This window comes from Protomyctophum parallelum (assembly GCF_964188405.1).
Source record: "Protomyctophum parallelum genome assembly, chromosome: 3".
In the NCBI taxonomy this organism is placed as follows: Eukaryota; Metazoa; Chordata; class Actinopteri; order Myctophiformes; family Myctophidae; genus Protomyctophum; species Protomyctophum parallelum.
The window spans coordinates 17,938,523-18,010,611 of record NC_139698.1 but is presented as its reverse complement, the minus strand read 5'-3'; the positions used below and the strand labels follow the sequence as shown (position 1 = coordinate 18,010,611).

Below are 72,089 nucleotides of genomic sequence, written 5' to 3'. Positions count from 1 at the left end.
AGACAGACAGTAGGACAGCTGAGAGGGAGACAGTGTAGGAGAGACAGACAGTAGGACAGCTGAGAGGGAGACAGTGTAGGAGAGACAGACAGTAGGACAGCTGATAGGGAGACAGTGTAGGAGAGACAGACAGTAGGACAGCTGAGAGGGAGACAGTGTAGGAGAGACAGACAGTAGGACAGCTGAGAGGGAGACAGTGTAGGAGAGACAGACAGTAGGACAGCTGAGAGGGAGACAGTGTAGGAGAGACAGACAGTAGGGCAGCTGAGAGGGAGACAGTGTAGGAGAGACAGACAGTAGGACAGCTGATAGGGAGACAGTGTAGGAGAGACAGACAGTAGGACAGCTGATAGGGAGACAGTGTAGGAGAGACAGACAGTAGGACAGCTGAGAGGGAGACAGTGTATATAGGAGAGACAGACAGTAGGACAGCTGAGAGGGAGACAGTGTAGGAGAGACAGACAGTAGGACAGCTGAGAGGGAGACAGTGTAGGAGAGACAGACAGTAGGACAGCTGAGAGGGAGACAGTGTAGGAGAGACAGACAGTAGGACAGCTGAGAGGGAGACAGTGTAGGAGAGACAGACAGTAGGACAGCTGATAGGGAGACAGTGTAGGAGAGACAGACAGTAGGACAGCTGAGAGGGAGACAGTGTAGGAGAGACAGACAGTAGGACAGCTGAGAGGGAGACAGTGTAGGAGAGACAGACAGTAGGACAGCTGAGAGGGAGACAGTGTAGGAGAGACAGACAGTAGGACAGCTGAGAGGGAGACAGTGTAGGAGAGACAGACAGTAGGACAGCTGAGAGGGAGACAGTGTAGGAGAGACAGACAGTAGGACAGCTGAGAGGGAGACAGTGTAGGAGAGACAGACAGTAGGACAGCTGAGAGAGAGACAGTGTATAGGAGAGACATATAGGGCATGCATTCTCATGCACTGTCAACTCGCATCGTTCCTGACTTTGTCATAATTGGCAAATAGTGGAAAAATAGCCGCTCTACAGCTTGTGGATCTGCTATTTCTCCCTTTTTTACGTTTGGAAATCTTGCCATTTATGGACAGTTTGGTTTTAATTGTTTGGAAAATGTTTGCCTGTAGTATTTTGTAGTATTTATTCATTCAGCACAGTATAAAAACAATACAGTGAACATACAAATATAAGAAGGGTAAAAGTGCTAGGTTGAGGCAAAACGCCCAAGAGGCTTATACGAGGCCTATACCTATAATGTAAAACACATTATGAAACATTGTACAAGAAATATAAATATCCAGAATACGTGATTGCAGTATTTAAAAACAAGAACAAAACGTGACAGGTTGAAAGTGGTAAAAACAAGAAAAGAAAAGATGACAATGATGATATTGGGATGGAGGGCTTTTTTCCCCTTTTTTGTTACCAGAGTTGTTAAGAGTACGTTCATAAAAGCACATTGCAGGGGCTTGGGTACAGTAAGTGTCTCCAGGTAGTCACTGCACGGCTAAATATAGCTCCGCCAGCAGTTTACACACTACACAGCAGATCCTGTCAGCACAGTGTGAGCGCGCACACATCACATTAAAGTGACTGATGCAAGATGACAGAATATAAGACACATGCTGGGGAAACAAACATTCACACCTCCTCGCTCCAATAATGCAGCAGCATACAAACTGAGGAGGTACTGGTGCAAAAATAACAATGTTATTCATAGAAGTAGGCCTATAACTAAAATAAGCATAGAAAATGGTAGAAGGCTGGTGTGTAAAGTCAGTGAAATCAGTGAAGTCAGCAATGTGTGGATGCGTTACAAATGTCTGGGGTGTTGTTAGTGTCAATACAACATAGCACACTACCTTTTTTCAAAGGGGGGCTAATTAGAAAACAAAGGCCAACTACATCTCTTACTTATCATAATATACTTTTGGACCATTTTGGTCACATACTGTACAGTTGTACAAATGCATTGCAATTCAACAATTTCATGTCATCAACATAAAATATCAATGGTCTTTTGTTTTGAACATAACATGCACTGTGCTGTGTGCACTTGTGCTGTGAACAAAACACAAATAACTCAAGACTTTTTTCCAGCCTTGTTTAACATTGCCAAAATGCAATCGGACGTGCAAGGTCTTTCTGTCTGTTTAGCTACCAAGTGGTTAACATTGATGTTGTAGTGCTACAGTATCTCTCTTTCACTTGCATTACAATGAAAGTCATTTATTATGACTGGGCCCACATTATGGAGTTCGCAAATCCTGCCCCCCAAAAAAACTAAAACTAAAAGAAAACAAAACAAAAGAAAACAGAAAAATATGTTTTGGGCATTATCTCTTGTCCAATCGGTTTAAAGCTTCTTGGATGCGTGACTTTTTGAGGCTGTAGTGAGGGATGGTGTAGTGAAGGGTGCATGTGTAAACTCAAGCAAAATAAACTATTAACCATTTTGACCTGGGAACGATTCTACAAATCTCTTCTAAATCCTGACAGTTTTCTGAAAAACCCACATTCTCAAACATTTTCATGTCAAGGACCACCAAGATTATATGTAATTGGCCGCCGAACCTTTCTGAAAATATGTTGATCCAGGAACCCCCCCAGAAGCAAAGATTTGAGTTAAAAACGTTTGCTCTGAAAGAATATATTCAAAGATTTGTGCCACATTTTCACGATTCTTCAAAAATAGCAGACGAGTGCCACGCTATGAGCTTGTAGATCTGCTATTTTGCAATAGCTGAAGTACAACATAATGCTTAAAACACCAAAAGGGGTTCACGCCCAAAATGGGTTAAAGAGATACAAACAATAGGTGGCTCTCATCTGGGGGGAGAGGGTAGAATGGCTGGCTGGCACCCACTTTTTATAGCACACTGCATGGGAGCACTGGCCAGGTGCTCCCAATGCATTGCATTGTTGCGTAATAATAGAAACAATATTTGTCCGTGAGATGTAATGGAGTAGAAGTAGGCTATAAATATTTTTTATTCATTCATTTTTGTGAAGTGGCATTCTATTGAGACACATATATATCTCATAGAAAAGGTCAAAGCACAATTATATTTTGTTATATTTTTTATTTCAATTTCATTGTTACGTTTGTCAGCCATGTAGCCTATATGTTGTGAGATGTTGAGCTAACTGACGGAATGTCTTTCTTGTTGCAACTATAATTGGAACCAAATGAGAGGTGGGTTTTGTGGGAGGGTGGGGAGATGAGGGATTTGTAAAATGAAAAATGATTAATAAAAACTTGGTCACAAAAAAAAAAAAAAAAAAAATATATATATATATATATATATATATATATATATATAAAAAAAAAATTAAGTGGAAATACTCAAGTAAACCCAGTATAGGAGTAGGCTACTATACTTTCCAGCACTGCATGTCCAACGTGAGGTCAGGGGCATGCTGCCCTATTGTACTGTCCAGGTGCCAAAATCAATGTCATCAATCATTTTAATTTATATCACCACACTCACTGCATCTTACTGACGGGACGCAATAGGAATGGCTTGTCTACAATGTTATAGTTGCACTCAGGTGGTGCAGGGGCTCTATTTTCGTCCTTTTTTACTATTTTGAAAAACATTTATGAATAGTTTAAATAGCCAATCTACAAGCTCACAACGTGTCAATGTAGATTGGCTATTTTAACTATTCAAAAATGATTTTCAAAATAGTGTTGCGGACTAACTTTCTGTGGTGTGGAGGCGTCGCGGAATGATGCCACAACAAGGGTTTTCACCTACTTTCCTTTACTTGTCAGAACGTCGACAGTTACAGAACATCGGGTTGGCAGTACATGCACAATAACAGCAGGTAGGTAACTCACACTTGATCTGTAGTGTAATACAGTCTTTGGTTGGTCCGTGGTTCCCTGTCATAGACGGAGGATATACACTCTACAACCATACACTCTGGGATCCGGAATACAACTGACTTAAACCAGGCGGGCTGAACAGAATACCCAGAACTCACTGAGGCTGAGAGCCAATAGCAACAGATTACGTCTATATAGACACACATCACCTGTTCACCTGTCCAGGCCATAGAGTATTAAAAGGATAGAGACTGATCTGGCGCGAAGCTCTGCCCCCTGCTATTCGATCATGTCAGTGGAAGTTGCTCAGTGGCGTTTTGAAGCACCCGGAAGAACCGTCTACTTCCGCCTTTTTTTCGCCGATTCAGCATTTGGGCACCAAATTTTGGGGCCCAAATGCGGAAGTGCAACCGAGCGCTCAATGTTAAAGCCCAGCTGCACGGGGTTCCCTCGTCATGAATCCATGCAGTCCTTCCTCTTACCACTAGGGCCCAGTGCTTCAACGTTGGAAAGCCTCACTGGCCCCTTGGTCCAGGCCCAGCATGCTTGCAGAAAAGCGAAGAAAATAACCCATAACTGAAAAATCAAACAACAACTTAAGTTGTAGAGGCCTGATCTGTGACTATACTCTGCAGACTGCCCGTTGATTTCTAATCAGCCACCGCAGTACAATGTGTATTGTTCAATCATACAGTACTACAGCAGCCCTCAATCATCTCTTCAGCACCATGCAATCACCTCACCCAACCTCACAGCCATAGGCTTCAGCAGGCCGCTTCCCCATAAGATAACGGTATCTCGCTTTGCGGATAAACAAATAGGTATTGAAGGAGATTCCAGTCACAATAGAAAGTGCTACTTCTGTGTGACTGACTGGGAATCTACAAGTTACAGAAATACAAACATATAGCATACAATTGAATTCAATATGATGATGATGATGATGATGATGATGATGAACTTTACTTCAGACACAATCCCGCTGAGCATTTTTCAGGCGGGGACTGCCCAGAGATCCGAAGTCCCGTTAGTCCGAACATGCGGAAAGGTTGGCGAACATATAAAAATGGGTTAATAAAGTCTAAAAATGAATGTTTTTTAGCTGTCGAGGTTTAGATTAGACGTTGAAACTGTGTTACTCAAAAAGCAGGCCATGTGGGGACGTCTATAATGCACTGGGCTGTAGAACAGAGCTATTTGACCAGCCTACAGTGGCCACCCAGACAGCAAAATATGTCAAATCAACGTTGAATTAGGGTCAAAAAGGTTGATTTTTGGTTAATAAGATCAACCATGAACCAATGAACCAATTGATGGCCAATGAACCAATGTTGAAAAGATGTCATTGAATGAACATTGTTTTGTGGTCGAATTTAATGACCGTCAATGATTGAAATGCCAACATTGATTCAATATTGCCCCCCCCCCCCCCCCCCCTCTTTGAGATCTAGGTGAGAGCATTTTATCATTGGGAAGGCGTGTCTCACATAATGAATTATAAGCACGTGTTGAGGACAATGTGTTGTGATTTTATTTTTATTTTTATTATACATGCGTAAATCATTGTGCATAATTTGTAATTGTTGTTTAACCCTCTAAGACCCAGCGTTGCTTTATAGCAACAATTATATTTTAATTAATTACTTTTTTTTTTTTTCTGTTTTTTTTTTCACCTAAACGTCATTAGTGATGTTCATTGCAATGCCATTTCAATGCCATTGGTCATAATATTTGCATATAAATACCCCCCTCAGAGGCTGAAATTCACACAAATTAAAAATGTCTGGACTCTGTGCAATTTTGAACATTTTTTAACCTAAGACTTTTGACCTTCACCGTATTTGAAGTAGGTACAATAATTGTAATATATGTTTTTTGTGATCATTAGAATGTCTAGAACATGTTTTATTCATTATTGTGAAAGATATCCCCCAAATGTAAATTATTAATTTATTATACTATTATATAATTATTATAAATTGTTCATCAAACTTTCTTTTTCTTATTTTTTTTAACATATTTTTTAGTCTTAGTCCTAGTAGTACAAAGTAGTAAGTAAAGTAGTAAGGTTGAAATCTATTTTTTGCAAGTAGAAATTAATGCGGGTCTTAGAGGGTTAAAATCCCCAATGTGTGTTGCCTCAGACCAGAGTGTAGAGGAGAAGAAAGGAAAATGCACGTGAATATGTTCTGCAGGATCTCAGCATTTATTTTGGTAAAACACGAGAGGAAATCGTTACAAAGCACAGCATGTGAAAATGTACACACAAAGTCTCCGAAGCCAAATGTGAGGCAGAGTTGAACCAGCCCCGTCTACAAAGAATACAACTTGTTAACAAAGATCAGGTCCCTCCTTTCACTGGACATGAAATAGGCGCTTCCTGCCTTTTGGCCAATGAGACCCATGTTCCGGTACAGAGAGGCGGGCCCTCTCAACAAAGACACTTTTCCTGTCCTGATAATAAACTTTAACAGAGTTCTAACTTTGAAATAAAACAACAGATAATGATGAATTAACTGTATAATGAAAACGTAGCTAAAAACATAACGTAATTAAATTAAATTGAGGCTTTATATTAAGAAATTAATATCTCAGTAAATAAAACTTCAGTCATGAAAAATACCCTGTCTCTTTTAATAGTACATTTTAAATCAGTAGTAAAAGCACTCACTAGTAACCATTTCATAACGTTTCTCGTTATTTTATAATGACAGAAGATTGTTAAAAGTCATTCTTTAAGACAATGTGAAACGATTCTATGTTCACAGCAGGGAAGAGAGCTTCAAAGCCTATAAGCCCTACAAAACAATAGAGTGTTGAAGAGTAAACATTCTTTACTATGGTAAATAAGGACTGTCTTTGAGCTGAAACAACAAGTCTAGTCAACAGACTTTCTCTAAGAAAGAACCTCTTGTGAGCCTTGTCTAATTTAACATTACTTACTCAAGTAGTTATGAATATGCTATATGATTCATAATAATACCACATAATAACAGTAACATTTCTTGCATATAGTAATGTATATTTGTATGTCTTTAAATGTTCTGATGATGAATTGAAAATGGAGGACCCCAATGCGAACAAGTCATAGTGTTTTTTCTGGTATATATTTAGAAGACTAGTTCTCTCTGAACAGTAATTTTGCCAGGTTTGATGCGGATTAAGAAAAAAAAAGACGGAAAAAAAACGAACTAATGGGGACTCCAAAAAGTTATCATGTTTGAACTGGGGACCCCCACCATGGGGACCCTCACACTGGGGACCTCCACCCTGGGAACCCTCATCCTGGGGACTCCCACACTGGGGACCCCCACCCCGGGGACTCCCACACTGGGGACCCCCACGGAATTGTAGGCATTCCATTTAGTTTGGCTCGATTCCACAGATACATACTGTGAAAATGTCAGATCTACATGCGTTTCCCTTATTTCTCAGGCACTAAAGGCTCATTCATAATTTTCGGTGGTGAGGTGACCACTGCTCCGGTGGTGAGTAAAAACAGAGAGAATTAAGGGCTGAGGCGGTGGTGGTGGTTTGCTCTTCATTGTGGTTCGTGATGTCATATTGTAGTTCGGTGGTCACCTCACCACCGAAAATCCAGACTATGAATAACTGCTACTTGTTTTTTCCTCATGGACCTACCTGTGGATTATGTCGACACTCGCTTGCTTCTTTTTCTATCTTATCTCAGGTACGATGTGTATAATAGATCATTTATATTAACTTTATATCTTATCTTACCATGCAACATCAAAGGATGCAAGCATTCTGCAGTCTGCTCCAGATTGGAGAATGGATTTCCCCCCAGAAATAGTGGCCACAACACTCCGGACAGACATGCTTCTGTGGTCTATAAAGCAGCAAGGCGTTTGAGATTTAAATACATTTTGCTTGCTTTCTGGCTAAGCCTAAACCTAACCTTAACCTCACTAACCTGAGCCTAAACCTAACCTTAACCTCACTAACCTGAGCCTAAACCTAACCTTAACCTCACTAGCCTGAGACTAAACCTAACCTTAACCTCACTATGTGCCTAAAATGTCAGATCTGCAGAAACGACTTCTCCACCAGTCCCCCCCTAACATAATATTCTAGTCTACTTTTTATTCGTTATTTTAGTCACTATATAGCTTAATTTTAAATTTTAGTTTTCGGGAAGAGAAAAAGGATATAGTCAACAAAACATTTTTGTCATCGTTTTTATCTACACAATTAACACTACTTCGGAAGCCAAATAAACAGCATAATTATTCAGTTAGCCGATCTGCAAGCTCACACATCGGCTGTTTCTTTGTAATGGATGCATATTAGGCTTTAAGTGACGCTGTCACCATCATTTTACATGACCATTCGTTGTCACATAAATAATTGTGATAAACACATTCATTGGGTTTTTTGGCATTGAACATTGTAACATTGAAATGTAATCAAAATTACATTTCTGGTTTTCTTTTAGGCTTTATTAACCAATAACCCAATAATAAATAAAGAATGTACCATGGCTAAAATGGGCCATTTTTTAATAGATTTAAGGAGCTTGCACTTGGACTCGAATATCAGAGCGAATTTTGTGTTCTCCGCTTTTTCCTCTGCTTTTCTGACAAACGCACCAGTGTGCAAACACCTTTATACTGTATACTCAGAATGTTGTTTTAACGCGCAAATAGCTGCTCTGCAAGCTCACAACATGTCACGAGTGAGCTTGTAGATCAGCTACACCAGTGTTCCCTGCTTTCTGACTACATGACATCTTGAGAGAGTCCTGTATGAGTTCTCTGGTGACGTTTGAGATGACTGTTTCTACAGAACCGTTTCCCACACTGGACACAGACGTAGGGCTTCTGTCCTGTATGAATTCTCCAGTGATCTTTTAGACCTCTGCTCGTGCTGAACCTTGTCCCACACTGGTCACAGGCCTACGTAGGGCTTCTCTCCTGTATGCATTCTTTGGTGTCTATTCAGATTACTGATCTGGCTAAACCATTTCCCACACTGCTCACAGTAGTAGGGCTTCTCTCCTGTATGAATTATCTGGTGACGTTGCAGAGTACTTTTCATGCTGAACCTAGTCCCACACTGATCACAGTGGTAGGGCTTCTCTCCTGTATGCATTCTTTGGTGTGTATTCAGATTACTGATCTGGCTGAACCATTTCCCACACTGCTCACAGTAGTAGGGCTTCTCTCCTGTATGAATTATCTGGTGACGTTGCAGAGTACTTTTCATGCTGAACCTAGTCCCACACTGATCACAGTGGTAGGGCTTCTCTCCTGTATGAATTATCTGGTGATGTTTGAGATGACTGATCTGTCTGAACCGTTTCCCACACTGGTCACAGCCGTAGGGCTTCTCTCCTCTATGGATTCTCTGGTGCTGTTTCAGATTAACTTCCTGGCTGAATCTAGTCCCACACTGATCACAGTGGTAGGGCTTCTCTCCTGTATGAATTCTCTGGTGACCTTTGAGTTCACTGCTCCTGCTGAACCTGCTGCCACACTGGTCACAATCGTAGGGCTTCTCTCCTGTATGAATTCTCTGGTGACGTTGCAGAGTACTTTTCTCTCTGAATCTAGTCCCACATTGGTCACAGTGGTAGAGCTTCTCTCCTGTATGGATTCTCTGGTGATGTTTCAGATGAACTTTCTGGCTGAATCTAGTCCCACACTGGTCACAGTGGTAGGGCTTCTTTCCTGTTTGAATTCTCTGATTTTGGTTGAGGTGAAAGACATCTGAGATGATTTAAATGTTTTTTTGTGTCCAATCAATGTATTTGTGTTTAGTTCATAGAGTTTACATAACTATGACTAAATGCATTTGAAATTAAATATAAAGGTTTTTCAAAGTCAAATTCAAAGTTTCAAATATAGCAAAAATAGCGACGCATTTTGAGCTTGTAGATCAGCTATTTTTGCACATGTGGCCCATCTGGAGAGAGTGTGGAAATATAGTGGCCCTCTCCATGGTCAAAGTTTCCCACCCCTGGTGTACAGTGACATGAAAACATGCACATACCTATTCTGTGTAACTTTATCACAGGGTGCTTCAGCATGGCATGCTGGTAGATCTGTTCCTTCTCCATTCTGTGTAACTTTATCACAGGTTGCTTCAGCATGGCTGCCTGGTAGATCTGTTCTTTCTCTGACAAAGCAGCTGAAAAGCTGGCGGACGACATCGCTCTTAAAACCCCCACATTGTTCACTTCCTTCGGTCCACTCTGATCCATTGTTTAGGACAGCCGATCTTACGGTCTGGGATGTGGCTGGCTAGCTAGTTGACTTGGTTATGGCCGTGAGGTCAATGACTTGACTCAGTGCTCTGCTCTGCTTCCTGACTAAACTCCACCCATTCTCCCCCACTCACCATCCACTCTCCACCCACTCTCCGCCCACTGCTGCAGTGCTCACAGAGTCACATATCAAAGTGACCCCGTGCCTTCCTCTGCTGTACATGTTATTTCTTTTGATTTCTAACCTTTTATATGATTTATTTTAATTTGTTTGCATAGTATATTTGTATGTCTTTAAATGTTCTGATGTTCTGCCTGCCTGTCGCTAAATCAAGTTTGGAGCATCTTAAAGTGAGTTGCGAGCCCCTGCTTTCTTTCTATTGTTGACCGTTTCTACAGTTTTAGCTCAGCACCATGTGTAAAGTCAGTGAAATCAGTGAAGTCAGCAATGTGTGGATGCGTTACAAATGTGTGGGGTGTTGTTAGTGTCAATACAACATAGCACACTACATTGACCTTTTTCAAAGGGGGGCAAATTAGAAAACAAGGCCAACTACATCTCTAATCATAATAATCATAATCTACTTATCATAATGCTCTTTTGGACCATAGTCAAGTCACATAGGCCTGCTGTACAGTACAAATGCATTGCAATTCAACAATTTTATCTCATCAATATCAAATATCAATGGTCTTGTGTCAGGTGTGCTGCATGTGAACAAAACACAAATATGTAACTCAAGACTTTTTCCAGCCTTGTCTAACATTGCCAAAATGCAATCAGTGGTTAACATTGACAATACAGTAGTTAACCCATTCAGGGCGGGAACCCCTTTTGGTGTTTTAAGTATATACTTTAGCTATTGAAAATAGCAATCTACATTTTTAACTAAAATCTTTGCTCTTGGGAGGATCCCTGGAACAACATATCATTTTTGGGGTCCTTGACATGAAAACGTTTGAGAACCACTGACAAACGTGATGTTCTTCAGGAGACATTTGTAGAATCCATTTTGACCTGGGAACGATTCTACAAATCTCGTCTAAATCCTGACAGTTTTCTGAAAAACGAGTTGTTTCAATGTCAGTCGTTCTCAAACATTTTCATGTCAAGGACCCGGTCGGCCGGTGAATTCAGCTCGCCCTCCCTCGTAGAATGGCTGGTTGGCACCTCCTTTTTTTATAGCACCCTGCATGAGAGCACTAGCCAGGTGCACCCAACTTCATTGTTGAGTAATAATAGAAACAATACTTGTCTGTGAGATGTAATGGAGTAGAAGCAGGATATAAAGTATTTTATTTATTTTATTTTATATATTTTGAAGTGGCAGTCTATTGAGACATGTATATGTCATAGAAAAGGGTCAAAGCACAATTATAATTTGTTATATTTTTTATTTCAATTTCATTGTTACGTTTGCCAGCCATGCAGCCTATATGTTGTGAGATGTTGAGCTGCAACAGCATGTGGAGTGACCAACATAGCCTTGTTTTTTTCATTATTTATTTAACTCTATTTAGCACACACACACACACACACACACACACACACACACACACACACACACACACACACACACACACACACACACACACACACACACACACACACACACACACACACACACACACACACACACAGCACCAACCTGTTGGAGGTCATTTGTGGGGGAGGTTTTCATGTGAGTTATGAGTCTCCTCAACAGTAAAACTCTCTCCCTGACATAGATTGTGTAAAAAAATATATAGACTTTTGTTTATTTTATTCCCCCCATAAGTGTCCTGTGTATTTAATTCATAAAGGCATTGAGATTAGAGATTGAGATTAGAGATTAGACTTTTGAATTGTGTTTCTTTAATCAACTAAATAAATCCTAATGTTTGCGTGTATTCCTTCACAGGAAATGCTTTTCCTGGAATCAAACTAATATGCTTCTATCTTCTGCTCAACAGCATAGGAGCAGGTCGTCATGCATTGCTTCGGCCGACATTATAACAGGTAAGAAAATATATATAGACTTTTGTTTTTTCCCCATTAATGCTCTATAGCTGTGTATTCAATTCATCAAGGTATTCCGGTGAGAAGTGTAGACTTAGTATTGAGCGGTTTTGAATAGACATTGAATTGTGTATGTGTGTTTAGATAAACTAAATATATCCTAATTGTAACTCATTTTTTCTCTTTTTCCCCCCTTTTTAGCCTGCTTACAGTCTTTGAAAAGACTCCTCCCCTTCCACACACACATTTAAATCTGATGCAGATTTCTACAAATGTCTTCTAAATCCTAAGAGTTTTCTGAAAAACGTATTAGGCTACTAAATCAGTGGTGGTGCTAAAAAATAATTAATGTCAAGGACCCCCACAATTTCATTGTGAGCTTGTAGATCAGCTTTTTTTTAACCATTTATGTACAACTTGTAAACTTGCTTTTTTTGTATTTTTAAAACATTTTAAAGTGCTTGTATACAAGCTCAGATTATATATACGTTTTCACCCAAGGGCTGTTCATTTATATTGTTTATTTTGTATTTTTTGTTTTCTGTTTTAGATCAATAAACTTAATTTCACGACATCTGCCCATTTTCTACATGGTGTGTGTGTGTGTGTGTGTGTGTGTGTATATATATGTGGGGGGGATATATGGATCCAAATGAGAGGGTGGGTTTTGTGGGAGGGTGGGGAGATGGGGGGTTTGTAAAATGAAAAATGATTAATAAAAACTTTGTCAGAAAAAATATATATATTTTTAAGTGGAAATACTCAAGTAAACCCAGTATAGGAGTAGGCTACTATACTTTCCAGCACTGCATGTCCAACGTGAGGTCAGGGGCATTCTGCCCTATTGTACTGTCCAGGTGCCAAAATCAATGTCCCATTTACATTCATATCACCACACTCACAGCATCTTACTGACGAGACGCAATAGGAATGGCTTGTCTACAATGTTATAGTGGCACTCAGGTGGTGCAGTGAAGTGGAGTGGAGATAACTAGGGGCTCCATTTTCGTCACCGCTAAACCCCTTATCCCTAAACTACTTTGCCTTTTTTTTTTACTAATTTGAAAAACACTTTTGAATAGTTCAACTAGCCGATCTACATCGACACATTGTGAGCTTGTTAGATTGTCTATTTTAACCATTCAAAAATGTTTTTGAAAATAGTAAAAAAGGCAAAGAAGTTTAGGGATAAGGCGTTTAGCATGGACAACAATAGAGCCTATAGGGGTTTCAGTGCACTGCGGTGCATCACAGGGTGAAGTGGAGTGGAGTCTAGAGGGCCCTTTCTGAAACCAGTCCCTTTGATTTGAAGTTCTCTCGGGAGGTTCCCTCGTCAGAAAGTGCCCCTCCAGCTGAATCAAGTTCCCTTGATTAGGGTGCTGGGTATAAAAAACTGTTTGGAGATACACTCACCCTCCTTGTGAAGAAACAGGAAACAGACACCATTCGTTGCCATGGTTACCATCATGCAATTGTGTTACCTGTTATTTTATTTGTACAGTTATATTGCATTGCATCGTGTATGTTTGTGTGACATGTGGATTTCATTCATCCAAACAGAAAAGTCCTATCTAATTGTATTACACAACGTCAAACTCACCAACATTGCAGCTGTACGAAAAGCTTGAATTATCCTCTTTCTATCCATGAAAGTGTTTGTTTAATAAAAATTCACTGTAGACATAGTATGTTATGAGCTGTGTTGCAGTTTGGAAGTGCTCGTTAGATAATATCACTCAACTGCCCAGCGTATCCACTTGTTTTGAATGTGCACATAATGCAGGAGGCATCAGGACATTGCTTTACTGAAAACGAGTGCTTCCAAACTCTGATGGCAAGATGGCCGAGGTCTGCAAAATGGTCAATACAGAGATGCCTGAGAAAAGCTGTTCTCTACGTACAGAGTTTTCTGAAAGACGTACGACAGTTCAGTACGTTAACTGGAATGTAAAATGACACAGAGGTTAAGCACCGTATACTCAAGTAAATGTATGTTGTTACTGTGTCCACCACTGTGAATGATTCATGGCTTTTCTCTCTCTCAGAGGAACAGCTTACTCGCTTCACGTCAACAATCTGGGAATTTTTTTTGAGTCATGAATACAAATCCTCTGGAGAAAATAAAGATTCAGTCCGCAGTCTTTCATTATTCATATGAGCTACTAGAGCTATCGCTCCCTGACTCATAATGTGAACATTGCTGACCTGCTAAGGCTTTAAATTATAATAAATGGGACTGTAGAGAGAGAGAGAGCACACAGTAAACACACACACACACACACACACACACACACACACACACACACACACACACACACACACACACACACACACACACACACACACACACACACAGGCATCACAATGACGCAGGCATGCACCTATACGCACACACCACAGATGTAATCACGATGCACGCATGCACCTAATTACACGTCAGGCCTAAATGGGTTAATGGCTTAACAGGCCAGAGAGGAACCTGATGCTTTTATTACATGTAGAGAGTCAGGAATTCCAATGAGATCTTCTCTAATAATCACTTCCAGATCCGCAGGATGGACGTACAATCAGCATAGTTTCCTACTGTTCTGGATCCAATCATCTCCTGCTTATGATTATGGGGTTTTCGTCGAGTTATATAGCCTTTGATGGTGATTTGCAAATAAATGTATATATCAAAAATAAAAATCCATATTTAATGTAGTGTTATATGGTTGATAATATACCACTTTAAGTTTGGCAGTTACATCCTTATACATAATACTTTGTCATGATACACCGAATAGTGAAAAAAGGTCTGCCATATGAACCCTCCTCACCATTTGACTATCTCAGTGGTTCCCAAACTGGGGTCCGGGGGGACCCCCAGGGGTCCTTGAGGGAGTTCCAGGGGGTCCCCATTGGAACCAAATGGACCCTTATGGGTCTGTAATAGTGTAATAGTCTGTGTAGTGTACAAATGGAACCAAGTTCGGGTCCGTTCGGTTCCATTTGTACTAGTAAACTGTAAAGAAAACATTAAAAAAAAAAGTACTTAAAGTACCAAAAGCAAAAGTAGACTACACTCATTGTGCAGAATGTCCCATTTTGAGTTTTCAAATGTATGATAATCTTTTGGAAATAGCAGATCTACAAGCTCACGAATGCGTGACGTCGCGACAAATTGTGAGCTTGTATATCAGTGTTGTTTTCGTCGACTAAAACTAAGACGAAAAATGTTCCTCGACTACCTTTTTCCACTGAGGAAAACTAAATGAAAACTAAGACAAAATATACTGACAATTTCTTCAACAAATAAAAACTAGACTAAAATGTTAGGAATGGACTGGTGGACAAGAGATCCAGTATAAGTCATTTTACACTTTGTTGCATGCTGAAAATAGCCGATCTACAAGCTCACAACGCATCGCGACACGTTGTGAGCTTGTAGATCGGCTATTTTCAGCAAGTGTAAAAACAGTCCTTACGACGGCATCAAGGCCCACCGAAACACATTTTAGTCGACTAAATCAACTGTATATTTAGTCGACTCAAATCTAATGACATTTAGTCGACTAAAACTAGACTTAACACTAAAACATTCTAGGTGACTAAAATGTGACTAAAATTAAATGAAAACTATTCAAAAGACTATGACTAAAACTAAAATCAAAATTTGCTGCCAAAAACAACACTGCACAACACTACGACTACCCGGTATCAATTCGCTCTGGGCTTATCAAGCCTATTATTGAACATAGTGGACCATTACGTCATTACAATCAAGATATACAAGACTCCCACCTCAAGAAGACAGCAGCACTGGCTGCAGTTCATCTTTAAATGTATTCATTTCAATTATCCACAGTATCTGAAACAGCTTATGACACCTTACACTTCTACACATCAACTTATCCACACCGGAGAAAAACCTTTCTGTTGTAAACACTGTGACAAGAGCTTCACTCAGTTAGGAAATCTCAGGACACACCTGCGTGTCCACACTGGAGAAAAACCCTTTCACTGTAAACAGTGTGACAAGAGTTTCAGTCAAATATGTGACCTGAAGACACACCAGCGTATCCACACTGGAGAAAAACCCTTCTGCTGTAAACAGTGTGGAAAGAGTTACACTGTGTTAGATAGCCTCAAGACACACTAGCGTATCCACACAGGGGAGAGGCCTTTCGTCTGTAAACACTGTCACAAGAGCTTCAATTGGTTAGGCCATCTCAAGAGCCGCCAGCGTATACACACTGGAGAAAAACTGTTCAGCTGTAAAGAGTGTGGAAAGAGTTTTAGTCGGTTAGGTCACCTCAGGACACACCAGCGTGTCCACACTGGAGAAAAACCCTTCTGTTGTAAACAGTGTAGAAAGAGTTTCAATCGGTGTTAGGCCATCTCAAGAGCCACCAGCGTATACACACTGGAGAAAAACCGTTCAGCTGTAAAGAGTGTGACAAGAGTTTCAGTCACATAGGTGACCTCAAGACACCAACGTATCCACACAGGAGAGAGGCCTTTCGTCTGTAAACAGTGTGACAAGAGTTTTAGTCAGTTACAAGGCCTCAAGAGACACCAGCATATCCACACAGGAGAAACACCTTTTCACTGTAAACAGTGTGATAGGAGTTTCAGTCAGATGTGTCACCTGAAGAGACACCATCGTATCCACTCAAGGGAGAGGCCTTTCGTCTGTAAACACTGTGACAAGAGCTTCAATGAGTTAGGCCATCTCAAGACACACCACACTGGAGAAAAACCCTTCTGTTGTAAACAGTGTGACAAGCGTTTTACTGTGTTAAGCAGCCTCAAGGCACGCAAGCGTGATTTGTGCAAGTCGACTGTGACAGTATGTCAGTGAAGGTCAAAGTTGAAAAACGACACAAGGGGGGAGGGATCAGAAATGACAACATGTTTGAGAGGCGCTAAAAATTGCATCATAGGCCAGCCAAGTCTATAGATTTTAATCTTTGTTTAGGGTAGTTATGATGACATGTTTTTGCAAACAAAGCCTATGGACTTTAAAACCCTTTGACTGCCAATGACGTGATTTTTTCCTAATGTCGATTCCTGCCATTGCATTGATTGATGTGATAAGAGTTTTTTTTAATTGATTCAGAATGGTCTCGCTAATATCTACCGAGTAGTAGCTTACCAGTCGCTATAGGCAACGCTCGCTTCCACTGTGGTCCGTCAATGAAATGTTTCCTCACCGTCCACTTCCATTGTAAGTGATATCTTTAGCAGCGTTTTTCTCGGCATCGAGGCTAAGATTGAGGTGATTGATCAGAACGTCGATGTTAGCGGCTCATTACTGAATCGTCGCTACCTTGCGGTTACAATATCCTCACGGTTCTGATGACTTTTAAAGTTACGATGCTCACATTAGCTATACGGTGATTTTGCTTCCTGATTTTTTGGGGGAATTGAAAGTGAAGGTTTTTCTAAAATACCCATGCGTCCAGGCGGCGACAAACTGACTAGTGCCGGAGTCTTTGGTGGTTTGTGAAAGGCTGAATCTCATCCCATGGTGGTCCGTGGCTCAAACACAGAATAATAATGATTTGCCTTGATATGAAAAGGGTTGAAAACTTTCATTCTTTATTTTTGTTTTGAGCGGTGCCTAACTGCTCCAACGGCTGGCTGCGTGTGTATGTATGTCCTTCTGTTTAAAGTATGAACAGCTGCAATACCGCTGGCAGCCAGCCAGAGGTGTTTTTGAGCAGCCTGCACCGCTCAGTTCACACAAGTGTGAATTTTTTAACCACCCCCCCCCCCCCCCCCTTCCGTCTTCTTTCCTTTCCTTTTGTGGAAACGATAAAAAATATATCTGCAAGCAGTTATAAGATGGGGTCAAGCCCAAAAAGAAAAAAAGCTATACGCAAAATAGAAATAAAGATATCATATTGATGACGTCATTCTTGTCCAAATATGGCGGGGCGGCGGCCTGCATGCACGGCAACCGGTTGTGTTGTGAGTGAGGTCAGATCAGAACTCTGCTCAGTATTATAATAATTCAAAACAATATTTTTCAATTCCACTTTATTCCACAGAGACCAGGAGTTTTAGTTGTCGATCTACGCAGTGTTGTGAAAGAGGGAGGTAGAAAACAAAGGGAGTCAAAGAGAGGATAAATAAATTGTCCATAAGGAGACAGAAGAGTGAGGACAACTTGCCCATTCCCCGACAGAACCTACAACGCCATCACAGTCCATGTATAGATGATGAACCACCACTCCAGGAAGGAGTCTCAATCTTCCCAGGCTAAGGTCCACCGTTCTGGTTGTACATACAAATCAAGCCACAACGACCTCTACTGCCAAATGCCCAGAAAGGGACCGATCCCCTCAGAATCCTGTCAGCAAATCACCAGCATTGTAATAACCAGCCAGGAACAAGGAGACGTAGAATAACCTAGATTGTACAGTCATCAACTGTTTACCGAGACTTTGACTCCACCAGGAGAAGTGAAGACACGTCATATGAACTATACAGGAATGAACACTCACGTCTGTAAACAGTGTGAGAAGAGTTTCAGTCAGATAGGTCACCTGAAGACACACCAGCGTATCCACACTGGAGAAAAACCCTTCTGTTGTAAACAGTGTGACAAGAGTTTTAGTGAGATGGGTTCCCTGAAGAGACACCAGCGTATCCACACGGGAGAAAAACCCTTCTGTTGTAAACAGTGTGGAAAGAGTTTTATTGAGATGGGTTCCCTGAAGAGACACCAGCGTATCCACACGGGAGAAAAACCCTTCTGTTGTAAACAGTGTGGAAAGAGTTTTATTGAGATGGGTTCCCTGAAGACACACCAGCGTATCCACACAGGGGAGAGGCCTTTCATCTGTAAACACTGTGACAAGAGTTTTAGTCAGTTAGGCCATCTCAAGAGCCACCAGCGTATCCACACTGGAGAAAAACCGTTCAGCTGTAAAGAGTGTGACAAGAGTTTTTGTCATATAGGTGACCTCAGGACACACCAACGTATCCACACAGGAGAGAGGCCTTTCGTCTGTAAACACTGTGACAAGAGTTTTAGTAAGTTAGGTAACCTGAAGAGACACCATCGTATCCACACAAGGGAGAGGCCTTTCATCTGTAAACACTGTGTCAAGAGCTTCAATGAGTTAGGCCATCTCAAGACACACCAGCATGTCCACACTGGAGAAAAACCCTTCTGTTGTAAACAGTGTGACAAGCGTTTTACTGTGTTAAGCAGCCTCAAGGCACACCAGCGTGATTTGCGCAAGTCGACTGTGACAGTATGTCAGTGAAGGTCAAAGTTGAAAAATGACACAAGGGGGGAGGGATCAGAAATGACAACATGTTTGAGAGGCGCTATAGAAATTGCATCATAGGCCAGCCAAGTCTATAGATTTTAATCTTTGTTAAGGGTGGTTATGATGACATGTTTTTGCAAACAAAGCCTATGGACTTTAAAACAGTTTGACTGCCAATGACGTGATTTTTCTCAATGTCGATTCCTGCCATTGACGTGATTGATGTGATAAGAGTTTTTTTTTAATTCATTCAGAATGGTCTCGCTAATATCTACCGAGTAGTAGCTTACCAGTCGCTAGAGGCAATACCGCTGGCAGCCAGCCAGAGGTGTTTTTGAGTAGCCTGCACCACTGAGTTCAGTGATTTTTTATCCACCTGCCCCCCCCCCCCCCTTCCTTTTCTTTCCTTTTGTGGAAACAATCAAAAATATAGCTGCAAGCAGTTATATATAAGAGAGGGTCAAGCCCAAAAAGGAAAAAAGCTATACGCAAAATAGAAATAGATATATCATATTGATGACGTCATTATTGCCCAAATATGGAGGGGCGGTGGCCTGCATGCGCACATCGGTGTAGTCAGGCATGCACGGCAACCGGTTGTGTTGTGAGTGAGGTCAGATCAGAACTCTGCTCAGTATTATAATTATTCAAAAAACAATCAATTCCACTTCATTCCACAGAGACCAGGACCTACCCCTTTTAGCTGGCTTTACTCAGTTCTGTGGGAGAAGCAGATAGAAAACATATTAAAGGGAGTCAAAGAGAGGATAAATAAAGTGACCATAAGGAGTCAGAAGAGAGGATAATAGGGAGACAGAGAGAGAAGATTGTCCATTCCCCGATAGAACCTACAACGCCATCACAGTCCATGTATAGATGATGAACCACCACTCCAGGAAGGAGTCTCAATCTTCCCAGGCTAAGGTCCACCGTTCTGGTTGTACATACAAATCGAGCCACGACGACCTCTACTGCCAAATGCCCAGAAAGGGACCGATCCCCTCAGAATACTGTCAGCAAATCACCAGCATTGTAACCAGCCAGGAAAAAGGAGACGGAGACGAACCAAGATTGTACAGTCATCAACAGTTTACAGAGACTTTGACTCCACCAGGAGAAGTGAAGACACGTCAGATGACTTATACAGGAATGAAAACTCACGTCTGTAAACAGTGTGAGAAGAGTTTCAGTCAGATAGGTCACCTGAAGGCACACCAGCGTATCCACACTGGAGAAAAACCCTTCTGTTGTAAACAGTGTGACAAGAGTTTTAGTGAGATGGGTTCCCTGAAGAGACACCAGCGTATCCACACGGGAGAAAAACCCTTCTGTTGTAAACAGTGTGGAAAGAGTTTTAGTGAGATGGGTTCCTTGAAGACACACCAGCGTATCCACACAGGGGAGAGGCCTTTCGTCTGTAAACACTGTGACAAGAGTTTTACTCGGTTAGGTCACCTCAGGACACACCAGCGTGTCCACACTGGAGAAAAACCCTTCTGTTGTAAACAGTGTGGAAAGAGTTTCATTCAGTTAGGCCATCTCAAGAGCCACCAACGTATTCACACTGGAGAAAAACCGTTCAGCTGTAAAGAGTGTGACAAGGGTTTCAGTCACATAGGTGACCTCAAGACACACCAACGTATCCTCACAGGAGAGAGGCCTTTCATCTGTAAACACTGTGACAAGAGTTTTAGTAAGTTAGGTAACCTGAAGACACACCAAGGTATCCACACAGAAGAGAGGCCTTTCAACTGTAAACAGTGTGACAAGAGTTTAAGTATGTTACGAGGCCTCAAGACACACCAGCGTTTCCACACTGGAGAAAAACCCTTATGTTGTAAACAGTGTGGAAACAGTTTCACTTTGTTACATAGCCTTAAGACACACCAGCGTATCCACACAGGGGAGAGGCCTTTCGTCTGTAAGCACTGTGACAAGAGCTTCAATCAGTTAGGCAATCTCAAGAGCCACCAGCGTATCCACACTGGAGAAAAAAGTTTCTGTTGTAAACAGTGTGACAAGAGTTTTTGTCAAAGAGGTGACCTGAAGAAACACCAGCGTGTCCACACGGGAGAAAAACCATTCTGTTGTAAACATCGTGATAAGCGTTTCAGTCAAATAGGTGACCTGAAGGCACACCAGCGTATCCACACGGGAGAAAAACCCTTCTGTTGTAAACAGTGTGACAAGAGTTTTAGTTAGTTATCGAACCTAGGGACACACCAGCGTATCCACACGGGAGAAAAACCGTTTCACTGTAAACAGTGTGACAAGAGTTTCAGAGTTTCAGGTCACCTGAAGAGACACCATCGTATCCACACAGGAGAGAGGCCTTTCATCTGTAAACACTGTGCCAAGAGCTTCATTCGGTTAGGGAGCCTCAAGAGACACCAGTGTGTCCACCAGGAGAAACACCCTTCTGTTGTAAACGGTGAAAAGGCCCATGGAGCCTCCCAGCCAATCCTGCAATCAAGGCTGAGTGGCTGGCAGCTTGCTCACTGCACACAGGTGAGGGAGGCTACAAATATGACTCATTCATGCATGCTTCACCAAACTGGCTTGTTGTCCACCAACCTCCAGCACCATCTCTCTTCCCCTCCAACTGTGTGCGTCCATGAAAGCAAACGTGAGTCAAACTATGGAACCTCGAATGTTTGTTCATCACCTCATCATGGACTCACTGCACTGCCCATGTGCTTTGAGTCAACTGCTTGTTATGTGGGTTATTTCTGTTGGTTTATGGAAACTGCATGGAATGTATAATGTTTGGCCGGCCTAATTGGGCATCATGTATATATTTGACATATTATAGTTATAGGTATGTTTATGTTTCATATATGATTGATTGATGCTTTCCTTATATCTATTTGGCCTACATTATTCCTGATTTATTATTTAACATAGAGATATAGTTTCTCATATATATTTGAAGCTTTGAGATATTATATATATTATTATTATATATGTATATTTGATGCTTTAAGATATTATATATATATATATATATATATATATATATATATATATATATATATATATATATATTATATCTGATCTATAATTAAGCATGTTTGATTTAATTATGAATATTATTTATTCTCTTGAATATGGATTGAGCTGCCATTTATGATTTGTTGTCTGATAGGCTTATTGATGCCAACTATTGTTTGTCCATTTGTACAGCACACACCAATTAAAACCTAAAACGTCTTGGTCAGCCTGGCCGGTGGCCTTGCCTGTTCACCATTCTGTCCATTACACCTCACCTATACCCATATACGAACTATTCCGAGTGCTGCCACTCTTTCATAAACAGTGTGACAAGAGTTTTACTGTGCTATATGTTTCCTAGTGTCGATTCCGGGGGCGGTTTGGGACATATTTAGGCAGGCAGTCATGTAGGTAGGAAGGTCCGAGACCATTGAGAGCTTTATACACAAGTAAAATAATTTTAAAAACAACCGGAAGCCAGTGCAGTGAAGCCAAAACTGGAGTAATATGTTCTCTCATCTTAGTTCTAGTTAAAACCCTGGCTGTTGCATTTTGGACAAGTTGTAATCTGTCAGTTGTTTGCTTAGGCAGTCCAGAAAAAAGTGCATTGCAGTAATCAAGCCGAGAAAAAACAAAGGCGTGGATTAGCGTTTTTGCATCGTCCAAAGACAAATAGGCTCTGATTCGTGCAATATTTCGAAGGTAAAAAAATGCAATCTTGGTAGCATGATTAATGTGTGAATTAAAATTAAATTCAGAATCATTAATGACCCCCAGGTTCTTGGATATCCATGACAACTGCACTGAGGAACTCTCTGTGACAGATCACTATTTTATTTCTTTAAATGTGTCTTTTAATTCTAATTGTCCAATCAGCAAGAGAGATAAGCTCTCACGCCTAGTAATTTAGTTCTCCACTGATAATTTTGCTGCTGCTTTTGACAGCACACTAGTTTTAGAACAGACTTCAACAGACACTGAGAGTTTGATTAACTCTTTCAACTCGCACTGTTTGGCCATTCTAGATAAGGTTGCTCCCCTAAAAACCTGATCTGTCCCCTCTGTTAACTGAGGCTGAACGCCTCTGGAAAGCCAACAAGCTCCAGGCTGACCGTATCAAGTTAAGGGAGCAGTACAACAGTCTCGTCAGGGATGTGCGGGCCTCTTATTTCGCCAACATTATCGCCTCTAGTAAGAGAAATCCTAAAATACTGTTCAACACAATCAACATTGTTGTCAGCCCTGCCCCTACCAGTTTCTCCTCCATCTCCCTGCAAGAATTGACTGACCTTGTGAGGTCGATAAAGATATCTTCCTGTCTGCTAGATGTCCTGCCCACATCAATGCTAAAGGATGTCTTTTCGTCTGTAGGCCCCTGCCTACTCTCTATTATATAAACTCATCACTAACATCCGGCCGTGTTCCATCTAATTAAAAAAAGGCAATCATTCAACCACTCCTCAAAAAAACAAATCTGGACCCACCCCTACCAATAAACTACAGGCCAATATCATACTATCTTTCATCTCTAAGGTTTTGGAAAAGGCAGTGGCCAATCAGCTCACAAACATTAAATCAAAACAATATCTGCGACAAATACCAATCAGGCTTCCGTAAAATTCACTCCACGGAAACAGCTCTACTTAGAGTATCATCAAGTAACATCATGATGTCATCCGATGTTGCTCCATCCTGGTGTTGCTTGATCTAAGTGCAGCCTTCGACACCGTAGACCATCGTATTTTAATTGACTGGCTCAGGACGTGGGTCGGTGTCTCCGGGACCACCTTAGATTGGTTCCAGTCCTATCTTTCAGACAGGAGCTTCTCTGTGGCCATTGGCCCCTACTCCTCTGAGTCCTCTACACTGTCATGTGTCGTTCCACAGGGATCGGTCCTATGTCCACTTCTATTCACTCTATATTTACTTCCCCTAGGACCAATAATAAGCAGCTTTGAGCGTATCTCCTATCGGACGACATTCAGTTGTACTGCTCATTCAAGCCAGATAAGATCGACATAATCAACACACTCCATGAATGTCTAGTGGCCATCAAAAACTGGATGGCCAGCAATTTGTTGCAACTAAATGCAGAAAAAACCCAAGTTTTAATTGTTGCCACAGATAAAGTCGCTGCATATGTTTCCAACCACCTCGGGTCACTAAAATCTAACATTTGCTCCAACCCTAGAAACTTAAGAATGATCCTTGACCAGGCGATGCTTCTGGATAAGCATGTCAAGTCTGTTTCCAGTGTCTGTTTCTCCCACCTTCGCAATATCGCCAAACTTAGATCTGTTGTTTCACACCCGGATTTAGAAATGATCATCCATGTGTAACCCTTGTTCACCTGTGAGTCATCTATACCATCAATATATGGGGGTCTATGCATCAAATTATCTAGGTTTAATAAGGAGATTGGTAGTAGCAACTAACTCTGTATAGAGCAGTAAGACCTCCAGCACACAAACACACACACACACACACACACACACACACACACACACACACACACACCGTGATTGGAAGTATGATAATACAAATATTTATATTTATGGAGTTTGTTGTTTCCTTTTTTTGTTCACTTCCCTTTTTTTATCAACAAATACAATAAAATACAATGAACAATTAAATAAAAGGAGTGCACACCGGAATGTACCTACACTAGGCGCCCAAAATATTGTTCAACCAACCTTAGGTTCCCTAAAACCTTCAAAATTGTCTCTATTTAGTGTTGTGCCCAACCAATGTTATACTGAGATCTCAAATAAAGTAGAGTGCAGTACTTTGATCCGACGGAGCATTGGTCCGAACGACAACCTACCTCCTCCCTCACCCTAACCCTAACCTCCCCCGGGGCAGACACCTAAACCTAACCGCAACCCTCTCCCGACCCCAAGCGCACCTCGGAGCATTGCTCCTTCGGAGCAATGCTCCGTCGGATCATAGTATGCCTCCCAATAAAGTAGGCCTACTCCTTGTCGTGGTCTCTTGGTTTAACTGTCCTATCGTCCCCTTGAACGGCTCAATGGTAGCTGGACAGGGTGAACAGAAGGGTTTTTCTCCTGTGTGGATACGCTGGTGTCTCTTCAGGTGACCCATCTCACTAAAACTCTTGTCACACTGTTTACAACAGAAGGGTTTTTCTCCAGTGTGGATACGCTGGTGTGCCTTCAGGTGACCTATCTGACTGAAACTCTTCTCACACTGTTTACAGACAGAGTTTTCTTTCCTGTATAGGTCATCTGACGTGACTTCACTTCTCCTGGTGGAGTCAAAGTCTCGGTAAACTGTTGATGACTGTACATTCTTGGTTCATATATGTCTCCTTGTTCCTGGCTGGTTATTACAATGCTGGTGATTTGCTGACAGGATTCTGAGGCATTTGGCAGTAGAGGTCGTCGTGGCTCGATTTGTATGTACAACCAGAACGGTGGACCTTAGCCTGGGAAGATTGAGACTCCTTCCTGGAGTGGTGGTTCATAGATACATGGACTGTGATGGCGTTGTAGGTTCTGTCGGGGAATGGACAATTTATCCTCTGTTTGTCTCCCTATTATCCTCTCTTCTGTCTCCTTATGGACTCCCTTTGTTTTCTACCTCCTTCTTTCACAGCACTGCGTAGACTCCTGCAGGTCTCTGTGGAATGAAGTTGAATATCTTTTTTGAATAATTATAATACTGAGCAAAGTTCTGATCTGACCTCACTCACAACACAACCAGTTGCCGTGCACACTTGTGTGAACTGAGCGGTGCAGGCTGCTCAAAAACACCTCTGGCTGGCTGCCAGCGGTATTGCAGCTGTTCATCGAATATGCTGGGGACGGTGCATACGCATCAAAAGTGGCGCAAAGTAACCACAGTATACCACTAATCAACTTACAAATTAGAGGCATTTCTGACGTATATTCTCGGTCTAGACTCTGTGCAGTGTGTACCAATCGATGATGTTTCTCCCAAAGAATTCCAGGCGGAGGGTTCAGTCGGTTTGTAGGTATCAAAGTTTTATTTGACCAAAGTTACTCTCAGTTTACAAGACAGGGTACAAGGGCCCAAAATGGAGTCACACAGTTTAAAGTCCTTTCGAATCGACTTACACAGTGTGAACACAAATACAGTGGTTCCAACATTACAATATATTCACTTCAAAGTCCCGCCTCCGGATTCAAACAGGCTTGGTTGCTGTCACAGGATTGCCTGTGAGAGTCGGCGGGACATATTGCATGAAGCTCATGTGGCCAGCTAACTATACTTTTTATATTAATAGGACTAGTTAAATATCTATACTATATTTATACAGAACCTTATTAACACATGTAACTATAAGAATGAAATGTCAAAGGAATACATTGTATTCCTTTATACAATACATTGTACATTGTATACAACTGTTGCTGACTCATGATAAACTTTTAAGGGATAAAACACATGTTAACCGAATCTTACTTTAAAGACTAATTCAAAATAGGCTATATATTTACAAATGATGAGAATAGCTCTGTATTGTCCTACATTCAAATAACTTTATAGTTCAGTCTTAAACAAACGGAATATGAAACTAAGTAATGAAAAAGGTAGAATGTATCAACAGGCCTAACAGATTAAGCACAAATATATTCTAGACTGCAGTTTTGAGACTATATTACTTCTAAGATAAGACACTGTCTCCAAACCCCTGGAGTGCTGACAGCATCAGGAACAAAGGCTTTGTTTATGCAGGCGATTTCTAAGACTGTATGTAAATTTTGTAACTGAAATAAACTCAACAGATAGGGTGTGATTAAGATTATGTGTGATAAAGTGATAATTATACTGTATACGGGATAACATATATTTATTTCAGTTTATTTACCTTTTTATTTTCGGATATCGATGATTTATTTTTCTTTGAGGAACTAAAAACTGATCCAGAATAATTCTAAATCGATGAAACTGTATTTCTTTTATAGATAAAAACTTGTACCATACTTCATAATACTACTTCTTTACATGCATAAAGTATAGGTAGCAAATAGCTAAACCTAATAATTCAACGTTTCAAACGTTCCTTCACAGAGAAGCTGAGATTTGACAGTTTGTAGCGGTCGACAGTACTTGGGCACTCTGCTTGCACACTAGTAGGCCATTTATGGCCTACTAGTGTGCAACAAGCAAGTAGGCACTTGACAGAGTGCAGTTCTAGTTATTATTCTGTGTTTGAGCCTATCAGAAACCACCAAAGACTCCGGCACTAGTCAGTTTGTCGCTGCCCGGACGCATGGGTATTTTATGAAAACCTTCACTTTCACTTCCCCCAAAAAATCAGGAAGAAAAATCACTGTATAGCTAATGTGAGCATCGTAACTTTGAAAGTCATCAGAACCGCAAGGATATTGTAACCGCGAGGTAGCGACGATTCAGTACAGCTAACATCGACGTTCTGATCAATCACCTCAATCTGAGCCTCGATTCAGAGAAACCCCCTCAAGCTCCACCCATGAGGAACGCCTACCGAGTGCCACAACCTTTTGGCCTTGATCTCTCATAACATTTCAACAAAAAAATTCAACAACCTTAAACTCACCAACATTGCAGGTGTACAGTACAGAAAGCTTGAATTATCCTCTTTCAGGGCTTTGTTACATAAAACTCCACCACATACTGTATGGTGCGAGCTACATAATGCCAAAAGAAAGAAAGGCGTCAGAGGTTGGAAGAGCTTGTTTTCTGTAAAGCAACGTCCTGCTGGTGCCTCCTGCATTATGTAACATGTAGAAACGGATAGTAAGGACCACTGAGTGATTTCCAACAAGCGCTTCCAAACTCCAATGCTCCCTGCTGTTCCCACTCAGTCTAGATGAGGGGTGTGTGTCCCAGTGGAACACTGAGTGCCAAAGCATGTGCCTAGGCCCTAGTGCCATAGATCAGTGGCCCCAAAGTGGGGTCTGGGGACCCCCAGGGGTCCTTGAGGGAGTTCCAGGGGGTCCCCAGCTAAATGATAATTTTGAAACAAATGGACCCTTATGGGTCTGTAACTCTGAGAGTGTACAAATTGAACCATCCATTTGATTCCATTTGTACACTCTCAGAGTTAAATTAACATTGATTTTACAATATAAATGTGGGGTCCCAGAGATAGAAATGTCATTAAATGGGGGTCCGTAGACCAAGTGAAACTGGGGGTCCTTGAAATTAAAATGGTTGAGAATCACTGCTAGAGCCATGAAAATCTTCTCTTGTGGGGGTCCTTAGCATAATATAGACTCTAGAGAATACTAGGCATAGACAAAAGGGGTTCCAGACTGGGAGTCTGGAACTACACCTCCTGAAATCCAATTAATAATAATAAAAATAATAATAACTTGGATAGCGGGCCTTTCAAGAAACCCAAGGACGCTTAAGGTGGTACGCTGTCATCCGTCCGTAATTTCCGGTCATAAAAATATATATTTTTAAAGTTCCATTTCTGCTAAGCAGCACGCTATATCCCTATGCCTAGGTGATTTTGATTTATATCAGGACACATTTGTGCGACTGTAAAGACGAAACAGAAGTGAGTATAGGCAGGCTTCACATGCGCTTGATCAGCTTCCGTTCTGCAGACAGTATGACAGAATTGTGGGAGACTCATGTCCAGATCTCATACTAATATACCATAGGCCTATCTCTGCTATATCTTAGAACAGTGGCTCTCGGGGCGCCCGCTGGCCAAGTGACTTGATCAATCAATAGATTGATAGATCAATAAAGGCAGAAAAGCCAAAAACAAAATCTTACCTTGATGGTCAGATGGAACCAAATGGACCAGCTTAACGGTCCATTTGGAACCCAGAGGGTCCCTGGACCCTATTTTGAGAAACCCGACTAAAACTGTATAGTTAATAACACAAACTGAACACACACACACACACACACAACAAAAGTAAAGAAAAAAGTCTACTTCATGGTCCTTTATTTGGCTTTCGGATGTCATTACATCAGAGTGAAGAGACAGACAGACAGTCAGACAGACAGGGAGGCAGACAGACAGGTACAGGTTAGTTCATATCAGCTCTGTTTGTGTCGTCCTACACTACAGTGTCTCTTCTGGTTTGAAAGCACGTTTAAAGCTCTGCTCTACACTTCTGAATCTGTATGACATCAAAAGAAACATTTTTTTTATTTCAGAGAAAAGAAAAATTTCAAACATTAAAGCGTCACTTTTCTCATTGGTTCTATAGCGTTCGTTTTTCTACTTCCTCTAAGGTTTATTTTTCCTACTCAGTGTAAATAGCAATAGGTAGGGTGTCTGGAAATCTTACATATAATGTATCGGTGTAACACTATTTTAAAATAGTTCTGCATCTGCATGAATATATGGACTGTATAGTATGTATATGGCTTATAGGACAAACTGTTTATGGCTTATTTAAACAATAGCTTATTTAAATAGAACAATCCTTGTTATGGCTCATCTATATAGCATAGGACAGACTCTGTTATGGCTCATCTATATAGCATAGGACAGACTCTGTTATGGCTTATCTATATAGCATAGGACAAACTCTGTTATGGCTTATTACAATATGGCAAGTTCGATATAAATAATATGGCTAATAGACAAGATAAAGTGGATCTTTCTGACAAACATTCACTAATTGAACACGTCGGTCCGTTTATAAATGTCTGGATTTACTCAAGAGTGCGTTTTTTCAAACGCTCCCCTGCATTAATATGGCTATGCGTTATTTCAGAGAATTTCTAATTAAATAGTATTCCATAATTATATAAAAATGTAAATATTGTATTTGAGTATTAAAGGATATTATTTGCCTGTGAATTATTTTCAGTGCTTATACAATCCTTCCCTTTTGCAGAAAATACACCATCATTTATCATTTTATAAATTCTAACAAATTCTACCCGACATGGTCACATGTATCATTCAAAACTACAAAACAAAAAAACAAACAAAATCAAACAAATTCCACACATATGGAAATTGGGGGGGGGGGGGGGGGGAGTTGGAGGGATAAAATGACAATAATTATAATATTAATAGCAATAATAATAATAAACATCTGTATAAATGGTTTGGCAGCGTTTCCCTGTCCCTGCCAGAACTGCAGCAAGGGAAACAATAAATTCATACAAAACAAAGGAAGAAAGTTCTATAAAAAGAACAGCCGAGGTTATCGTCAGCATCTCTCAGACATATTATATTCTTTTTGTTCTGGGTTTCTTTTAAAACACAATTTTCTACTTGGTAACAACATGTATGTGGGTCATTTTAACCCAACAGAAGGCAGAAGGTCCGTTCATTTGAGGTATATTCAGAAATATAGTGGGGGGGAAGGCAGTTTTGTGACACCCCTGCACTAAACAGTTTGGACGTCACAGTGCCCACAAGTGGCAGACAGCAGTAACTACCAGGTGACTGTTCTGTAGTATGTGTCTTTGAAAATGACATTTTGAGTTTCGAAACACACAAGTAGTTACTGCTGCTCCACTGTTTGCACTAACAGTACTCTGTACAGTGTCCTGGACATGTCGACTCAGCTGATGCGGGCAGTTAGCGCGGGTCAGTGTTGTTTTTGGAAGTACATTTTGTCTCTTGAATAGTTAAAATGTTGTTCTAGTCACATTTTAGTCACCCGGAATGTTTTAGTGTTTGTCTAGTTTTAGTCGACTAAATATCACAATATTTTAGTCGACTACATCTACAGTTGATTTAGTCAAACTAAATGTATTTTGTCGGGCCTTGATGCCGTCGTAATGACTTGCTTACTTGCTATTTTCAGCATGCAAATAATTGTAAAGTGACTTATACTGGATCTCTTGTCCGCTAGTCCCTTCCTAACATTTTAGTGTCATTTTTATGAAATTGTCAGTATATTTAGTTTTAGTCATCACAGCTTAGTTTTCATTTAGTTTCCGTCAGTGGAAAAATGCAGTCGACGGACATTTTTCGTCTTAGTTTTAGTCGACGAAATCAACACTGGCGCTGTTCTACCATTTTGAGATCTTGGTGAGAATCCTTCATTCATTGGCATTCCCTCATTTAGAATACCCCCGACAGACCTGACCCTGAGGGCTGTCCACACCGAGCACTCCAACTACAACTAAACGCGGGCTGAATTATCATTACCGTACATTATCGTTCACAGCTGTTCATAGTTGTGGTTACTTGTGGTCAACTTAAGTTAGAACAAAATTAATTCATTTAAAATAGAAATTTTAGTTACTGCTTGCTGTGCACGGCACGGCCCTCGAGTCAGCAGTGTTCTTCAAACCTTTTTTTTTATGCACAAGGCACACCAACGCGAAGGTCAAAACTCTCAAGGCACTGCACCTGCAATTCATTGCGAAAATAACTGATCTACAAGCTCACAGTGCAAGGCGCTGTGAGAGACAAAGTACTGATATGAAAGATAATTCATTCATACTGTAGGTTTTTTGTTTAGTTGTATATATATTGCAGCGATAACTAACTAACGTGGCTGTTGAACCACGTGCTCAGCTGAAGTCGTTCATGTCACCAGGAGCCTGTGTTTAGGGTCTGTGGACTTGTCCATTAGTCAGGGGGAGACACATCGATACTAAAGACATTCAACCAGACAATCTGTACACACACACACAAACACACACACAGATATTCCTGTGCTTATCACGAATAAAAAAAAGAGCAGAAAGCGTATTTCAATATCTATATGTTAGAATCTGTAAGAGGCATTTGGTCATAGGATATGTCTACTATTCAAAAGACAGTTATTTGGCAATTACGTTTTTTTTTCTCCGTCCATACAAAAAGAGGTCTTCTCGTGACAAAAATATGAAAATATATGACTTCTCGATCTGCCTTGAAATCAACGTACAAAACGTTGAAAAGGGACGTTTTAGAGAACTAATGAAAACTGAAACAACAATTCATCTTTTGGTTAAACTTCATCGACCAGCATTTCTGTTCCAAGGTCTTTGTTTCAGGAGGTAGCAATGGTAACAAGAACGACGAGTGCAATGAAGTGAAATGAAAAGGAAACAAATCTTCACGGATAACTGTCAATCTTAGATCTTTGGAAATCCTGCGACTTCGGTTTTCAAAGAATATTTCTTTTTGGGGGGGGTGGACGTTTGGCTGCAACTGAGCTCTACGGAAGAAAAGAAAGCTATAGAGAGGGTATAAGAACATGTCCTGTACATTTTTAGGCAGAAAGTATCAGGAATTAGTTAAGAAAGTTAAATGGAATCTTGGCAAAAGTAGCTCCTTATAGTATTTTCATTTTAAACACACACATACGGGGGGAAAGGCCTGGAAGCGTGTCCGTTTCCTCCATCATCACAAAGAGAGGAACAACATCACGTCACACACGTCAGTCCATAATGTCCTCATGTTCCTGCAGAGTTAAACATCTCCCACTGGCGTCTGTCTGTCTGTCTGTCTGTCTGTCTGCTGAGCTAGGAGAGCATGACTGTCTGCTCTGCTACGGTGGTTTGGAAGTAACTAAGGGCTCTATTTTCGTCCCTTATCCCTAAACGACTTTATTTCGTTTTTTTTTACTTAAGTATACAGCACACTTTTGAGATATGTGTACTTATACTTGAGTGCCAATTAGACTTTTATACATTTGAAAACCCTCAAACGGGACATTCTGTATAAGGACTACTTTTACTTTTGGTACACAAGTACCAAAAGTATTTTGATGCCAATACTTCTATATTGCAGTACTGAAGTAAACACATGTAGTAGTTTTTCCACCACTGTTCTGGTATGGGATAATAATAATACTAATAATAATAAGCACACCTCTGACCAAGGGTGGAGGTGCTGCTTTTGAGCCGTACAGACCGACAGAGAGAGACAGACATGCCACAGTTGAACTCCGGCCGTTGGAGATATAAGGCATCTTTGTATAATCTTCCAAAAAAAGACGGATGGATAAGAAGTGAAGAGGTGGCAGCGATGAGAAGGACCTTATAGAACATGGAGGTCCTCACTGAAGCTCTGCGCTCTCTTTCTTCCATCCCGCAGTCGACGTCGGGACATCTTCCTCGGCTCTCCGTCGGACCTCGTTCGCTCGCCTAGGAGAACGTAAAGCGCTCTCGTATAGGCGAGCGACGTGCACGGGAACGGACCTTTAGGAAGTACCGAGTTCTCGTCGTCGTCGTCATCATAACGAGCTGCAGGTGCAACTCTGGCTCCGTGATTCACGCGCTTCTGACCTCGGCGTCTTTAAAAAGGTATTGAGTTTCTGAGGCGCTGTGGAATCACCCAGCAGGAATTATAGCGTTCGTAGCAATAGGTCACAAAGTCACATTCTCCTTTCAATGAGCCCCCGGCTTTGAGAGGCAAGAGAGAGAGGAGGGGGTTCAGGTCAGCCACATTCACAACACGAAAGGCTCACGAAAGGCTCCCATTTCTTCTCAGGGCAGGAATTCAACGGGGACTTTGCGTCGTCGGGAGACGGGGACGGGCGGGCAGCGACCGGGCACACAGGACACTGGCATCGGCAACACGAAAAAAGCAACAACGACCTTAAAAGAGGCGGAGGGGCCCCGGGCACGCGGCGCGCGCGGGACCTTTTGGTTCTGAGGTAGGTATCTGCTAAACGAGCAGCGTGAGGCACCGTTACCTTGGTTACCTGGCTAGCTGTGGCATTTGGTGGCGCCAAGCTGAGGTAGCTATCTTTGGAGGTAAAGAGTTTTGGCGGTGGAGGCAGAAAGGTGGAGCGAAGAGGGGAGAGGGAGAGGGAGGGGAAGGGGGACACACACAACCAGCTGGGTCTGCAGCGTCCTGCCAGGAGGCTATAAGGGTCATCACCATAATGACCTTGTTTGCTCTGTGTTCGCCAGCTGACTGGCGGAATCCCTTTGGTTGGGGGGCCTCGGGAGGTTCCGACACGAACCGTCCCGTACTCGGACTAACTTCTCGCGGACCTCCGAGACCCCCCCTGTCCGCCGCTCAGACTGGGCTCGAAAGGCCTCAGTGTCTCTGAGTTTGACACAAACTTGGAACTTGGCACCGTCGGTGACAAACGAAAAAAGAAATGACTCAAACTGAACCGGGGGGGCTAAATATTTTGGTTTTTAACGAGGAACGTCCGCGGCATTGTGGGCTCCAACGCCTGATGCCTTCTGCCACACCAGGAACAACAATATGTTTTTGTAATAATTTGTAAACTAAATCGATGTGAATTCTGAAGACCGCTGGAGGTTAATTTGAGTTATAATTTGGAGCGTCGATTCGTACTTCACCGTACAGCACAAACGGTAACGGGAAGTCAACAAAGCTGAAATCGACGTTCGGTTAAAATGTCCGTCTTTTATCCTTCTGTGGCAGAAGGCACTCTGTGGACGTTCCTCAGGCAAGTACATCATCATCATCTTCATCTTCATCACCCTCAAACTTAATAATTTCTCATCCATTCCCGTTTAGGCAGATCTGGTTCTAAGGCTTTGGTTGGCAGCTCGGAGACACTGCGGACAAAGCTGGTTTCTGGGGTTAGGGGTGGTTGGAGACAGGGTGGGGGTAGGTAGGGGTGTTTGGAGACAGGTTGGGGGTAGGTTAGGGGTGTTTGGAGTCAGGGTGGGGTAGGTAGGAGTGTTTGGAGACAGGGTGGGGGTAGGTTAGGGGTGTTTGGAGTCAGGGTGGGGTATGTGGTGTTAACTTAAGGTGTGCCAGCTAGCCAGTGCCTGTGCCAGACTGCTGCTGCTCCACCTGAATGTGGCAGTTGTTGGAGGATGAGGGAGGGGCGTGGTCTCGTCCTACAGCCAATGGAGCGCGTCTCTGTGGGAGGGAAGAGTGGAGACACGACCAATGACACGTGATTAGGGGTGGGCAAAAAAACTAAAATAGATTCATGGATATATCAGAAGGCTAGAGACAGGTGCGTATAGGGCAATAGAGCATACAGTACATTAAAATGGGTATCTTCATGCCCAAGCCATAAGCCACACGTTTTTGCATCTACTATTGTTTGTGAACGCAAATAAAGATGTTAAATGTGCCAAACAAACGCCCATACCTGTGCCATGAGTTCTATAGCTTCGGGCATATGTATGACGCCCTCTTTCAGGGCAGCTGGCCTGTGTCCCGGTGGGAGCCCTCCGTTGTTGCCTTCCTGTGATGGCGCCCAGCCATTCTGGGTTGCCTTCTTACAGAAGAAGAAACTGTGGAGAGACAAGACACACACAGTTAAAGGAGAATTCCATGCTAGAAGGCTTTCTTACCTTTATTTGTAGTTGTTACGTCCCCACCAAAGAGGTCCTGGTGTTATTTTGTGCAAAAGTGCATTATTGGCTATTTCCTCTAACTAGTCCTTACCCGTTCTGAATATATGCAAACAGCAAATCATGTTCAGTGTGTGATGTAATAGATCACATTACTGATAGGGGGGGGAATTGTTTACAGATGGTCTTGGGAAGTTGGGTTGGGCACTAAAGTATAGGCTAATTAAATGCTGTAGTACAATCATAAGTACACCATTGATGTGTGATGTAAATATGGTGGTGATATTCTGCCTATAAATGGAAGTTATTGAATATTTTCAAGGTCGGTGTTGCACTTTGTAGACGGTCCCTAACCGCTCACCGTCTGCTGCCCGTGGAGATATAAGCTATTAAACGGTGAACGCGGAGGTTGGCTTTTTGGGCTTCAAAGCAAGTTGTAGTTTGTTCTTTATATAATCAGGATAAGAATTATATGTTTTGTGTGATTTAGGAACGTGTCGTTGTCATTGCATCTGTCTGTATGTATTTTGTCATTGTGTTGTTCCGACGGCACGGGATCTGTCTTCTCCAAACGTCTCCATTTGGCCACCCCGAGACCCCGACAGATAAGCATTCCGTTGTGATCGTGCTGTTCAGTGTGTCACGCAGCCACGCTGGGTGCGCGCAGGGCTGTAAGCTGTCGTTGTCAGTGTCCAGGCTTTGAGCGTGCATGTAGCCCATGTGTAATGCACGGTGAAGGAGGTGGTTGAGGAGGGGGCGGACAGTGTAAATGGTGCATTTATATATAGCGGCGGAGCGGCTGCAGTCCTGGCTGTGTGTCGCTGATCATAAGCCCAGAAACAGTGTCCTCGGAGCGGCTGCAGTCCTGGCTGTGTGTCACTGATCATAAGCCCAGAAACAGTGTCCTCGGAGCGGCTGCAGTCCTGGCTGTGTGTCGCTGGTCATTCACATCCAACACGGACACAGAACAGATGCTCCGACGGGGCTGGGTTTCGCTTCCTACGTCACACTACAAACGGTGACCTATCGAATTATGCGTCCCACACCCCCTCCACAGGCACACAATTCTCCATGATCGTGTGGTGATGTAAAAACAATATCTGTACAGTAAATATGACAGTTGCGTCGGTAAAAAGTAGCCTAGCTGGATTGTGGGAGCGTGCAGATTTATTTTGGCATGGAGAGATGTGTGCTAATAGTGTGGCTCGGTCGGAGATAGACCACGGACGACAAATAAACAGGTTTTTATTCAATAATAAATTCATTATTAATCTTATTGGAAAAATGGCTTCGTTAAGACCTCCATATTATTATGGTCAATGCCTGTGTGAAAAGTGGGAGCGATTGGTGCAGGCAATGAGGAGATAAGTGTTTGTTTCTGACAGACAGACAGACAGACAGACAGACATTCAGACATTCGCTCAATTATAGTATGATGATGATGATATAAGCCCTCGATGGGGGTTGGGGTTTTGTGCTGATTCGCTTATTTCCATCGATATAAGTAGTAAATGTGCCGCTCGGGATACTATTTACATTATGAAGAGAGGATATATACAAAAGATATTGATTTTTGAGCGATGGGAATAAGCAAATTAGCATAACACCCCAGCCCCATTCAATTCAATTCAATGCAATTCATGGAGGGCTTATGGTGGGGGAAATAGCCAATAATGCGCTTTTGCACAAAGTAACACCTGGACCTCTTTGGTGGGGACGTAAAAACTACAAATAAAGGTAAGAAAGCCTTCTAGCATGGAATTCTCCTTTAACTCAAATCTTTGCTTCAGGCGGGGGGGGGGGGGGGGGGGGACCCTGGAACAATGACTGACATAGAAACATGCGTTTTTTCAGAAAACTGAAACATGATTTAGAATTAGAAAGGGCATTTGTAGGATCGTCCTCAGGTCTAAATGGGATAATGCTGTCTCAATGTGTCAGATAGACAGACAAGACAGACTCACTGTGCTTGGCATGGTGCCCGCGCCGCGGCACAGCAACAGCCATGCCAATAATCAGGGAGAGAGCACTCCGTCTGCATGGTTATGTCATGTTTTATTGCTCAAATAAAACTGTCCTGACTCATTAAACTTGTCGTCGTTTGTTAACCGTCAGCTCGCTGCCCTCCACTGAGTGGCTATACTGTACACACACGCACGCACGCACGCACGCACGCACGCACACACACACACACACACACACACACACACACACACACACACACACACACACACACACACACACACACACACACACACACACACACACACACACACACACACACACACACACATATATACAGACGCACGTATCACTGAGCAATGAGCTCATGATGTATGAAATGTGTTGACATGGTTTAGTCATTATTAAAACAATCTGTTGTGTTAATGCCACTGTGATTACAATTTACAATGTAGGCATTTATCAGGCGCTCCCATTTAGGCCTAAGAAATGTAAGAATGTAAAAATAGTTTTGTCATAGTTTTTGTCAACAAAATTAACACTGAAAGTTAAACATATTTAATGACATCATGATATGATGACGTCGATCTTACCTCCGTCGGTAACCGAAGATGAGGAAGAGGAGGCAGCAGATGATGCAGGCCATGGAGATGTGAACCCCAATCACCACACCTGTTATTGATCCCTCGCTGCCCTGGTCACAGTTACACTGACCACCTGGACGATAAATAACAAACATGGTGCTTGATGTCAAAAAGGTTGCTGACCCAAAGTCTCTGGTGGGTCTCAAGTAACACCGGAAGACTCGACCTCGGAACGGTCGCCACCACATATTCCTAAACGGTACGTTTAGGAATACCTTGGTATTGACTATGCCTGAACTATGCAGAAAACTATCCCTGAACCTAACCTTATTCCTAAATGTGAAACTCAGTAAAACTATGTCTAAACTTAACCTTATTCCAAAAACGTGACCTCAGTAAAACTATGTCTAAACCTAACCTTATTCCTACACGTATCCTCAGTCAAACTATGCTTAATAAACCTAACCTTATTCCTAAACCTAACCTCAGTTAAACTATGTCTAAACCTAACCTTATTCCTAAACGTATCCTCAGTAAAACTATGTCTACATGTAAACCTAACCTTATTCATGTAAACCTAACCTTATTCCTAAACGTATCCTCAGTCAAACTATGTCTACATGTAAACCTAACCTTATTCATGTAAACCTAACCTTATTCCTAAACGTATCCTCAGTAAAACTATGTCTACATGTAAACCTAACCTTATTCATGTAAACCTAACCTTATTCCTAAACGTATCCTCAGTAAAACTATGTCTACATGTAAACCTAACCTTATTCCTAAACGTATCCTCAGTAAAACGGTGCCAAAACCTAACCTTAAGCTTATTCCTAAACGTAACCTCAGTAAAACTATGCCTTGATTGATTGATTGATTTCATCTGGCGACATGAAAAGAACACGGAGCACTTTGCGACATACCAAGAATGAAAACACAAGAAAGCCTTTTGGCTTATAGCTGCACCCTAAACTTATTCCTAACCTTAACCTCAGTAAAACTATATGCCAATTGCCTAAACCTAAACTTATAATTACTAACATTAACTTAACACGAGCGTGTTTTGGGGTCGAGTCATGCGGTCAGCGTGTGGAGGAGGAGGTGGTCTTACCTCCATTGTTCTGGTCAGTGGTTCCGGTCTCGGCCAGCGAGACCAGTCTGGTGGTGGGGGGACCGTCTCCGTTCCCGTTGAACGCCACCAGTCTCAGCTCGTAGATCGCAGCCGACTCTGCGGTGGAAAAAACATGGTTAGGATTTCATTCATCTCTCTAACCCATTCTGACCTGAGATCAGATTCATACGAGGTTTCCACTGGACACACACTGGTCTGATTAACCCATTCTGACCTGAGATCAGATTAAAAAAATGTCAGTCGTTCTCTATCGTATCAGAGACTATCTCTCCACCCAACATATTTCATATGTATGGGGAATGTCCCCACCTCACTTGTGACGTGGATATCTCTTTAAGACACACCAGTTGGTACTGGCACGCACGGGTATATAAGGCCCAGGTGGTGCGTGATTACACTGCTTTTTTGATCTCCACCAGTCACCAGACAGACGTGGCGTCTCGACAGCAGAAAAGCTAACAGCTATATACAGCAGATTCTTTTGAATTTTTAGTTTCTGTTTTATTTTTTCTGTAAAAAATATATATATATATATACTTAATTTAATATGGGTTGGAATGGAGACCGGATTAGACCCACCGCAGGTCGCGGATAGAGAGCCGGCGTGACATTCGCTCCTCTCGGGGTTGTCTCATTCAAATACTCGTTTGTAAGTATTAAGTAATCTGACTAAACAGGGTAAGCGGCCAAAACACCGTTACAGACGTATTGCTGACATAGTGTTAGTTTACGCGTCCTGTGGTGTAGCCTGTCTGTCGACCTGTGGGCAGGGACACAGACAGGACCATTGGCTCTGTAATCCTGTAAAGCAGTGGAATAATCGCACTATACGTTTGTATCACTGGCTCGGTGTCAGTTAACGCATCCGTGATGCATATTCCGTGGGCTGGAGTGGACCTGCGTTTGGCGCAGCGAAACATCAGCCCCGCTATAGGCTTATCATTTAACACAGCACACTATACACTGTATAGTATACAGGCGTATTGTCGCTGGGGCGGCTTCCGCGTCTTTAGTGCTGTGTTTTTTTGCTTCGCCTCGTGAGAGAGAGCTCCCTGGGGTGTATTGCGGCTAAAGCCGTTCACGCACTCTGGTGTAGACTGCGTGGTAGAACCCGTATGGACGGGGGAAGCCACGGAGCAAGCTTATCCTCCGAACCGTGGGTCCTGTCATAGACAGGACGAGCTAATTTCACAACAAACAAAGTTTGGTCTCCAGGGGGGAAGCCCGTGGGTGACATCACGGTAATATATCGTAGGGTAAATTGTTGCCTGGAAAATCGAGCGGGGACTCTCATAAATCCCTGTTCTAGTGGACCAAATAGTGGAAATTGGCATACGTTACGTATATACACTATATAATGCAAAACGTTTGGAGCAGAGTGTTTGTCTCCAACTCAAACACTCTGTGTCTCAGTGCAGCTAGGAAATTCAGGTGCAACCTCCCCCAGAGAGAGAGAGAGAGAGAGAGACTATAGAAATTCTGCTGGCTGTTGTTTTTATTTTTCGATTTGGAAAGATCCCCATTAGCTGAGGCCATGGCAGTCAGCTAGTCTTTTGGGGTCCACATGAAACATGTTGCCAAGAGGAAAAAGAAAAAAACAACAACAACACATGAATATCAATATGTGACTGAGAGACAGCAGTGTAAATTGCACGTAGGGTACATTTTGTGCCCTCACTTCTCAAGCACATTACTATACTCCCCGTTTTGTTTTTTTAGCATGTTTAAACAGTTAAATGTGTATTTATTTAATATAACATATTAAAATAATAGTGTATATATGTATTGAATTGTATTGAAAACAGCAGGGGTTTCTCTGGGGCTGTGTGGGGCACATATGCCCACAGAGGATGTCCATGACTATAGTGGGTGACCTGTGGGTTCCCTGGTCATGCGATAGCAGCTCATGAAGATCCTGACTCCTGTATGATTTTCTTCCTCTTGCCAGTTGAGGCTAGGAGGAATGAAGGAATCCGACGGCCATATAACACACTATACAGGGGTATTGCTGGCGGGGCGCCAGTTTACGCTCCTGTGGTGTAGCCTGTCTGTCGATCTGAGTGCAGTGACATAGACAGGACCAGTGGCCCGGTAATCCTTAAAGGCAGTGGAATACAACGCACTATACGGGTGTATTATTGGCATGGCGTCAATTCACGCATCCATGCTGCATATTCTGCGGGCTGGAGTGGACCTGCGAGTGCGCAGTGAATATAGTTGTGTATATCCGTACGTCTCTAAATGTTTTGATGAATTGAAGATGGTGGGCCCTATTGTAAACAAGTGTAATGCTTTATGGTATCGCCCACTCTCTGTTAACAGTATTTGTATTGAGTTGTACTCGAAATGTACTGTAATTCTGCAAGCTGTTAGTAAATCAGTAAATCAATCAATCAAAACAACAGCCCAGGCTATAGCATTAAAACGCACTATACAGGCGTATTGTCGCTGGGGCGACTTCCGCATCTGTAGTGCCGTGTTTTTGCCTCGCCTCGTGAGAGAGAGCTCACTTGAGTGTATTGCGGCTAAAGCCGTTCACGCACTCCGGTGTAGACTGCGTGGTAGAACCCGTATGGACGGGGGAAGCCACGGAGCAAGCTTATCCTCCGAACCGTGGGTCCTGTCATAGACAGGATGAGCGTATGGCTGCCGTGGCAGTCAGCTTTCCGCGTTCAGGTGTAGTAGCGCACTATACAGTGTATAGGACGTGCTGAGTCTGCCAGGAGCGAGCCCTGAAATCACAGCCATTTGCACACTACTGTATATACGGCGTATTGCTGACAGTGTCAGCTCACGCGTCCGTGATGTAGTTTCGCCAATTTTGGCAACTCAAGTGTGCCGCGGCTGTCGGGCGGAATACTCTGTACGGTGTATCACGGCAAGGCCGTTCACGCACCTATAGGTGTAAACTTGCATGGTATAATCCGGTTACCGGTTCGAAACCACAAAGTAAGCTCCTTCTCATCCCGAGAATGCACTATGGCTATCTAGGCGCAGCTAGTCAACACAGGGTTATTCTGTCACTGCTTCAGCACCGGCTTATATGTGGCACTTATGTGACCATTAGGGCCCGGACCTTATTGAGGAGCTGCAGCGACTGGCTTTCAGGCTCCCCAGGCAGTGGCAGCAGGCAATGCTATTGATGCCCTTTGGTGAGGCGCCGTCTGTGGCAGCCCCAGGCCAAGCTGCGATAGGAGGACAAGCTCCCCCATGCTGCCTATTGAGCCACCGGCCATGTTTGGCCAAAAGGCCAGTGCTTTGCTACAGCATCCTAAGGAGGCTGTGGAGGTGCAGGAATGCTCCGGCAAGGCCATGAGTAGCTTGCCTCGGTCGCCCCTCAGGCTGTGCAACCCCAGTCAGGTTTGGCAGCTCCAGGGACCTACGGGTCCGGTTACAGGCCAACCGGCAGGGTATGGCTAAAATGTGCTCGCGGGCTAAGCCCATCCCTCAGTCCTGACAGTAAGTCCCCAGACCCCACCCGCTGTCTCTCGGGACAGCGGTTGTCCTGGAAGACAATTCAGGTGGACCCCTGGGTGGGTTCCACTATGTCTTCGGGAGGGTGGGGTGCTGCTTACAGCACTCCCGGCAAGGAAGGGCTGAGGGTCTTACAGGCCATCCTCCAAGGCGACTGGCTTGCCATGCTCGACCGGGGATGTTTATTCTCAGATCCCGGGTCTGACGCACTGACCGGCTTGTCTTAGATGACAGAACCTTCGAGTCCCGTGTCCTCCCATTCGGCATATGTCTAGCCCCCCGATTGGACATAGTCCTTGGCGGGAGGGCCTTTGCATCCTAAATTGGATAACTGAATGGTGTGTGCTCGCTCAGAGGTGCAGTGCCACAACAACGTGGCCAGGCACCTGCAGCACTTTGGGTACCTAGGCCGGCACCTCAACAAGAGGCCTTGCAGGCGTCAACTCTCACAGTCCGCAGCGCTCCTCGGCATGTGTTAGAGGGCAAAGCGGGGACTCTGTCCCTTGCTCTAGTGAGTCGGGCCACCCTCAGGTTGTGCCTCCGCCCCTTAGGGCTGAGGGCAATCATGGTGCACTTTGTGCCTCCGGCTCTTCTGAACATGCGGCCAGTGCATTATCTGTCATTCACAGTCATGCACTACGTGGGCGTATCGTTGACAGCGTCAGTTTACACGTTCCACGTTGTTCCAGCGAATTCACACTGCTGTTCACACAGCAGAATGTGACGAGACTGTCAGGGGTGAGCAGAACCACCATAAGGTTGTATTACGGCATGGCCGTTTAAACACCTGGGTGTAATTCTGTGTGTTGGAGACCGGTTGAGCTCCCTCCTCATCCAGAGGTAATCGTGTGGCTAGGCCAGGGATCTGGCAACATGGCGGGCCGCTGTCCCACACAAGGGCGACACAATAGTCACCCAGTTGGTCCTCATACCGTTCATCCCTCACACAATAGGCCAGCAGTCCCTCCTCGGGGAGTGGTACTGTCTGCCTTACGGCATGAGCCAATTAAGCCCGTGGAGACTTGGGCTGCAATGGCTTCTCACAGGACAGCATTCTTGCTGTTAGCACTGCAGTGTCAGCCACAAGAATGTCTCTGTCAGTGAGGGGTGCTGCCGCTTCCTACATGGCAATGCTTAGGTGTTGTCGCCATCAATCCCTGCATTTTGCCCTACGGCCTGATCAGAGTGTGAGCCAGTCAGTCTATTGATTTTCACCCTTCCCACCCTCCTAAGCAGGGTGGTGAAGCAGGGTAAATGGGCCTAACTGTCTTAGGCAGATAGTCTCCAAGACTGGACTTCACTCATTGGCTTGTGAAACAATCCAGCAGGCATATAGGTGGGCAGGCAGGCCAGCCCCAACGGGAACATGTGCACATTCCACACAGGGCCTCGCTGCCGCATGGGCTTACGGCGAGATGCCCTCCAATCTGAGTTCTGTGGGACAGCCTCTTGATCGACGCTGTCAGCATTTATCAGGTTCTACCATTATGTGGTATCAGTGTGGCATCCAGCACCCTTCTCACTGGGTGTGTGCTTAGCTCCGCAGCATAAACGCGATGGGAACTATGCACAAAAATGAAGGCCATCCACTTTTTACTTGTAAAACCGTGATGTGACATAAGGATCATTCCGGTTCAGAGAACAGGGCTTCAACAGTCAGCTGACCGAGTGTTCGGCAGGCTGACTTGAGCGGGAGCGCAGGCCCTGCAGACTGCAGTAACCTCGTTACAAAGAAAGGAAGAGCATTTCCTGAAGGGTGCCCTGAGGCCCAGAGGAGCTCAGGTTAGGGACCCAATCAGGCCCATCTGGGTTTAGCTCTGGAGGCTCTACGACCTTTAGTCAGTGAGCGTGACATGCTCAAGACAGCAGTCTTGTCGGTGTCACATCTGCAAGGAGAAATGGGGGAGTTGCGAGCTCTGTCAATCCATAATGAGCTCTGCAGGCCTATGCCGGATGATGGTATAGTCTTGCCCCAAACCGGCCTTTCTCCCCAATGTTTTCAAAAGGGCACGTCTCAATCAGGTGATAGAGCTCTGTCCTACCATCGTCATACAGACAATAGACATACAGAGACGGAGTCGGTCCTCACTCTGCCCTATTGGAGCATTAGATTCGTATGCCAGGGCCACACAAGGCCCACAGAGTAACGAACCAGCTCTTTGAGTGCTTCAAGTGAGAGTGCATGGATCACAGAGGTTATCCAGCACACAAACAGGTAGGAGTACCAGTGCCGCCTGGAGGGCAGGCACACTCCACCTGGGGACGCTGTGGAAAGGTGCGTCTCTGACAGACCTGCACAGCGGCGACATAGTCTACTCCGTCTAATGTACATTCACCCGGTTATACCGGCTGAACATGCAGCATTCGCTCCCTTCGGGGAGTTGGTCTCGCATGCTACTCAGCGGTGGGTGTCATTGTCACCTTCACCAGTCAGGCCAGCCTTGCGTCTAGTGGGCTGGCTTGGGCGGCCCTTCACCCCTGTGGTCTCTGGCCTTAGCGTCTTGCAGGGCCGGGCTCTGGGTGGCGCCTAGCGCCTGAGCATTTGGCGGCGGATGGCGTCTGGCTGTCCGGCCGTTCCAGGGGTTGTAAATACATTACATTGAACATACATGATAAATCATTCCAAATTCAGTATGTGCTGGGTCGAAGCCCACTGGTGTTGTCTTTGGGGTTCTGGGACTGCTTCGCTTCCTCACGAGGTGTCTTACAGAGTTCCCCATACATATGAAATATGTTGGGTGGAGAGATAGTCTCTGATACGATAGAGAACGTGTGGTTACTTTGTAACCTATGTTCTCTGAGTGAAGAGACTATCTCTCCACCTCGATGTCGCTCAGAAGCGGTGTCGATCAAGTAAACCAGTGTAATCACGCACCACCTGGGCCTTATATACCCGTGCGTGCCAGTACCAACTGGTGTGTCTTAAAGAGATATCCACGTCACAAGTGAGGTGGGGACATTCCCCATACATATGAAATATGTTGGGTGGAGAGATAGTCTCTTCACTCAGAGAACATAGGTTACAAAGTAACCACACGTTCTTCTATTTTTCAAAAATAGCAGACCTACAAGCTCGTAGTGCGCCACTCGGTGGCGCGCTATGAGCTTGTAGATCTGCTATTGTCTATATTATGTCTATATTTTCTATAAACCAAAATATCGCAGTACGTTTCATGCTCTTATTAAACATAAAAAAATACTTTTTCCAATACAAAAGTTAGAAAATGCTTCTCAACAAACAAATAAAAGATGAGGATATTATGAAAGGAAAACCCATTAAGATCAAATTACTTGCACTGAAATAAATCAATGAAATATTGAAACTTTATCTTGTGAGGTCTTGTCAACTGAATACCCCGATACGATAGATCAAGGCAGGGAAAAAAAGTTTGAGCGCTTTTACGTCACAAATTATACAGGTAAAGGTGTCCCTTGTGTGGGTCCTAGATATTTGTACATTTCTTTTCCCTGGCGTGCTTTCTCACATCAGATATTGACGAGCATTTGCTAAGTTAGAATACTAAAACAGAACAGATATGGCCTCACCGAGGTCTGAGATGGTGTGTGTGTTGATCTGTCCTGGGAACGTCTCCTCTCCCTGGATGTCTGCGTTGGGGACCCCGCGGTATCCCAGCCTGAAGCCCTCCACCTTGCCTGGCTTGCTGGGAAGCTCCCAGTACACCTGCATGGCCGTCTGGTTCAACACCTTGGTGAAGAAGCTGGGAGCGGACGGCACTGGAGGGACGGACGGACAGACGGACAGGAAGACAGTATAAGGACAAGATGGACGCCGGACTGGACTTTACAACAGTGTTGATTTCGTCGACTGAGACTAAGGCAAAAAAATGTCTGTCGACTCCCTTTTTCCACTGATGAAAACTAAATGGAAACTAACTGAAAACTAAGCTACGATCACTAAAACTAAGACTAAATATTTTGACAATTTCGTCAACAAATAAAAACTAGAAGCGTTGCAACGAGACGCGTTGTGAGCTTGCTATTTTCAGCAAGTGTAAAATCAGCCATTACGACGGCATCAAGGGCCCGCCAAAATACATTTTAGTCGACTAATTCACCTGTAGATTTAGTCGACTAAAATCTTGATGATATTTAGTCGACTAGAACTAGACTAACACTAAAACATTCCAGGTGACTAAACTATTCATGAGACTATGACTAAAACTAAAATCAAAATTTGCCGCCAAAAACAACACTGCTTTACAATTGAGACAATCAACTGTTTGGCTGCTGCTGACTTGGCTGACCAAAAAGATACACGCACGCACGCACACACGCACTGTAACTAAGGAGGTGAGGAAGGGAGGAGGCAAGGCATTAGGAGGTAGGAAAGGAGGAGATGATAGGAAGAAGGTGAGGAGGTGAGAGGTACTGTACATTTAGCACACATTTCAACAATAAAGAATGTATTAAAAAATGTATAATGGAAATGTATTTTGCACTCTGGAAATCAATTTTCAAAAAACAGTAGATGATTCAGTTTGTCCTGTATAATTGATATACTATTAACATTTCCGTTCATATATTTTCTAAACGTTTCTCTGATCATTTTCGAACATTGTCTCGTTTGGATCTGATCCGTGTTCTATCTCTATCTCTATCTCTATCTCTCTTATTTGAAAAGAGGCTCAAACAGGAATTATTGCATAATTATAACCTGGAATGAGTGGGGAGCTGAGCTATGTTATGCTATGTAGTGTTGGACTAAGGTATAACATTTTAGCTTTGTCTGTTTTTGTCTTTTTTCCTCCTTGTTTCTCGTTATCTGTTTCTGTTTGTTTAATTTTCTTTTCTTCTTCTATAAATGTCATTTGTTTGTTTTATATGTTGATTGTGATGCATATCTAATAATAGTATTTTGGAATACATTGAGATAAGGATAGGCACTAATAAGCTTTAAGCTTCTGCCTATGCCTTTTCGATCACCTAAAAAGTAGAAGTAAACTGTGTTTGTGTAATGTCTCCCTCTGAAAGATCGAAATAAACTATTCATCATTATCTCCTCACACTAAACTAAACTCCAAGGTAGTGCTACAGGTCCCAGACAGAGGTGACATACCGCCCCCTAGTGTCGTGGCGATGACGGTGTTGGACTGCTGGCTGGCTCCCAGCGGGCTGTAGGCCTTCAGGTAGATGGAGTAGGTGGTGGCCGCTTCCAGGGTGGAGAACTCATGCTGGAACGTGTCCTTGCTCACCGCCTCCTGCAGCTCCTTGCTGTCTGGTTCTGGACACACAGCAAGAGGGTAAGTAAGTAAGTAAGTCAGTACACAGGCAGCGGTGGCCGAACAGGTTTGCGGAGCGGTCTTGATATCGGAAGGTCGCTAGTTCGTATCCCCGGACCGGCACTTTAAAATTACCACCGCTGAAGTGCCCTTGGACAAGGTATTGAACCTCTACCATGAAATGTTCTATGAGCAGGGCCTGGCTGACGGCTGTAAACAAGTTCTTGAGCTTAGTCCAGTTACCCTGGGTAAACATAGTACCTTTCCTTTCCTTTTACACAACAGGCTCACAAAGTGCTATACATATACAGAGAATACAAGGAAAACATACTCATGACTTAATGAATCCATTCGTTGTCTGCTTCTGACGGAATTCTCCATTCCCCATATAAAGCTTTTTTAATGGTAGTCTATATAAACGGAATCGCTGTAATCCATTTCTTTGACAGCTCTCGTCGCTTGGCCATGCCTTCTTCAGAGATCCTAGACATGTTTGGCGCATGCGCCCTGCCGTTCACGTCCTTGTTTACGGCCCGACTAACCTGTCTCTTTGCTCTAAATCTACGGCGCTCTCCATGGTTTCGATCAAACCGGCAATGTTCTGTCCTCATTTCGGACTGAATCGAGCATCTCGTTTGGAATATTAACGCAGGAAGGCGTGGCTTTTCAGAGTAAAATCTGCCTCATCTGCTTTGCACTCTAGCGCCTTTATTCAGAACATTCCCCGGCATACAATTTTGTTAAAGGAGAATTCCATGCTAGAAGGCTTTCTTTCTTTGTAGTCGTTACGTCCCCACCAAAGAGGTCCAGGTGTTTTTTTGTGCAAAAACTCCTTTTTGGCTATTTCCCCTTAACCTGACGCTGCCAGATGAGGGCGGTATTGGGTAACCATGTTCCCCAACACAGCAATCATCTGGGATCTCTCAGGCAGTTGAGCTGACAAAAATCCGTTCCGTACCGGACCAATCAGCGTGAGCTAAGGGCGGGATATGTGCGAAACCGGACGTGAAGCTATATAGACACGTCAATATGATTGGTTGTGTTTGCACGCCTACACGGTGATAGACAGACGGTCCCATCCAATCATCTACCAAGTATCTTGAAAAAAAGGAACAGCCCCGTCATCGAATTTGCTTCCGCGATCCCAGATCCCAATAAGCTGTGAAACAAATTTGTGTAGCAAGCTTCTTGGATCTGGCAGCGTCAGGTTAATTTCCCCTACCATAATGCCAATAATTGCATTGCATTGAATGGGAATTTAATGGGGCTTATTTCCATCTAAATAAGTAGTAAAGTGTGCCGCTTGGGATATTATTTACATTATGAAGAGAGGATATATACAAAATAATTATAATTATGAGCGATGGAAATAAGCGAATTAGCACAACACCCATTCAATTCAATGCAATTAATGTAGGGCTTATGGTAGGGGAAATAACCAATAAGGAGTTTTTGCACAAAATAACACCTGGACCTCTTTGGTGGGGACATAACGACTACAAAGAAAGGTAATAATGCCTTTTAGTATGGCATTCTCCTTTAAGAGATAAATGAACACTAAGGATTTCACTGTGTGTATTCTCCGTGGCTATAATATAAATGTGTCCAACCGACCTCCCAGCATCCTGATGTGCAGCACGTAGCCAATGAGGTGCTCCGACAGCTCGGGGGCGGGGTGGTCCCAGCTCAGCTGTAGGCCGGTGGAGGAGAGGGGCGTGGCCTTGAGGTTGGCGGGGGACTGCGGGAGCAGCGTGGACTGCGCGAGGGCCAGGCGCGCCGACGCCTGGTTGGTGCCGGCGCTGTTCTCGGCGATGCACTGGTAGATGGCCTCGTCCTCCGCCTTGATCTTCGTTATGGCCAGCGTCCTGCAGAGGGAGACAAAGAGTCGGGTTAGATCGGTGGTTTTCAAACCAGTTAAGTGGTCCTTAACTGTTGTTTTTTTGGTTATTTTTTCAAAATGAGTTAATATCACAGGCAGACTCTTCACATACTAGAGCATGTCTGAAATAAGTGGCAGACATCGACATATGAAATAAATGCTTAAACATGTAGCTAGGTGTAATGTTAGAGACCACAGAAGTGAACCTTTCAAGCCTGTTTTCTCAACTAGCTGTTTTCTGCAAGACATTACTCTATAAGCCATATCTCCAAAACTGGTGGGTCAAACTGAACAACCAATATGTCAATTTGAAGCTATGATTCCCTGCTTCCATATGGAAGAAAATTCCAAAACATCCAATGGCAGTCCCTCAGTTAAATTTAGTCACAAATGATGGAGAGTTGGTTACCAAATGGACCCTTATGTATCTTTAACTCTTGAGAGTGTAACATGAAACTGATCAGCTGGAGGGCAAAACACTGGTACTTTAAATATTGACTTCTGAACTCAACTTAAGTTCAGTTAGTTATACTCTTAGTTTAGTTAAAACATTAGTGTTGTGTTGTTAACAATGTATCAACGTGTTTCCTTTGCATTATTTTCCAATTCCGAACACTGTTATTCTCTCCAGGTTTTTTCATTTCATAAAAATACCGATAACGTAGGTGTACTTTACACAGAATTCACGTCAGGGTCGCTACACGATCTTATATGGAATCTGGGAGAAATGACGACGACGATAATGACACATGATAGTGTGTGTGCGTGTGTGTGTGTGTGTGTGTGTGTGTGTGTGTGTGTGTGTGTGCGCGTGTGTGCCTGTGTGTGTGTGTGTCAGTGTTGTTTTCATCGTCTAAAACTAAGAAGAAAAATGTTCATCGACTGCCTTTTTCCACTGACGAAAACTACATGGAAACTAAATGAAAACTGTGCTATGATGACTAAAACTAAGAGTAAATATATTGACAATTTCGTCAACAAATAAAAACTAGACCAAAATGTTACGAAGGGACTATAGTGGACAAGATCCAGTATAAGTCATTGAAAATAGCCGATCTACAAGCTCACAACGTGTCGCAGCGCGACGCGTTGTGAACTTGTAGAACGGCTATTTTCAGCAAGTGTAAAAACAGTCATAACGACGGCATCAAGGCCCGCCAAAATACATTTTAGTCGACTAAATCAACTGTAGATTTAGTCGACTAAAATCTTATGACATTTAGTCGACTAAAACTAGACTAGCACTAAAACATTCCAGGTGAAAACTATTCAAGAGACTATGACTAAAACTAAAATCAAAATTCACTGCCAAAAAACAACACTGGTATGTGTGTGTGTGTGTGTGTGTGTGTGTGTGTGTGTGTGTGTGTGTGTGTGTGTGTGTGTGTGTGTGTGTGTGCTTGTGTGTGTGTGCGTGCGCGTACGTGTTGCCGTTGGTGAGTTTGACGTTGTCTCCTGGAGTCAGGATCTTGCCGTTCTTCAGCCAGATGAGGTGAGGCTCCGGGACGCCCTGCGCCGTGCAGGTGAACACAGCGCTGCCCCCTGCTGGCCTGGAGACAGACTGAGGCCACTGCTGGAACTCTGGGGGGGCTGGAGTGGGGGGAGAGAGAGAGAGAGAGATGGCTTTTTAAAGAACTTATAAACACAATTGGAAAGTAATGGTTTTGTGATGTTATGCTGTAACCTCTGGCCGAACTAACAATGCAAAGATAAAGTAAAATATAAATCAATGATATAGTGTTTCAATTGGCCAGACAAATAGGTCATCTGTATATGATTTTATTTCCGTGTCTGGCTGCCTTTCGCAGGCCATCCCTCACAGGATCATTCAGACACACGTTACAGTACATTATGTTTAAGTATACAGTATAAGTGATATTGCACTAATTGTATCTGTCCGTGAGGTCATTGTTTATACCCCAAAATCACGAAGGCATGAGTTGACCTCTGAGATTAATACATAAGTCTTCTAAAATGGTTTGCTTCACAGTCTAAGTATGTAGTGTGTGTAATATGCATTGCATGGTGTAGTGTAGTATACAGCAGGGCCTACTGAGTACTTGAGTAGGCTATGTATGTACTATATACCTTACTATGTAGTATGTAGTATGTACTATCATGTAGTATGTATACTATGCTGCACGATTATTGATCAAATGTGAATCTCGATTTTCATCCACGAGACTTGATTCTCACACGATTCAATTTTTTTCCAGGAAAATATTTATGGTCTTTATAGTCTGTACAGTTGCTGAACATTACTAGGCTACATTCAAAACATGGCACCTGGAGCCATAACTACTGTGGCTTTAATAAACAGACGTACAGCGTCAAAGCGCTTGACTTAAACCTCTCATAAATCGCTTTTTTTGCTGTAATTTAGAAATTAGATCTCACAGGTGTCTGAATCTAGATTGTTATATTTATTTTATTTTATTAAGTGTGCAGCACTACCATGTGGTTTCTGGGTTTGTAATGCATTGCTGAGTGCGCGAGCTGCAGACGCTCTGCTCTGTTGATGTCATTACCCACAGCAGTCAGTAGAGGGAAGCAGAGACATCTAGGTCTCAGCAGCAGGGACACTTTTAGAGTTTTTAACAGGACTGACAACAGCTCGTGTGGTATTTATATATTAAAAAAAGTGTTCTCATGTTCTGCGTGTCAAGGCTGTTCTGGAACCATATAGGAACAGTCTGACAACACCAACAACAAACAACAACAGAACCTAAAAACCACCGCCATTTTCCAGGATAGTGTGAGCCATGGTGGCTCACACTATCCAGGTTGGAAGATGCCCATGTGACATAAACCACCCTTAAAAATAAAGCACGGAACCAGTTCTATAGAACCAAAGTTTTTTCGGGGGGGGTTAAAGAGGAGAGGAGAGGAGAGGAGAGGAGAGGAGAGGAGAGGAGAGGAGAGGAGAGGAGAGGAGAGGAGAGGAGAGGAGAGGAGAGGAGGACAGGTGCTGTCTCGCCGACCCCATCATCTCCATAGCAACACAATAGCACACGAGTGTGTGAAGCCCCTCCCCCTCTGTCTCCAGCGAGTCATTGTCATCTCCCTGGGAATGAACCCGGGGGGAGGGGGGGAAAGGTCAAAGGGCAAGGGGCAGGGGGGGTGCACTTGAAAAGGGTGCCATTAATCAGTGTGTGTGTGTGTGTGTTGGGGGGGGCTCTGTTTCTTTCATTAAGAGAAAAGCAGTGGTATAAAAGTTGATGTGGTGAGGGGGTCCGATCCGCACGCCCTCGCTCGCGCGCGCCCACGCACACACACACACACACACACACACACACACACACACACACACACACACACACACACACACACGCAAACACGTCACTACACACACACACACACACACACACACACACGTCACTACACATGTTGTCGATATAGGTTGATAGTATATCAGTGTATGCATATAGAATGTGGATAATTTGGCTTGCCAGCCATTTTTATTTTAAGTAAGGTCTGTTGGGGGTCTATAAGTAAACCAGGGAGATACCGTAACAGTTCTTTCGACATTATGGTGTTAGCACTTTATGCTTTAGCTATTGAAAAATAGCAGATCTACAAGCTCATAGCGCGCCACCGAGTGGCGCGCTACGAGCTTGTAGGTCTGCTATTTTTTTTTTAATCGAAGAACGACTGACATTTTTTTTAATCTGATCTCAGGTCAGAATGGGTTAATCAGACCAGTGTGTGTCCAGTGGAAACCTCGTATGAATCTGATCTCAGGTCAGAATGGGTTAAGTTCTCTCCTCCAACTGGGACCAGTCCGACTGGTATATAACACTGCATGGTTCATCTAAATCTCACATTTCTCTTTCGGTCCTTAAGCGACTGTGTGCTTTTCACTTCAACTCAAAATGCTGTCGTATGAAATCGAGTTAGCTTAATTGCGTGTGTGCGTCTGTCACAGTCTGTGTGTGTGTGTGTGTGTGTGTGTGTGTGTGTGTGTGTGTGTGTGTGTGTGTGTGTGTGTGTGTGTGTGTGTGTGTGTGTGTGTGTGTGTTGGGGGTGGAGGTGGGGCTACTTCACTCAAGAGAGGAGTGATCCATTGTTAGAATGAATTGTGTGTGTGTGTGTGCGCATCTGTCCTCTGACTTTAGTTCACACTTGAACTTGAGAGTCGAGACAGATCATTATTTCCACTAGTCTAGTCGCCGACCGCAATGCAAATACAGTCACACATGGCGACCAAACCCCCCAAAAACACTGCAGACCGCCACCAGAAACATTACAAACACCACTCAAAAACGAGCACCGAACAATTAATTGGAACAACAATCGAAATCGCAACATGAACCTCCGCCATTTCCAAGTCCCAGAGGCTGCAATTAATCTCATCAAAGAGAGGGGTTCTAAAGATAGACTTCTAAACAAAGTCATCTAGTGTTTTAGGTAATATTCTGTTCCATGAGGTGGAACAGGATAGTGTGGTACTCATAAAAAATACCTTTTTTGGCATGTTTAGCTCCCTGTCTAGACGTGTTATGGTGTGGATTGGTTTGAATTTGTGGAGCAAAGCTTGTTTTTATGAATGAAATGTCAGAGATTTCGCCATGAATATGAGGTTTATTAGAAGCAGACCATTTTAAAGTATCAGCTTCAGCAGTGAGCAGCTAGAGCTGATTAGTTTGAACTACAAGCTGAGCTCGTTAACGTCCGGTAATTAGCCGCCATGTGTGTTGGAATTTGGCGATACGAACAAAATAAAATAGAAGACATTTCTGACTAAAGACCTTCATAAGATATTGCGGGGATAGTTATTTTTGTGCGACGTCGTGAGAGGTTCGTAGATCTGCTATTTCCACTATTTTCGAACCAGGAAAGTACTGCAATATCACCATATGTGATAACCCATCCTGTGGGGTTGGTTTGGTTGGATATTAATTGTTGTTCTCTGTCCCTGTGTAGGAGGAGAGTGCCAGCCTGCTGAGGTGTGTCTTGGGGATTGACACACCTGGTCCCAATTATCCCCTTGGGTATAAAAGCAGGCTGGCTGAGGCCATTCTCCCTCTCTCCCTTGCTTGTTTGGTTATGTTTGTTTGAAGTAGTTTCAGTTCAGTTGCTTTCTGCACTCGCACATACAGTCCATGTTCACACAGCCATACACACTTTACACTACTGATGTCACTGACCACTCACACCTCATACATTTTGCACCGTTCAAGCCTTATTTTAGTTATAAATAAAACAATGTTAAGTTTAATCCTGTGTGTCGTCTCCCTTTTTGTCATGATGTGAGCCAGTTCATGACATGATATCCAAAACCTCACATGATATCTAGGTCTCCACTTTTGTCACCGCTAAACCCCTTATCCCTAAACTTCTTTGCCTATTTTTACTATTTTGCTAAACATTTCTTAATAGTTAAAATGGTCTACAAGCTCACAACGTGTCAATGTAGATTGGCTAGTTGAACTATTCAAAAAATGTCTTCAAAATAGTAAAAAAAAAGGCAAAGTAGATTTAGCGGTGAGGAAAATGGAGGCCCTATAGTCTCATACCACAATATGCGTTTAATATCAATACAGCCTATAGCCTACTTTCCAGACATAGTCGGGCGTATCTCTCCCGAACAGACAAGACAGACGGAAAACACATCCTACAATTTTCTTTCAAAACCGTCCTCTCACATAATTTAGCCAAAATCCAATGCATTTGAAAGAGCAACTGAATATTGATGAGAAAGTTGCGCGAGAGCCCCCCCTGCCTGTGAACTTGAATGCCCATAATGAAGCCATTAGCATACGCGGGCGCATCCGTGTGACGTTGGTTCGGCACAATGATAATAGTGTGATTGTGTTTACCATGTGAAGTCTTGTCGGGGTCTCTAAACAGATGCAGAGTAGGGAGGGTAATATGTGCATATCTCCCTGGGAACACCAGCCCCGCCTCCCCTCGCAGACACAGACCCTTCTGTCTGTCTTGCCTCTCCACGACCCTCGACCCCTGAACTTGGCCTTGCCTCTGTCTTCGGATGGCAGCTGGGACAGGGACAAGTGCTGCCGTGGGCCTGGGGGTCTCTGCGTGCGTGCGTCCGTCACATCTGTCTGTCTGTCTGTCTACGTGTCTGATTTTGACACTGGTCTCTTTTTTTAAGCCCCGCCAACGTCTGGCTTTCTGGAATCATGTGGCAGCCAAGTCTATGGACTTTTAATGATCACTTAAGAGAGCACTTTTTGCCTTGTAATGTTTGTTTGGAGAACTTTAAATAAACATTATCAGGTGCCCCTCACTTTGCACAATTTTTTTAGTTTTTTTAAATGCGTGGTATGCTTTGTCACTGTTACTCTGATATGGTGTTAATTCCTCAAAACCGTTCTTCACTTGTTCTTTATCATGTTTGACTGTTCGACATTGTTATTGATGGCTAAGGCTGCTCAAAAAAAAAATCTTAAAACACTTAAATCCTGTTTTATACTTTAAACAGCTAAAGTGCACGTCATCTATACCAGCTCACTGTGACCTTTTAGATCATCGGTGATTTTTGAACAAATTCACCTACAGTGCATTCTATTCTATGCTCAAAACTGGGGCGCCAGGTTGACTTATTGTGGTTAAACACCTCTGAATCACACCATATACTGTACCACACGTCATCATAATGCTGCATTAGATTTAGAATTTTAGGCCCATTGTACCATATGTCCATTATGAATGTATGAATGGAACTGGGGGTGGTGGGTGGGGGATAAGCATATGGCACAATGGTCCTAAATTATAAAATCTGTGAGAACACCAGAAACATCAGAATATAATTTTGACTTGGTTATATAGTTTCATGTGATTTTCAGGTGTTTAAGATGGGTTTTTTGAGGCACCTAGACTTCAATAATCATCACGAGTATGCCGACATTATCTCAATATAATGTCAAAAACTAAAATGTTGTTTCATGAGTTAAACCCATGTCACGTCAACATTGCACTGTAGCTGCCACTCTTATTTAGACTCCAATAACTGTAATGATGATCACATTCTAGATCAGTGATCATTAAGGAGTCCAGGGATCAGATCCTAGTCTAGGTCAGTCACATCTCTAGCCGAGACCAGAGCCTTGGTGTAGACATAGACTCAGGACCCCACTGACACAATCACAAAGTCAGCCTACAATCACCTCCAAAATATAGCATGGGACAGTTTTCCATGTCAGTGGTTCTCAAACTATATTTCATGCGAAGGACCCCCAGAATTATCAGAATTTGGCCGCCCGCCGACCCCCATCTGCAAATATGTTGTTCCAGGAACCCTCCCAGAAGCAGAGATTTGAGTTAAAACATTTGCTCTGATTTCACGATTTTTTGTAAAATAGCAGACCAATAGCGCGGCACTCGGTGCCGCGCTATAGGTCTGCTATTTTAGGTCTGCTATTTCAACAGCTAAAGCATAACATGATGCTTAAAACATCAAAAGGGGTAATTCCCGCCCTAAATGTTAAAAATGGTTAAAGGACTTATGTCTCAGCAAGACCTAGAAAATCTTGGATTAATCTTCAGTACAATTTACAATGTAGGCATTTAGCAGACGCTCTTAATCCAGAGCGATTTACAGTAAGCAAGAACATCACAATGGTAATGCATCACATAGAAATAGTCATCAAGGATCATAAGTAAGCTATTATAATAACCTAACATCCGTCTAACAGTATAATGTGTGTACTATAAGTATACACTATATAGTGTAGTGTAGTGTAGTGTAGGGCATTAACCAAACGTGATTTTTGATAGTCGACTCGACTACCATCAAAATCGATTTATAGTCGATTAGTCGGCGGTAAAATATGATATTTATTCCATCCAATCAAGCATTAAAACATCGTGTTATGAAACAGCCAGCGAGCGAAGCAAAACAGAGCCGGTGAATGCACTATCAATGCAGGCCGAGTGGAATAGTACTAAGAGAGTGGCGACACACTTCCTATGGGCTATAGTTCCAAACATTGGAACTATCCCATTGAGATAGAATGAGCACTTCCGCATTCCATTGTTACAGTGGGAGTCAACGCGAGTGTCGCCACTCTTACTAGATTACGCTGAATGCCGCTCTGATTGGCCGAAATTAGCTCAGCTGTTTCAAGTCAAAGTTGCAAGTCCACAATGACTCACGAATGGACGCGTTGTGAGCTTGTAGATCTGCTATTTTTTATGCACAAGACGTTCTACGGAGCAGCATAGCATGTTACGTTGTTCACAATGTTTGGAGAGTGGAGACTGGAGCAATGAACCATGCGATGTTTTTCATACAACCCTAAATGTTCAACAACAATTAAGTTACAATCACAGTTCGTTTGGTTTTTAGAAGGAGCTACAAGCAAGGAGGAGGTTTGCTAGCTAGCAGGCTGCCAGGCTATGAATCAGATGATCAACTACTTAACTCCATCGCGAGTCTTTTGCGGCTACGTATTAGAACTATGATCGTGCGGCATCGCTGTTTGTTTTTAATAATGCCACACGCGGCACGCAGACTTTTGTTGGATAAGCATGAAGAAACATGAAATCACGGCAAGAGCTACTGTAGTTTGACTGTCACCAAACTGGATACTATTGGGCAGAGCGAGGAGGAACTCCTGCTATACTTTACTGTACCGGACGACGACACGTCTCCAATCTAACTTGTTGAACAAACTACAGTAATAAACTCACCAATAGTAAAAGTATTTACACACTGTAGTTGTCCCCATTGATCTTATGAGCCTATGAGGCATATCACATATGCTTTTCCCAAAGAAAAACTGTCTTGACTGCTGCTAGTGCCACCGCCGATACGCCGCCCACCACACCTACACGAGTGGGGTGACGGCAAAACCCACGTACAGTAGGCTTGTATGATATGAAAACAATCAGCCAGGAATGGATTAGTACTGAAGTTGGCGAACTACCAACAAAACAACCGAGCTCACAGCTGCATGCCTGCATGTCTGCTGTAGAAAAGCAAAAAAAAAAAAAAAAAAAAATCATAAAAAATATTAAAAATAATATTAGCGAATAATCGGATGTCAATTAACAGTGTCGACTAGTGTTTTGCTAGTCGACTAGTCGACTATTCGATTATTATGTTAATGCCCTAGTGTAGTGTAGTGTAGTGTAGTGTAGTGTAGTGTAGTGTAGTGAAGGAGTCTACACAGGAATGCATACAAATGGCACTAGGTGTCACATGGACGGACCACATCAGAAATGTGGACCTCTATGGGGACCTATACCACGGGTCACGGCCAAAGTCAGAGAGAAAGAAGGATGAGGCTGGCAGGGCACTGCGTCAGGCACCCAGAACTTGAGGCAAGTAAATTGACACTATATGGGAGCCAACCACTGTACAAAGCCAGGAGGGGAAAGAAGTGTACCACCTAATGTAGACGTGCTGCGGGGCGACAGCTTGGCTAATGACAACACTGCAGAGCTCAAGAACGTGATGTTGGATAGGAATTTGTGGAGGGCAGCGATCCAGGAATACTGTGCTTTACAGTTCTCCCTAAAAATATAATGATGATGACTGTAGTTGATTCAGAACACTGCTGCTTCAGTCCTTACTAATAGACTAGCACACTCCCTGTGTTTCAAAAAAGGATTTTAAAATACCGGTAGGCCTACTACTGTGTTGGCGGTCTATAAAGGTTTAGGCCCAAAATACATGTCTGATCGTGTACGCTATCACGAACCATCCAGACCTGTCAGGTCATCTGGGAAAGGGTCTGCTTTCTGTCCCTAAAAACAAAAACAAACATGGGGGAGCAGCATTTAGCTTCTATGCACCACATACTACCAATCTGATTATGCAGATGTAATGTATCAGACTGCCCCTAAAACAAACCTTCTTCCCTTGAATTCAGTATACAACCGTTTATGCAGATTTGTCCTTGACTGCCCATATTTGACCCACCACTGTACCTTATACGAAAATCTCAACTTACCATCTCCCACCTCAAGAAGACAGCAGCACTGGCTGCAGTTAATCTTTAAATGTATTCATTTAAATTATCCACAGTATCTGAAACAGCTTATGATACCATACACTTCTACACATCAACTTAGACATTGCTCACAGGTTTATTTCAATATACCCACATCAGTTGGCAACAAATCATTTATGTTCAAAGCTCCTTGTGACTGGAATCTACCTGTCCATATTCGTTCAATAACATCTTTTCATTTGTTTAAAACTGTGCTGTCCTCTCATCTTGAGACCTGTTCATGTTTTCACTAATCATCACTATAGCAGATCTATGATGCAATGATCCATGTGTTATGTCTACGTTATGTCCATGGTATGTGAAATGTTGTCTTGTTGCAGTTTTTGTTTTGTTGTTTTTTTGTTTTGTTGTTTGTTTCTTGTTTATCTAGGAATTGTAATGTTTTGTTTTGTCTGGTTGAATTGTTTGTAAAAAAATGTCTTTACGTATGAAGTGTATTTTGTGAATTGCGGACCCCCTTGAAAACGAGATGGTTCATCTCAAGGGATTGTTCCTAATAAAGAATTTCAGACATATCTGGAACAAACTCCCAGAAAACCTTTTTCTGTTTGCCGCTGCCTTTGGATTGAGTTACCTTTCTTTTCCTCTTCTGCACTGTAACTATCTGTAAATGTTTCGCGTATTTTGTTTTATGCATATTTCCTTTCCATCACTCCCAATCTTCCACCGTAGTCTGAAAACCCACCTTTTCAGACTCCATCATGGCCCGTAGCACTGTTACCCTACCCCCTCGGATAGCACTTTTTGTAGACTTAGATAGCATTTGATACAGACTTATAGCATGTTATGTAGACAGCACTAGAATTGCATTGTATGTAGTCAGAGCACTTCATAGTACATAATTATGTATAGCATAGTTTTATGTATGGTTTATACGTATAGTTTCATGACATCCACTGTTACGTTCTTAGCTTACGGATGTTTGACGATAACTACGTTTTATGTATGTGATGTAATTGCCATGCTTTTTGTTCTTGCTTAATGTAAATCGCTCTGGATTAAGAGCGTCTGCTGAATGCCTAAATTGTAAATTGTAAATTGCTTGACGTTGTGTGTAAAGCACATTGCATTTTGCTCGTTGCTGAAATGTTCTCTACAAATCAAAGTGCCTTGCCTTGAGGAGCAGATGCTATAGATCAGCATAGTGTATAGAGGTTGGTTGTTAGAGGTAAGAGAAAGATGACAACGTCCCCTGAGGCATTAGCGACGTCACATCCAGCTGTTGCCAGATTGAGTGAGAGAACTAAGCAAGCCAGGTCTATGGAACCAAGCCCAAAAGAAGCGACTACAGGCTACATGATGAGTATGACCTCCTTAAACCACACACGCTCACAATTATGTCAGCTTGCGAACGTGAGCTTGTAGATCAGTTATTAAAATCCCTGAAAAAGGTGACACAAAACACAGAGATCTGGTTTGGGGGGGGTCCCTGGCACCAAAATATTTTAGATGTAGGGTCGTTGGACTGATACATTAATCTGGGGGTCCTTGACATGAAGGTGATGGTTTAACCGACATTAGGAAACAAGCAAAGTACGCTTTATAAACAAGCCCAAAAACCAGCAACTAACAACATTTACAAGCGACTTCACAGAAAAAGAAGCCCAGCACAGTCGCTTATAATAAGTCAGACATGGCAACACTGATCATGTCCATATCGTTCCCTAATAAGTCCATTACCTCTGCACTCTAGCCCCTCCCCTATGTCCCATGATCCTCTGCTGCACACCGTGTCCTGAGGGCCTCCTGGGATAGGTTGCCAGGTGCCAGGGGTCAAGGGTCGCGGGGTGATTCTTCACCCTGACACGCAGAATGATTGCTCTAGCCTGCTTGTTCCTCTCTTTCTCTCATCCTCCCTTTTGTCTCTTTCTCTCCTCTCCTGATTCTGTCCCTTTATTGTCCAGCTTTTGGACAATCTTTACAGCATGACGGTTTTCAACCACGCATGCTTTGTCACACGACAGAAGTACAGCGAAATTAGATGAGCTCGAAAAGCTCACGACGCACGTGGACTGGCTAATACTGCCGTTTTTTTTCAACATTCAATTCATTTCAAGTGTTTACTTTTGAAGATTTTCATATAGACAATAATTAGCCTACTAGCTAATTATTCTGTTGAAAAGTGTGAGAAGTTGAAAGCGTGAGAAAAATGATACTGTTCCATCGCTAAACCTGTTTTTGTCATTGTCAATTTAACTGCAAATGTAACACCTTTTGTACCCTACTCAGAGTCAAATTAACACCAAGCATTTGACTGTGCATGAAGTGTCCCTAGATACATGTCTTCTAGTATTAACTTCAGTTCAACTGAGCTGAAATACAAAATACTTTAAACAAAAGAGACTGAACTATAGTGCTGTGGTTTTCAACCAGTGGTCCTTGATGGGGTTCCCAGGTGGTCCCCGTGCAGCTAAATGTTGGAGAGTTGGTAAACAAATGGACCAGTTATAGATCTACAACTCTTGAGAGCACAAAAACAATGTGCTGCAAACAATCTGCTGGGCTGAATCCACGTTTGACAAGAGATCAGACATAACAGACAGGCGCTTCTAGCAGTCTAGATATGGAGAGGAGCATTACAGATCTGTTCCTGATCACCTCACACTGACCTGCATTAATATTAATAACACACGCACACGCACGCACACACACACACACACACACACACACACACACACACACACACACACACACACACACACACACACACACACACACACACACACACTACACAGCGCCTCAGGACACCCTACACAGGGGTCAGGGGTCACAGAATTGTGCATTCGACTTTTAGGGTCATGATCAAATCCAGTAGAGGTTAATCTAATCTGACCTCTCTCTCTCTCGCTTGCTCGCGCACACACACACACACACACACACACACACACACACACACACACACACACACACACACACACACACACACACACACACACACACACACACAGTAATATTCATTGCATCGAGACCGCTATCAGCACATCCATCGTTCGCACCACCCCCCCCTCTCTCTCTCTCTCTCTCTCTCTCTCTCTCTCTCTCTCTCTCTCTCTCTCTCTCTCTCTCTCTCTCCCTCATCACCTTATCATACACATACACTCTCCCCCACCCAGCCCTCTCTCCCTAGGGTACCAGCTGACCTGAATGGGGGTAGGTTGTAGGGGTTGGGTCCAGGGTGGGGGTGGGTGGGAGTAGGTTAAGGTTTAAGGTTAAGGTTTTTGTATAACATACGGAGGGTGACCAGACAGACAGACGTCCCTGTTTTGGGGCCAGGATTGTTCCCGTCTGTAAAAAAAACACTAAAATGTCCCGGGTTTTCGACATCCGCCATACCAAAATTGTACCGGTTTTCACCCATGTGTTTTGAGTGGTTATACTGCTTATACGTAGACGTTAATGATCAGTCACGTTGCGTTCTGTTGAAAGATGCAGTGTTACAGTCTACTCTAAGTCTAAACTAAGTATGCAACCCACATGCAACGCTCAGAGGCTCAAAGGGAGAACAGGAACGTTTAATAACGCGACCAATAAGGACTAATAAATCAAAACTAACCAACGAAATTTGCTAGTAAACTAAAAAGCAAGGGAACATTTGCTATACGTCAAAGCAGGAGCAGTGTATGGGAAGTGTGCCCATGGCAATCCTTTTAAAGCGCACTATAGGCCGAATCACAGCAGCCAGTTAGCTATGCTTATAGTGTGGACATATTTGTCCGCCATGCAAATGAAAACACAAAGGTGTAGGCCTATAATAATAAAAATGCAAAAGAAATGTCAAATAAATTGTCATTAAGTAGTGAAAAACAGCAGATGTACTGAGTGCATTGTATGAGCTATAGCTACAGTATAAGCTATGAACTTGTGGAGCGGATATTTTAGCTGGTTATTTTTAACAGTTAAGGGTTTGGATTTTGTTTTTTTAAATACACTTGGGGCTCTATTTCCATCCACGCTAAACCCCTTATATTATACTTTGCATATTTATTTTTACTATTTCGAAAAACACATTGGGACATAGGGATATATATATAGCGTAGACGGAAATAGGTTGGCTTCAGTCCAGGGTGGGGGTGAGTTGGGGTTAGATGAATGGAGGAGGTCTATAACCTGATAGCAGCGGTCTACTCTGAGTGAGTGTGCGTGTGCGTTTGTGTGCGTGTGTGTGTGTGTGTGTGTGTGTGTGTGTGTGTGTGTGTGTGTGTGTGTTTTTATATTTGGCAGCCTGGGCCATGTCCACAGGCTAGTGGTCAGAGGCTTGAGGATTATAGGGTTGTCCAAGTGTAAGGCAAAGCAGCTTGCAACATACTGTTCAATATCCTCCATTATAGGCAGTCGGTCTATTTGGAGGAGAAGGTGCTTTTTGTACCCATGATTTACTTTCGAAATGTTTGTGTGTGTGTGGTGTGTCTCACCTTGCACCACCAGCCGGCCCAGGGCGGTTCTTCTCATCCTGGTTCCTGGCCTGTTAGCAGAACACACGTAGACTCCAGAATGCTGCAGCGTGGCGTCGCTGATCATCAGGTTCCCCGTGCCCAACACCTGGATGCCCTCCACGCCGATGGAACGACCGTCTACGCACACACACAGCACACACGCACCAACACACGTGCACACACACACACACACACACACACACACACACACACACACACAGACAGACAGACAGACAGACAGACAGACAGACAGACAGACAGACAGACAGACAGACAGACAGACAGACAGACAGACAGACAGACAGACAGACAGACAGACAGACAGACAGACAGACAGACAGACAGACAATGAAACAACTGTTTGTCAGTACAAAGAAGGAAAAGGGTGAGATATTATAAGAAACATTAACCTATAATAGGGGGGCGAACGTTCGGTGAAAATTGTCAATCCGTAAGCTCATGGGTCACGGCAGGACGGTGTGAGCTTGTGGATTGGCTGTTTTCATCATTGGCTGTAGAGTAGAATCAAACTGCATCGACTAAATCAACTGTAGATTTAGTCGACTAAAACTAGACTAACAATAAAACATTCCGAGTGACTGAAATGTGACTGAAACTAAATGAAAACTATTCAAGAGACTATGACTGAAACCAAAATAGACGCGCTGCACCGGTGAAAGAGAAGCGCAGTGAATTGATGTTTAACGTGTACGATGTTTTAGGTTCAGGATAACTTTACTGCAGTGCAACAGAAAAAAGGTTGAGCTATGCTCCATAACAGGCTTGATAAGCCCAAAGCTTATTGATAACGGGTACTCAATAAGCTTGTTTTCGGATTTCTTCGGGTATCGGTTATCAAGCTCCATCCCTAATCTTTATACTATGATGAATATATAGTTGAAATAAGTTAATATATGTGATGTATATAATATATCTTGGTATACATTCCAATAGAACAATGATTAAACGGGAGGAGGAAGTAGAGGTGCGTTATACCGAGGCGACTCCAGGACACGATGGGTCTGGGGTTTCCCGTGGCGATGCATTCCAAGATGGCCGTCTGGTGGACGGTGATGGTGATGTTCTGAGGTCCTGACAGGATGACCGGCTCCTTGTACAGCCTGGAGCCCGCCACTGATGGACGGACAGACAGGCAGGCAGGCAGACAGACAGACAGACAGACAGACAGACAGACAGACAGACAGACAGACAGACAGACAGACAGACAGACAGACAGACAGACAGACAGACAGACAGACAGACAGACAGACAGACAGACAGACAGACAGACAGACAGACAGACAGACAGACAGACAGACAGACAGACAGACAGACAGTTACCATTTAGGCACTTAGCACATGCGGTTCTCAAACATACATTTAAAGGACCCTACTTAACTCTAACAGTAAGCAATTCAGATTTACAATGATTCTACCCACCCTCTTCGCTCTGAATTTGACTTGTTGCCATCGGGAAGGAGGCTTAGGGCAAAAGTAGCTAAAAATAAGGGTTACAAAACTTTGCTTGTGCCAATACTGCTGTGGACATTTTAAAGGTATATTCAGTGATTTCACTCAAAAAAACCTTAAGTTTCGTTTTTGGCTGGGACCCAAAGCCTTTCGTCCAATCAGGATAGAGAGCCAAAAACGAAACCTAAGGTTTTTTGACCCCCAGGGGTTAACTGGGGACAGGGAGGAACTCCTTATATGGTCAGCACACTCTATAGTAGAGAGGATTATCACAACAAAACAAAAAAATAAGTGATATTTGAATTAAGTGAAATCACTGAATATACCGTTAAATAAGGAAATGTTTAAATAGTTCACCTAACCCCGACTGTTCATGATCACTGTTGCTGTGTTTATGTGAATGCATTTTATATAGTATTTTAATGCATCTGTGTATTTTATGTAATGTTTTATTGTTGTAACTGACAAATTTCCATTTTATGTAATAAAACTATTGAATTCACAAAAGTAGCTATGCTTTGCGCCACCAGAGAGAGCCACATAACTTCCTTGTTGTGCTCGGCAAGTAGGCTATGTGACGGGAGAATAGCGCTTGATGTCTTTACGGGGCTGCCTGGAGCCACACATTCACAGTCATATGAGCCGGGCGGTGCTTACACGCCCGCACGGCATGTGTTTGTAAAGCAATCAAGCGCTCCCCTTCCCCAGTACAGCTGGAATCAGCTGCGAATGATAAAGTGATTGAAGGAGTGGGTTATCAGTGGAATTTACACCGGTCACGTGACGCTAACCAGCCAATCAGAATCAAGTATTGGGACTACCCGTTTTAGAACTGCTATTTTTCAATAGCTAAAGTATAACATAAATGCTTAACCAGAGTTGGGTCCGGTCTTACCAGTGACCGTGAGCAGCGCTTCGTGGCTGTAGCGGGTGTTAGCGATGTTGCTAGCCACGCAGCGGTAAAGGCCGCTGTCGGCTCTCTTCACACCCGTGATCTGGAGGATTCCTGTAGGCAGCAGCGTACACCTGGAGAGAGACACACACCGTCAGAGCTGTGTGTGTGTGTGTGTGTGTGTGTGTGTGTGTGTGTGTGTGTGTGTGTGTGTGTGTGTGTGTGTGTGTGTGTGTGTGTGTGTGTGTGTGTGTGTGTGTGTGTGTGTGTGTGTGTGTGCGTGCGTGCGTGCGTGTGTGTGTGTTAGGGCTTTCACTTCTAGTGTTTTTTTACTAGTTGACTAGTTTACTAGTCGACTAGTTGTTTAACTACCTATTATGTGAAAAAGAAACAGTTTTTATTATAATATGTGTACATTTTAAAACTGTGTACATTGGTGACTATAATCTAGCTGATCTTGAGGTCTACAAATACGGGAGAAGGTTGTATTTTCATATGTATCCGTTGAGTTATTAGTTACACTCGTAACTATAAGGTCCAAAAATGTAGAAAAAACACCTTCTAGTGAGGTCCAGAATGCCAAAAAAGCCCGCTTGAAAAAAATGGTTTCCTGGTTTTTAACAAAGCATTTCTGACTTCTGAGCTATACGGTTACAAGAAAAAGACTGAGGTTGGAGTCAGAGCAAGCATTTAGGCTATAGGGGTTAGGTTCGGGTTAGATGTAATGTCAGGGACATATAGGATAGGGTTGAAAAAGGTTTAAAAAAAAGGTAAAAAACGTTTTTGTCCTCGCAAGCATAGAAGTACCAACTTGTGTGTGCGTGCGTGCGTGCGTGCGTGCAGGCGCGCGTTACCTGCTGCCGTCAGTGTTAAGTGCTGTCCTGTTGCGTTCCCACGTGATGTTGGCTTCAGGGATGGCGTTCACCTGACAGGTGAGTCTGGCCACGCCCCCTTCATCTACCGTCATGGACTCCGGATGAGTCTGGAACTTAGGGAGAGCTATGGGGAGAGAGAGAGAGAGAGAGAGAGAGAGAGAGAGGGGGGGGGGGGGGGGGAGGGGTTATATAATAGGCTACTAGGGCCGATATCGATATCCGACATAATTCATTGCTAAAAAATTCACATGCTAGCTGGACTCTAGCCTTGTGGCTGACCAGCATGCCGTAGCGGTTCATAATAACTCACATGCTAGCTGGACTCTAGCCTTGCGGTTCATAGTTCTGTCAATAACTCACATGCTAGCTGGACTCTAGCCTTGCGGTTCATAGTTCTGTCAATAACTCACATGCTAGCTGGACTCTAGCCTTGCGGTTCATAGTTCTGTCAATAACTCACATGCTAGCTGGACTCTAGCCTTGCGGTTCATAGTTCTGTCAATAACTCACATGCTAGCTGGACTCTAGCCTTGCGGCTGACCAGCATCCCGTAGCGGTTCTGCGCGACGCACTCATACTCTCCGGCGTCCGTCTCGTCGCTCTCCCTCCGCTTGCTGAAGCTCCTGATGGACAGCGTGCCGTTGGGCAGCACAGACGCCCGCGGCGTTCCGCTGGTCGCCACGGCAACGCCGTTGCGCCGCCAAGTGACGGCGATGGGCCCCTCCCCTTCCGCCTGGCAGTCCAGCGTCAGGGGGCGGTCCCGCACGGCGATCACGTCCTCGGGCTCCCGGAGGAAGGCCAGCTCCGACGACGCCCCGCCCACCACTGGGAGGAGGGGGAGGGGGGGGGGGGGGGAGAGAGAGAGAGAGAGGGAGAGGAAGAGGAGGGACATGTTCAAGAATCATTTCACCAGAAAACAGAAATCACATTCTGAACTCATTTGTTTAAGGGCTTTAAAGGGGAACAAGAGTTATGTGGAAATAATAAATAAGGTCTCTAGAACTTGGGGTCATGTGATCAATGACATCACAAAGATGTACTCTATAGCCAAATTCACTGGCCTGCCGAAATATGTGACCATCTTGTGGACTCCAACACAAGTTACATGGAGGTCTTTTAAATACGTGGCCTGAATACCGCTATAGGTTGAACTCTGATAATGAACAAAACTGCAATGATTTACGTTCAAACACTGACATTATGTTATTGTCTATAGTCACGATTGTGACCTATTTCAGCAGGTCACCAATTTCACCGTAACACCATCAGTGTGAGTGAGCGAGTGGCCCGATATTTTGGGTATTGAAATTTGGCTTTTGGCTTGCAGAGTACATCTTTGTGATGACATTGGAAATGAGTGGTGTTACTGTTCCCCTTTCATGACATTTAACAGGACCTCACAGCCATGATCTATATCTATGGCTTATTCAGTGCTTTATAATAATTATTATAGTCATAATCATGTAATAATGAACTATAGACAAAACACAACAAATGTGTGCAAATACATGGAGAGAACATCGTCACGCATGTACATATCCAACCGGCCAACCGAATTCCAACACGACAGAATTAAAAAACATATATCCAACATCATACATGTATACTGTACATATCCAACTGCCCAACCCAACAAAATTCATACAATCAATGCTCAGGAAATACAAATCAGAGCTGCGATGGTCGCGGTGCGCTAATATTGTATTAGCAGGAGACGCTTTCCTATAGGGAGCTCTCACTTCCGCGGGGCGGGGCTTAGGAGGCAGCCAATCGTGACTAGGTCGCTATTAAAAACGGGCCTGTTATGTGTCAGGTTTCACCTGACAAAAAAAACAGAGGAAAATCTTAATGAAATGTACGTGACGCACCCAAATTGACATGTTAGGGTCCATTTGGTTCCATTTGTACACTCTTAGAGTTAGGGGTGTAACGATATAGTAACTGCATTGAAAAATAAATTTTTATTTCAAGAATCGAAGTATATAAAAATAAAAGCAGCAACATTGATTATATGTATCGTATCGTTTTGCGATGCAAATAATCGGTATCGAATCGTTTTGCTATGCAAATAATCGATTGTATCAATACTACATTTGTGTGCATGGTATTTAGCAATATTTTGAAGAAAAAATAAAAAGATGGGTTTAATTAACATAATGTCAATGTATTTTAAATATTTACTGTATCGATTTCAAATCATTGAATCGTATCGGATCGCCATAATGAACCAATATCGTCCATGCATCGTATCGTAAACCATGTATCATGATACGTATCGTTCATTCTGAACGGGAACCCATTTTGGTGTTAGCGTCATGTTATGCTTTAGCTATTGAAAAAAATATATATATAAAAAAAATATATATATATATAAATATATCTACAAGCTCATAGCGCGCTAAGAGCTTGTAGGTCTGCTATTTTTGAAAGATCGAAGAACGACTGACATTTTTAGAATCTGATCTCAGGTCAGAATGGGTTAATCAGACCAGTGTGTGTCCAGTGGAAACCTCGTATGAATCTGATCTCAGGTCAGAATGGGTTAATAACATTGTAAGTCAAATGCACAAACACCACACGACAATTCAACTGGAAGAGGAACCTTGACGTTGCTTTGTTGTGACGCTGCAATTTCTTTTCATTTCACCGACAAAATGTTTTTTTGGACTGCGGTGTTGTTGCAAGTCGAGGCGTGTGTGTGTGTGTGTGTGTGTGTGTGTGTGTGTGTGTGTGTGTGTGTGTGTGTGTGTGGTGTGTGTGTGTGTGTGTGTGTGTGTGTGTGTGTGTGTGTGTGTGTGTGTGACTGTGTGTGTGTGTGCTGGGGGTGGAGGGTGGGGCTCTACTTCACTCATGAGAGGAGTGATCCATTGTTAGAGAATGAACTGTGTGTGTGTGTGTGTGTGTGTGTGTGTGTGTGTGTGTGTGTGTGTGTGTGTGTGTGTGTGTGTGTGTGTGTGTGTGTGTGTGCATCTGTCCTCACATTAGTTCACACTTGAACTTGAGACAGGTCATTATGTCCACTGCCCTGCGGGGTCAGTTCCCGTACACATACTGAATAATATGTAAGTGGAGTGGCCAGTCTTGAACACCATAGAGAACATTATTTCCACAGCCTGGTCACCGACCGCAACGTGGACACACTGCGACCACTATGAACTAGAATTATAAAGTGCCAGTTCCAAATCACAGAGGCTGCAAGAATTCAAGAGAGGCGTTCCAAAATAGACTTCTAAACAACTGTGTTCCAGTGTTTTAGGTCATATTAGTTCCATGGATCAAGTCACAATACTCATTCCACCCTTAAAAGGTACCTTTAAAATAGTGGTGGGCGATATATGCCTTTTCAGTGATACAGTAAATGCACAGTCTATGATTTGCAGTTCTACTTAATTTATACTTAGAATTACTAGTACTACTGTGGTCTAAATGGTCATACTGCATGCCTCTTCATTTAGTTAGTGTTACCTACAGTAGGTGGTTGTATACTGTTGAAAAGAAAATTACCATAAAAACGGACATGAAACATAATCGTGATAAATATCGTGGATCTGATACAGCTTGAAAAGGAATGATGATATTATATTGTTCCATACCGCCCACCCCTACTTTTAAATGATATGTTGTTTTGTACGTATATATCAATGTTGTTATACCTACAGTATATACAGCTATAGACTCACCTCTTGTTTGAGGAAGAGGAAGAGGAGAGAAGATGGTACTTACTGAGATGGTGGTGGTGATGATGGTGATGGTGATGGTGATGATGATGATGGTGATGATGATGATGATGATGATGATGATGGTGATGAAGCTAAAGACAGAGATGTGATTGAGATATCGATTAATAGGATGCATTGCAACAGCAATGACAACAGTAACCTACAGAGTGTTGGTGTAAATACATTTTACATATAGCCCAAGATTTAGACTCTGTCTCGGAATCTGGCATCCATCTTGGATTTCCCACCATTGTAAATGTGCAACAGCGCCCCTAGCGGTCAGGGTTCTGTTGCGCATTTACAATGGAGGGAAAATGCCAGATTCCGAGACTAGAGTGGATCCAAAACACCTTTTTTTATTGAAAACCACAGACCTACGGGGTGTAATTGCTTGCTGCACACAAACTAAACAAAGCAGCTTAGATTTTGCATTTTGTACAAGTTAAGAAGAGTTACTTTGAGGCAGGGATTTTCGCTGGCGGCCAGCCATGGGGGTATACGGTCGCTTAGACTCTCGTAGAGAGTCAGAATCGATAAATACAGTATGTCTACGAGAGTCTACATCTTAGGCTACATTTAACAAATGATGCAATCTATTCTCCATTTGTAGAGACACCAGATTATTATAAAGAGGTTGATTGGGGGGGAGTGTAAACCATTACACGATCGGATCATAATAAACAGCACGTGTACACCAAACTATACTTTAGAGACATGCATGGGATCCTTTGCAGCCTGCGGACAGACTTACTTGTTTGTCTCCTAATGGGTGAATTGTTAACGTTGTCGTTAATTAATTAGGCCCAACAAGGCAGCCACTAGGCAGGCAGAGGAGGAACAAAGCCTGCACTATCTTACCATAAATACACACAACTCTGACAGCCACCGAGTGAGTGTGTGTGTGTGTGTGTGTGTGTGTGTGTGTGTGTCTGTGTGTGCGCCATTTGGAAACACACTTGACGTTGCTCCATTCTGACTGATAG

General features: G+C 43.1%; 1 protein-coding gene across 1 annotated transcript; it reads right to left on the bottom strand.

Annotated features, from left to right (window-relative positions):
* Positions 1–34,921: 34,921 nt before the first annotated feature.
* On the bottom strand, positions 34,922–71,166 carry LOC310856566 (immunoglobulin superfamily DCC subclass member 3; the record flags this gene model as incomplete). Its single annotated transcript, XM_083762036.1, has 14 exons — positions 71,111–71,166; positions 67,898–68,212; positions 67,367–67,511; positions 66,516–66,646; positions 65,147–65,284; positions 64,130–64,288; positions 51,165–51,330; positions 49,476–49,726; positions 47,699–47,863; positions 46,168–46,356; positions 39,127–39,243; positions 38,025–38,148; positions 35,265–35,409; positions 34,922–35,026 (listed from the first exon to the last, which is right to left on the bottom strand). Coding segments are annotated over exons 1-14 (2,151 nt in total). The 5' UTR covers positions 71,112–71,166.
* Between the last annotated feature and the right edge of the window lie 923 nt (positions 71,167–72,089).